Genomic DNA, 72,089 nt, shown 5'->3' with positions numbered 1-72,089 from the left:
TTTAAAATCACTGCACCGACTCCAGGCTGATTCTTGCCCCAAGTGCAGACTGAAGGCTGTTTGGCCAGTTTGAGAAAGGTGTCCACCAGCTGCTGTTTCTGTCCGTTGGGATGCACCAAGTGAAAGGTCTTCGCCAGGGTTTTTAGTTCAGGAGCAGAAAGCAGTTCAAGCACTTCAGAGAGTTCTTGCAACTCAGACTCTGAAATGGATTTAAAAAAAAAAAAAAAGGTTAAACATAGTTTTAAAGATTTTTACTGTTTTCTAGCTCTATTTAGTTTAAGAAGAATGAAGCTTAGTTAGATGCAAATATAATGATATTCTACCGCAGAAATCGTAATTAGTAGGGGCACTGGTTGGCTCCATTGGTTAAGCTGTCCCACTCTTGCTTTCACCTCTGGTCACGATCTCAGGGTTGAGAGACTGAGCCCCGCATCAGGCTCTGCACTGGGCATGGAGCCTGCTTAAGATTCTTTCTCCTCCTCTCCCTACGCCCCACCCCCTTTCCTCTCTTAAAAAGAAACTGTAATTAGTTTGACAAACCAATTATTACAGAACATGGAAAATGGTAGGTATCTCATAGAAGTTTATAGAACAGAATTTCTTACCAAGAAGTAAAGGACACTGAATAAAATGAAGATACATATGGATAGCTACTATGGACTGGACATCCTCTTAAAAAATTCACTGGTGTGGGGCGCCTGGGTGGCTCAGTGGGTTAAGCCTCTGCCTTCGGCTCAGGTCATGATCTCAGGGTCCTAGCAGGGAGCCTGCTTCCCCATTTCTCTGCCTGCTTCTCTGTTTACTTGTGATCCCTGTCTGTCAAATAAAAAATAAAAATAAAAATAAAAAATTCACTGGTGTATTTGCTCTCTGATTACAAGGCCTCCAACCAGACCTCTCCCAAAGAGGTCAGGGAGTAAACTGACCATCAGCTCTGCTCCCCTCCCCACAGGCTCTGGCAGGGACACCCCTTCAAGGGTTCACTCACTCAACACACATAGACATGTCTGCTATTATGGGAGCCAGACACCATGCTAGGCCTGGGATTCAGCTGAGTCATACCTGGCTGGTCTGCCTTCAAGGTGTTTACAGCTTAGGGCAGTGTCTTTTTCCTCCATTTAGTAACTACTTACGGGGTACACAATGCATGCTGAGGAACGTTCGATGGCCCGGTGCACACTACAATGAACAAACCACAACCACCTGGCCCACAAGGAGCTCACCTTGTATATATATATAAGCAAGTATATATACATATACATATATATATATATATAAAATAAAAATATAAATATATATTCTTATATACTTATATTATATATAAGCAAGTATCTATGTCATGCCGGTAACGACTAGAAAGAAAAACAAAACTGAGCAAGGCAAAGCAAACATGGTGGGAGGGATGGCTGTATACACGGGGCAGTCAGGCAAATCTCTGAACAGGTGGCACAGAGCGAGCTAGAGGAAATGAGGGAGGGAGCGTGTGGCAGCAAGCACAAGGCTCTGTGAGGGGAGCGCACCGAGCACAAGGAAAAACACGGAGGACTCGGTGGCCATGGCAGAGTGAGCAGAGCTGGGGCCCAGGGGCCGTACAGATCGAGGGCAGGACTTGGACTTGACTTGCAACAGTGAGCCACTGGGGTTCTGGTTTTGTTGCTTAAAGGTCATTTAAAGGTAAGTCAAGGCTCACCTAGCACGCCTGCCAAACTTGTAAATTTACGAATCTGCACCGAATCCGCACCAAATCCTCACAGTCAGCTGAGGACAGAAGCTCCCACGTGGCCCTTAAGGCACTGGCGTGTGGGAAACAGTGCTCCAAGCGGGGCCGTGTCCCGCTGCCCAGTCCCTCACATTCAAGCCTCTTTACCACGCCTCTCTGCCTCTGCCCCAGCCCCGCCACCTCACCTACCCTCTCCTTACCAACTGCTCTCCGCAACAAACTTCCACACTGAAACCATCGGGCTTTCGCCTGATTTGCTTGTTTCAGTCTAAACTGTCAGCAATTACCCAAGACTCCCATTCTCCCTCTGCCCACATTTCTGATACGATACTGCAATCAGTATGGGTAGGTGCTTAAGGAATGCCACTGACAAGAAGAGCAAGGCCATCCGTCTGTCTCCTCGGCTTAAATCAACGAACTTCTGAGGCAACCAACTCCAAAACTGTAAGAGCTGTATGTGTGTAGGAGTGGGTGGATGGAGATTCTAGAAGTAGTATTAGCTGCAAACAAGCCAGCTTTATTCTCTCACAAAGATGAGCCATCTGAATAAGTCAGACCTGCTGGAAGGTGAGAGCTGAGGAGGGAGGAGTTTCTTCGGTGGCCCATGGCCATGTGGCTCTCCAAAGGGGACTTTATCATCCTAAACATGAGACAGTCAAGAAAACAACAGTAGTCTTCACCCAGGCTAAGAATGGCTTTAACATGAATAATCTGTCCTCAGGTTAAAAACTCAATTTAAAAACAAAACAAAATAAAAACAATTACTATTTACCAGGCACCAAGCAGGAGAGGATACCATACTGGTATCACCATTATTCTATAGAACTTAGCTCTTCATGTCCTATTTTCATTTTACATTTTCTTTGACCAACCATACCTGTCTGCAGAAAGCCTGCTTGCTGCAATTCTCCAATCACAGGTGTTAGGTCCGGGGCAATCTCTTCATATTCTAATTTATTCATCTTAATCCAGCTGAATTTACGTTGAAAAAGTCTTACATATAACTTCTGAGCACTATCTGGAATAAAGTTAAGAAAGATGATGAAAAATATTAGCACTCTTCTCAAAACAACCATTATTCGTGTTTTGAAATTGAGTGTAAAAGTAAAACATATTCTAACACTTATGCCGAGGCACCTGGGTGGCTCAGTCCGTTAAGCATCTGACTCTTGGTTTCCGCTCAGGTCATGATTTCACGGATCATGAGATTAAGCCCTGCATCGGGCTCCCTGGGTAGTCTGCTTGAGAGTCTCCCCTTGTGTTTCCCCTCACCTTACATGCATGCTTGTGCTCTCTATATGTAATAAATAAAACATCTTAAAAAAATAAATACAGGGGCGCCTGGGTGGCTCAGTGGGTTCAAGCCTCTGCCTTCGGCTCAGGTCATGATCCCAAGGTCCTGGGATCGAGCCCCACATTGGGCTGTCTGCTCTGCAGGGAGCCTGCTGCCTCTTCTCTCTCTGCCTACTTGTGATCTCTGTCAAATAAATAGATGAAATCTTAAAAAAAAAAACAAAAACAAAACATACATTTTATGCTTACTCAAACTGATCTTCCAAGAAAACATTTTTCTTCCTTTGGAAAATAAAATTTACTTCAAATAGAAGTCCTCATGGAGACATCTCCGTCTTGTGTACCTGTCAGCACAGGACAGGAAGAGCATCCAGGGTAGGAAGCCTTGGGCCACCTCTGCCACTTCTGAATTATACGAGTCTATGAACTTCACTGAGACTCCATTTTCTCTTCTGTTAGAAAAGGGGGGGACTGGGGCAGTAACACCATCTTCCTTTCAAAGTTGGTGAAAAGATTAAAAAAAAAAGATGAGGTAAGGGTGCCTGGGTTTCTCAGTGGGTTAAGTTAAGCCTCTGCTTTCTGCTCAGGTCATGATCTCAGGGTCCTGGGATAGAGCCCCGGGTCCTGCTCGGCAGGGAGCCTGCTTCTTCCTCTTTCTCTGCCTACTTGTGGTCTCTCTCTGTCAAATAAACAAACAAAATCTAAAAAAAAAAAAAAAATGAGGTATTCAATGATTGGTGGACCAACCACTAAAAAGTTCCAATACTGATAATGATGATTGGCCATTTCAAAACTTCAAAGAACCAGGTTTCCCCATTTCCCACCACCACCATTGTTCCTCCCTCAGAGAAGCCCTACCCAAAACTCTAGTTATTTTGTTCTCTGCTTTCAGTTCACTATGCATGATTCTATTGTTGGCTGAATATAATCTGAAAAGATTTTCAAAGTATGCATAGCTTTGGTAAGGTAGCCATCCCTAACTCAGTGATCCTGGTAAAGTTATTTAATTAACCTGGTGAGTTTTCCTGTTACCGGGATTATCTTTAAATTTCTGCCAATTCTAAAATGGTATAACTATACTTCTTAAATCTTCAATTTTCCCCCCTTTTTTCTTTAAAGAGGCAAGCTCTTATTACCTGTACTTATTTTCACACAGAGACATTGCAAATGGTATCTGTGGGAGCCATACACAAGAATCCACAGAACTTGCACTAGGGTAACTATTCGTACTTCTCCGTCACACAGAAGCACAGAGCCATGGACCACTCGAACGCTCACATGAATGTAACCAGCACCAACCACATTGATAGAGGAGTCAATGTGGTTATCATTTATGTCCATGTTCTGGTGAGGACTGCACAAGCAGAGATGGGGGGCTATGTAGATAATTTATGCAACACTGCCCAGATAAGTATCACTCACACATTAAAAAGTAATACAAAGTCTGTAATTCCATTGTGCTTACTTAAAACAAAAATCCTTCTCTTGAACCTTACTGGTAATGTTTCAGGTATTTTTTTTTTCTTAACTCAACTGGAGTCAGATCTGACTACAAATTATGAGATCAGTGTAGCCCCAAATAAGCTTTTCCTACCTCAAAGGGGACTCAGTTCCATAAAGCCATCATGGCCCTTTGGATTAACAGTACAAGGGTGGTTTTTGCTCCAAATCTGCACTACCGGCTTGGAGCCACCACTGGCTGCCAAGGAACTGAGGCATAGACCAATATTTTTAAATGCACCAAATTAGCCTGAAAGTTTCCAATTCCTCCTCACCCTGACCTTAAAGGGCAGAGCCCAGAAACCTAGCATATTATCGGAGGAAAAAAATATGCCTTGGTGTGTTCTTTCCTGTATTTTATTTCATTTTTGAGAAAATGGTTAAGTGAAAACAACAGAACCACCTCAGTTCATCTTGATTACATGCTCAGAATGCAAAGTACACTCTTCTAAATCACTGTATTTTTTTTTCTTAACGTGGAAAAGGCTGTTTTACAAGCATCAAATATACACACAAAGGAAAAACAGCTGCTTCCATTACAACCAAAGTGCAGCTTGTAAGGAGAGGCTACTGCAGAAGCACATACAAAATCCTGTCTTTCATGCATATTCTTCTCAAGCCTTGTAGCTTGCTGAGTCCCAGGAGTATTCCCAGAGGACTCACAGAACCACACTGACTCCTTGTGGTCATGAGTACTGCCCACATCAGAACAGTAAATGGAAAACAAAAACTTGAAAGCACACAAGGTTAAGATACCTGATAACTGACAAAATTTAGTTACAATTTCCTTCTCATGTTCATCAAAGAGCATCCTATCCTCTTCGTTCTCAAAGACAGCTTTCAGCACTACCAGGAAACTCCGAAGGTAGTAAGGATGTCTGGGTGGTACCGTAATCGTTTTATCAGGAACATCGCATCTTGACCCCTGCTCCGAAGGAATTCTGCAAGTGATTTCATTCTTTAAGTCACCGTCACCTTCCAGAAGGCCCTGGAGGTTACAACCTTTAGAGTCATCCTGTGTAGAACTGTGAGATTCTGCCTCCCAATCTGACAATTGTGTTTTAGGTTCTGAAGCAGCAGTCATTTTTACTTCTTCACAACTACCTGCCTCACATTTTTCAACATCTTTTCCGTCTATTCCTGTGACAGTCTCCCACTCAAGACTGTCCTCTGAAGTAGACCCCAATGGATTCCCAAGAGTTAAATCTGGTGAAAACAACACAGAAGCGTTATCTGAGAAGGCAGGGGTGAGGGGTGATCTCCCACATTCCTGGGTAGCATTTTGGCTTTCAGCTTCCAGTGTTTTAGTGCCTTCTACAGTATGTTCCTGAGTTCTCTGTTCATTAAAAGAGTCACAGGTAAACATGTTCTCCTTTTGAGAACTGTTCTCCAAAATTTCATCCTTGTCCTCTGTCTCTGAACAGTTATAAACTGGGCTCCTAACCACTGTGGATGGGGGACTCTGTGGACTCTTACTGGCAAATTCCTCATTCTTCTTACATATAGATCTTTTAGCTTCTGTGTATCTTCTGGACAGTTTAGATGACAGGCTTCCCAGAGTAATGACTTTCACATTATGATGTCTCAGCTGATCTTGAGTTTTGCACACCAAGTCATTATTATTTTTAAAGTAGGGGCTGGTCTGCTGTTTTATGCCCGTTTTTGCTGAACCACTTTGGTCAGGGGTTAAACTTGTCTTTGATGGTGACAACTTTTCTGGCGTTACATCTTCTAAGACTGTATGGGCTGAATTTACTGAGGATGCAATTGAATTCGTTAAGCCAACCTGCCTCAGATCAACTGGAATGATGTCACCACTGTTACAATTTTCATCGAGATGCCGGTTTAAGTCGAATCTTGGCACCATTTTACTACAAATGGGGCAGGCAAGTTTAGCAGGTGGGACATTGTTAAAAAATGAAATAATAGAGTTACATGCATTATTTTTAGTTTTACTGACTGATAAACTTCTACGAGCTCTTTTCTTTGCAGGAGATTTCCCTTCTGACATAATGATTATTAGAAAAACGGGGTGTTTCCGGTAAGAAAACCCAGGATTTCACTGCAGAGTGCCAGCACCTGTATACTCTTACTTCCCTGACTTGAAAAAATAACAAGTGGGATTCTAATCCTATTTGACTTCATGTTTCTCATTTAGTCAATTTCTTCTTCCTAAAAAATAAAACACACGTGGATTAAAAACACTTATGAATTCAACAGAGTGGGCAAAGTAAAACATGGCAATGGCAGTATCCCTTGAGGTAAGGAAAATCCTGGGCTTGGGACAGAAGACCAGGGCCCTAATCCCGGGTCTACATGCAATATCGGTGTGTCCCTGAGCCATAAAATGACCAGCGCTGCGCTCCGCAGGCATAACTTCTGAGACTTCTTACGCTCTAAAATTACCCATTTTATTTTTTAAGGTGGAAATCTATTACAGATCCCCCCCCCCTTTTTTTTTAGATTATTTATTTATTTATTTGACAGAGAGAAAGATCACAGGTAGGCAAAGAGGCAGGCAGAGAGGGGGGGGGGGGAAGCAGGCTCCCTGCTGAGCAGAGAGCCCGATGCGGGACTCGATCCCAGGACCCTGAGATCATGACCTGAGCCGAAAGCAGAGGCTTAACCCACTGAGCCACCCAGGTGCCCCCAGATCCCTTTTTAAAACCATTGCATCAGTAACCTTTTCCGAGAGAGACAATGCCTATCTACACGATCCCGGAGTCAATTCGGTCTCACAGGCCCGTACAGAGGAACCCTCCAAGTCGCGGGCATCCCGTCAACACGCGTGGGGCCCCCAGCGCAGCTTCAGCCACCGAACTTCTGAGGCTCTGGGGAGCACCGCCCGCCCTTCCCCGCTGGGACCGCGTGCGCACACCTGGGACCCGCACCTGGGACTCGCACCTGGGCTCCGCCACCACACCCGCCAGCCCTTCCTCTCTCCTCCGCCCTCCCTGCCCCGCCGCCTCCAGCAGCCCGCGCGAATCCCTCGAGCCAGCAGCGCCCACCAGAAAGTCAGCCCGCGACCCCGGCGGGCCGCCCCGCGCTTCCCACGGAGCTCCGCGCGCTCAGGCATTCCCAGCCGATCCCCGCGTCTCGGCTCGCCACAGGCTCGGCAAGTAGAGGCCCGAGTGATCGATCCTCCTCTCTTCCATATTAATGGTTTTCCCCCATCCAGAGTAGCGGATGCTGGCAGAGCCGTCCGGGGCGACCCGGTGCACCTCCTCCAGCACACCTGGAGTCCCCTCCCTGCACGTGCACTCGGAGGGAAGCCCTGTCCCGAGTCTTTGGGAAAGTGGCCTAGGGGGACGAGTAGGGGGCGCGCTCAGTGTCAGGGCGAAGCGGGCTCCTGTGAGCAGATGCACGCGGGGGCTCCACTGACCCCACGCCCGCGAGTCCACGTGGAAGGTTTAGCGGTGCGCTTGACTTTCCCTAAAATGTGCTGCTCGCCGCCTTCCTACAGTAGATGTGAATAACCTCAAGAGCAAAGAAACAATAAAATGCAGCCAACTAGTTAGGGAGTAGGGAGTGTGGGGTATTGATTATTTCTGTTTTTCATATGGTTTAATTGTGAAGTTATATAGTTTAGTGTATAATAATGGCTGCTTAACAATGGACCTTTTAAACTGAAACAGAAGGTGTATCACTCAGCTCTTGAGCACTGATACCAGCTGGTTTCAGCATCCCCATGATTGATTCTGAATGAATGTTCGTTTCCTGGGGGCAGGGGCTACGTGTTGCCCTTTGCCAGTGCTTGCAACAGTAGCCAGCACGGTGTAATTACGATCAGGATGCCAGCGTGGCCAGGTGCTTCTTCTGGATCCCAGGCTTCTGGATCCCAGGCTTCTGGTTGTATCCTCACATGGTGGAAGGGGCTAGGGAGCCCTCTAAGGTCTGCTTTCTAAGAGCACTAATCGCATTGAAATGGGCTCCTCTCATGATCTAATCACATGGTAACGGCCCCACCTCCTAGCACCATTACATTGAAGGTTAGCATTTCAGCATGAATTTGGGCAGGAGGGGTGGGGCATATGCAAACCTTAAAACCATGGCAACATGTAAGTTTGAAATGCCAATCAGACATCATTGTTGTGGATGAAGACACTTGAATTTATTAATTAAATCAGGTCAGGAAATAAAAATTTAGGAATCATCAGGCTTTATATGGTATCAATATATGACACCACATAGTGAATACAAATAGAGAATTAAAAGGTTAGGAAGACTGAATGGCACAATAAAAAGAAGGGAGATGAGAGTGAGCCAGTAGAGGAGTCTGAGAAGTTACCAGTGAGGAAGAAGGCCAACAGCTGGCATCCAGAAAACTAGGTGAATGATGTGTGGTAAGGATGAGGCGGGGCTGGTTTTCAGATGCAACTCAAACAGAAGATGAGTATTGAGGACAACCATTAGATCTAGCAATGTGGAGGGCCTTTGGTAACTTTGACAAAAGCTATTACTGTGAAACAGTGGGATGATTGGATAGGATTCAAGTAAGATGGGGAGAAAGGAATTGGAGACAATACAGGGACCAATTCAAAACCCAAGTTGGTATGAAGATTATTTTAAGCTGAAGGCATTTGGGATACAGAAAGAAGCCTTCTTGGAGCTTCCCTTATCTGACTAAAATCAACTTCTAGGAAATAACACTGCCATAAGTTCCCTCTTTGGGGGGGGAGTGGAGACTGGGATTTTATTACCAGGAAGGAGACCTAGAGAATATCTACTATAAATTCCCTCTCCAGGGAAATCTTAAAGCCACAAAAGTGCATGAACACCTGCATGAACAACCATTATCACAGACTTTCTTATCTCCCATTTGTTCTTCTAGAAACCCATGGACCAAGACCTTTTCTACCCCTTTCCTTTCCTACTAACTTTAACCATCTATCAAGCTACTTCTTTTGAAAGCTCCCATAAGTAAATGAATAAGTTTTCCTGTTTTCCTGTTCATCTTCTTTTGTCAGTTTAATTCACAGGCGCCTAGGCACTAAATCTAAGAGGGTTGAGGAAAAGTTCTTCCTGACAACAGAAGTGTAGACTTAAACAGGTTTCGTAGTGAAGGAAAGCAGAGAGGTATAGCAGAGCTGAAAGAGGAGGTGGGTCTAAGAGTTTTGCTTATTTAAGATGGAAAAAATAACCGTATGTTTATATGTTGATAGAAACATTCAGATAGGTGAAATCTGATGCAGAGAGAGAAAGACTTGCTGGAGTAATATTCTTAGGTAGGTGAGAGGATGGGATATAGTTCACAAGGGAAGGGGTTGCCCAAGTAATGAAATAAGCATAGCACAAGAAAATCCCAAACTATTTATGGGAATGCAATAAATCCAGTCCCCAACATAGTAAATGTTGTAGGTTACTGAGGGAAATCTGACTATTGAATAAATGGCTCTTGAGAATAAGTTACCTATGTGGAAAAGTGAAATTGGATATCTGCCTCACACCAAATAAATACAAAGATTAAGGGTAACTAGATTAACAACTGTGAAAAACAAAACTTCAAAACTTTTAGAATAATAGACATTCCTCGAGAGATACCAGGTTTGGTTGCAGACCACAATAAAGTGAGTATCACAATAAAGCAAATCAAATGAATTTTTGGTTTCTCAGTGCATATAAAAATTATGTTTATACTACACTGCAGTCCATTAAGTGTGCAACAGCATTATGTCTAAAAAAAACACCACCCTATGTATATGACTTAATTTAAAAATACCTTAGGTAGGGATAGGGTGGTTGTGTTACGGACAATGGGGAGGGTATGTGCTATGGTGAATGCTGTGAAATGTGTAAGACTGATGATGCACAGATATGTACCCCTGGGGCAAATAATACATTATATGTTAATAAAAATAATTTTTTTAAAAGTATTTTACAGTTTAAAAAAATAAAAATACTTTGTTAAAAAATACTATCATCTGAGCTTTCAGCAAATCGCTGATCACAGGTCACTTTAAATAAAATCATGAAATAATAATAAATACAATCATGAAAAAGTTTGAAGTACTGCAAAAATTACCATAATGCGATCCAGAGGCAGCAAATGAGCAAATGCTATTGGAAAAATTGTGCCTGTAGACTTGCTCAACACAGGGTTGCCATAAATGCAGTATCTGTAGGGGCGCCTGGGTGGCTCAGTGGGTTAAAGCCTCTGCCTTAGGCTCTGGTCATGATCCCAGGGTCCTGGGATTGAGCCCCGCATCTGGCTCTCTGCTCAACAGGGAGCCTGCTTCCCTTCCTCTCTCTGCCTGCCTCTCTGCCTATCTGTGGTCTCTGTCTGTCAAATAAATAAATAAAATCTTTAAAAGAAAAAAAAAATGCAGTATCTGTATAAAACACAGTACCTGCAAAACACAATAAAGTGAAGTACAATAACATGAGATATTTATTATCTTGAAGGTATTATAGGATTCTTTTAAATAAGAGAAAAAGTGCTACCATAAAATAAGAGATTGACAAACTCAACTAGAGTTAAATTAAAAACTTCCTAGAATGGCTTTGTAGCTTGTATTTTATTGGGCTAAAAATCTTGCAGATCACAAGTATAAACAATGTAAAAATTACAAACAATATAAAAATTACAGAAACAAATGTTTCATTATAATTTTAAATTATAAACAATTATAAAGTATAAGAAAAATAGTCTATTTGAAAACTTTGGAGAATGATCAAAAGTAGGCAGAAACTGGAGGGTCAGTAGCAAAAATAGTAACAATGCATCATAGGATTTTAACATACCTAGATGAATTACAAATGACAACAATAGCAAAAAGGATGAGATGGTAAATGTAAATATATCGCTACAAAGGTCGATCTTATCTGAAGTGGTAAAATATTAACTCTAAATAGACAGTGTTATGTTAAAGATGCATACTGTAATTCTTAAACAACTGAACATCAATACAATGGAGAGCTAATACATGGAGAAATATTCCTTGATATTCCTAGAGTATCAACACATTTGATTTTAAAAGCAAAAGAGGAAGAGAGAATAATTAGGAAAGACGAAGAGAAAATAAATAGCAAAATGGTAAAACCAGGTACAACAAAACCAATAATTACATTAAATATGCATGGACTAGGGGCGCCTGGGTGGCTCAGTGGTTTGGGCTGCTGCCTTCGGCTTGGGTCATGATCTCAGGGTCCTGGGATCGAGCCCCGCATCGGGCTCTCTGCTCCGCAGGAAGCCTGCTTCCCTCTTTTTCTCTCTCTCTGCCTGGCTCTCTGCCTACTTGTGATCTCTGTCTGTCAAATAAATTAATAAAATCTTTAAAAAAAAAAAATATGCATGGACTAAATCTTCAATTGAAAGACAGAACCAGGGGCACCTGGGTGTCCTTGGTTAAGCATCTGACTTCAGCTCAGGTAGTGACCCCAGGGTCCTGGAGTAGCTTGCCTCAGGCTGCCTGCTCACCGGGGAATCTGCTTCTCCCTCTGTTCCTCCCACTCCCGTGCTCATGCTGTCTCTCTCTCAAATAAATAAATAAATAAATAAAATATTAAACAAACAAACAAAAGACAGAACTTGTTAGATTAGACTTAAAAAGCAATTCCTAACTATGTGATATAGCTAAGAGTCACAGGCAACTGGAAAGTAAGAAAATGGAAAATAATATAATATTCAAACAAAAATCAAATGAGCTCTAGTATTATATTGAAAATAGACTCCAAGACAGGGAGTACTACCAGAGAAAAAGAGGTCATTTTATAATCAAAAGGATCAATTTGTGAGAAAGACATGAAAATCATAAATGGGTATAAACCTAATAGGTCTTCAAAATACATGAAGCAAAAACTGATACAATTACAAGAAGAGAAAAATCCACAATCATAATTAGGAAATTTATATGCTTTCTCTAATTGACAGACCTAAACAAACAAAAATCTGTAAGGATATATAATAACTGAACAAAAATACCAAAGTTTTGGACTAACTGAAATAAGAACACTATTAAACAACCGATGGACACACATTTTTTCCTTTTCCTAGTGGTATAAGTTTACTAATTCTGAAAACTACTTGTATATTCTAGGCTTGAGTAAATGAATAAATATACTAAAGATAATAGGAGCAAGATTTCTCACTGTTGGAAAAGGCATTACAAATATGGAAAGAGTGAATACTAGAATTTAATCTGCAGGGGTATTGGATTAGAATTGTAGGTTTTGGTATGCACTCATGTGTAGAATATAACACACACACACACACATACCACAACCACAGTTTTCTGGGTCTGGCAAGTGGGGCTAGTGGCAACAGTAGCAATGAGCACATTTAGCACCTACATCTGTTTCAAAATACCATTCTCCAAGAGGAACCAGGGTTCTGTGGAAAAATGGCCAATTCCAGGGAACAGACGGGATAAGCCTGGCACACTGGTTAGGAGCAGAGAATAAGTAAGTGCTCAGAGAATAATGGGAACATAACAGAACTCAAAAATTAGTTTGAAGGGCCTTCCGCTGTACTGGCCTGGGACAGCTAGAAAATCAAAATTCATAATAAAAGGATTAAAAAACTCTGAGTAATATAAAAATCAGTCAATACTTAAATAAAAAGAAGGGAAAACTTCCCTTACAGAATGCCAAATAATAGATATAGAAGAAATTAAGTTAGAAAATCATCAGTGGGTGCCAAACTGAAACATGATATTCAGAGGTTCAAAGTATCTCCTTAACATTACTAAGTAAAAAGGACAAGCAGTAACTTTATAGTGGGGAAACCTGCTGGTCATCACCATAACATGAAATGTTTTCATCACCAGCTTCACAGAAACAAATGGATTATCCTGACCTCTGTATTTGAGGTACTAAAGACACACCTCTGCTTTGGCTTTCCTGCCAAAGATGTATAACCCCAATCTATTCCTGGGAAAACAGACGAATCCAATTTTGTGAGACAGTCTATATAAGTGGCCCTATACCGCAAAAATGTTAGTCAAGACAAAGAAAGGCTCAGGAATTGGAAACTACACAGACATAACACCTAAATACAACGAGGAATCTTAGAATTACTTGATCCTGGACCAGGGGAAAAGAGCTAGAAAGGACATTACTGGGACTATCAACAAAATCTGAATAGGGACTGTGGACTAATAGCATCCTATTGATGTTAAATTTCCTGATTTATATATATACATATATATATATATATACACACACACACCAAAATTATATATATATAATTTGGTAATTATACTGCAGCTCTATGTGAATATTTGTATTCTTAGGAAATAGAGACTGAAGTATTTAGGGGAAAGGGCCACAATGTCTCTAACTTCCTCTTAAAATGTTCAGAAAAAAACAAGGTTCATAAAGCAAATGGAGCTAAACTTCCTGGAATTTTTCTGTAAAAATTGTATATAAATTTTGATATTTATTTTATATTTTTTATATTTATGTATCTTTTATGTAAATTTTAAAATATAAAAAAAACTAACTAAAAATGAGACAGAACACAAGAAAATGCTCCATCTCATTAGCAGACAGATAAATTAATACCACACAGGTATGTCATTTTATATCCAGCAGAAAGGCACAGCATTTTTTAAATCTTGCTAATGCCAAGTCTGACAAGGATATGATTAAGTGCAAGCTTGTACAACTACTTTGAAAAACAAGACGGCCGTAAACTTCTGTCTGCACTTTCTACCCAGTAACTCTACTCTGAAGGGCGTTAGAGGCTGGAGCCTAAGAGTGACAGTGTGTGGAAACAGGATGTTCAAAATGGCATTATTCCTAATAGTATAAAACAAAACAAGTATCTTCACAAGACAGGGTAAATAAAATCGTGATAGATGCATACAATACTATGTGGCAGTAAAAATGAATAGCATTATGGAGGAATGAGGGAAATCAAGAGTGAAAAAGCAAGCCATAGGTGAGTGCCTAGTGTTCTATTTTCATGAAATTAAAGTACTAGTAAACAATGCACTAAGGTACACAGGTGGCCAAGTATGCATGAATGTAAAGGACGGATGATACACCACTCAGAGCCATGACTTCCTTCTTACCTCCTTACGTAGTTAAGTCAAGCAGATGAAGAGCACCACTAAGTATTATTTTGTGTTTTTAAAGATTTATTTTTTTTAAGTAATCTCTACATCTAACGTGGGGGCTCAAATTTTACAACCCTGAAATCAAGTCCCAAGTTCCACCCACTAAGCCAGCCAGGCAGCCGTGTTTTGTGCTGTTAGATAAAGGGTGGTTTCTACAATGTTAAATGGTGCTTCTAATTTGTGTATAAAAAGTATGAATGTATTCTACCAGAATGAACACTTCTGAAGTTTAAGAATTGTTTTGTTCAGTTATATCCCTGCTCTCTAGAATACTGCCTGGCACAGAGTATAGAAAAGAATATAACCTTTAGAATGTATCAAATATTACATTAAAAAAGTGAATGAACAGATACGCCTCACCTAGGGGTAGCGGGGAGAAATGAAGATAAAAGGGATTCAAACTAGGCACACATCAAACTGCCCTTGGACAGGTAAAGTGAATCATCACTTGAGGATCAAACATTCGGATCCTGATGAATGATTATGAAAGAAAGACTCGAGGGAAAGAGAACTAAGCTAGCAGTTGAATGGGGACTGGCAAACTGAACTGAAAAGAAAGCAGGAAGCCTTAGAGCTATAGAACACTCACACCAGCATTAACATGAAATGACACTTCCACTAAGGCTAGACAGAGACCCGGGGTTGCTCAAACAGTTTAGAAGACAAAGGTGCAAGGTGAAGGGAAGTCTCCTGAATAAAACTTCCAACAAATGACCAGGTAGTATTGACTGGTGCTCCAGCTAGCCCCAGCCAGCCTGGTTCTACCTGATGTGGCCGGCTGCTGCATTAGGAAGCAGAAATGCAGAAAACACATGCTCACAACCTCTTCCTTCCTGCTGATGGTTGCCTGTAGATGAAAAATCAGAAGGGCTTTCCCTGCTGCTTAAGGAGAAGCTGCTTTCATTTTCCCTCCCAGGTTAAGGTTTAGGGCATTTCCACCAGCATAGCATGAGGTCCTATGAGACAAAAGGCAGCTCCCCACAGATGCAGAGGTGAGTACCGGGGAGTCATGAAGATTCACCACACTGCCAGTCTGCCTTCCTTGCTGTGTTCGCCTTCCATCCTGTCTAAGTCACACCTGCCCTCTATGTATCTGACCATACTCTAGAGCCTACACAAAGTCTTCAGGCGGATGGCAGGTCACCTGTTTTGTGAAAGGATGACAGGGCAGTGGGAGAAGAAAACCAGGACCCAAAGAGTGAAGACCCCTGCTGTAGACAGCTGCTTGTGACAGGGACAGCTGGCTCCCGGGCCCTGGCCAGTGTTCAGGCCAGCTCCTGCTTACTGGCCAGTGCCTGAGCTGGCCTTCACCTGCCCCAGCAAGAACACAGTGTGGAAAGGGCTTTGGGGGTTACATTCAGCTTCACAGAAGAAGCAATTTGGGGCTTTCCAATGACAGTTTGGAATTTGTCTTTTCAAAATAAGGAATTCTCAAATATCTGCCATGTATGCAAAGAAAAGTTCTCAAAAAATTTATTATAAAAGGGAACGATGACAGAATATAAACTTATACCTTAATATTTATATTATATTCAAAATATGTTACAGCTTTAATTTATGAACAGAAATATCCTGTCTTTTCTTCTTTTTCTTTTCTGTTTTCTTTGCATCGCTGATTTGCATTTTTACTTGATCTTGTAATTTGGAAAAGAATGCTTGAGACGACTTTAAGGCTTTGTCTTTACCTTCATCCTGCAATTAAAAATAATAACACACTCATGCTATAAAATGTTCTTGTAAGTAAAAAAAGCCAAATGCTTACAATGAAGTATAAAAGTATAAAAATCCAGAAGATATTATGAAAATACCTTCTCCTTATGAAGATATTATGAAAATATTGAGAAGATATTATGAGAAATCACACCAGTCAGCACAGAGGTATTATAAGCTTTCTATGCCGCTGCAATGTTCTCATAATTGAAGGGAGGAGGGAGTGGAAGACCACCGCTGCCAGGCCCCAGGGCACCTGTTTCAAGCTGTTACTCCAGCGGCCTTTCACTGGCACATGGGCGGCGTCAGCAGGCTCACAGTGGAGCAGATGTCACCACTGCTTACCATCACCTTGCCCACAAGGCCCCTCTATAGCGGTTTTCTTTCCTGCATCCTTACCTTTAGTAGTGAAGCTTTGCCTGTTCTGGTCAGCTGTTTTAACTTCTCTGAAGCTACTGCCTTTGTGTATTTCCCTGCTTGGTCTGGGTTGTTCTTTTCAAGCAGTTTTCTCCGCTTTTCCTTCTCTTTTAGTTTCATATGCTTCTGATATTTCTTTTTCCTCCGTTCTCGTTTCTTGTCTGTAGCTGTTTTTTCAGCAGCTGTTTTTACATCTCCAGCTTTATTTTTTTCCTATTAAAGGTAACCACCAGCATACCAGTTAATCCAACTTATAAACCCTACTCAGGAAATGGGAAGAGCAGCTATTCCAGAGAGTGTGGCCAATGGGCTGTACCTGCCGCCAGGAGCTGAACGCACAGCACCCATCTGCACCCCACAGAGCCTTGGGAGCTCAGCTCTTTAAGACCTGGAATGCATTCTTTGACAAAGACTACAATGTAAAGGCAGCCTGGAGAGCCGGGTTATCCCACTGACAGTCCCAGAAGAGGGCCCCTAAAGCACCCAAGACTCCAGATGGACATCAGAGACAGCCTCAGCTGCTGAGGACAGCTACTGGCTGGCAGGAGGGGCTCCCAGAAATGGAAGGGAAACATCTATTCAGGGAGGATCAATGTCCTCTCTATTCTCCTCAGCTGCCAGCCTATCCTGCCACGGTTGTTACCCATATAGGTGGCAGAGGTCCTGAAGGGGTGGGTGTGGGTGCAGCAAAGCAAGTGTGGAAGGACAAAGAGGCATGCTGCTACACCAGCCGGGAAGATGAGACCTGGCAGGAACCATCCTCCTGTGTAATGCATGAGCATCAATGTTCATGAGCCAGGGACCGCCTACATTTGGTGACCTCCAACTTCTAATAATCCAAATGTTCTACTCTAGACACCAATTCCATTATTGATAAGCATTAAATGGATACAATAATGGGGAAAATGCTGGCATTAAAGGACTGCTAGTTTATGACCAACATAAACCATTTATGTTAACCCAACACCACTGCTAGTATTCAAATTGAATTATAACAAGATATAGACATTAGATATTTACAAGAAGCCTTTATAATAATTCTTGTACCTGTACCTCATGATATCTGATTATAGAAGACTGATGTTTGAATACTATGTAAAACTATTAGCTTGATTATAATTAAAAACTGCTGATACTTTATTTTTTATTTTTTTTTTTTAAAGATTTTATTTATTTATTTGTCAGAGAAATTACAAGTAGGCAGAGAGGAAGGCAGAGAGAGGAGGAAGCAGGCTCCCTGCTGAGCAGAGAGCCCGATGCGGGACTCAATCCCAGGACCCTGAGATCATGACCTGAGCCGAAGGCAGCGGCTTAACCCACTGAGCCACCCAGGCGCCCCAACCAACTGCTGATACTTTAGAATAAAAGCTACAAATTCCAGGATAATGACACTGAGTAAGGATCTAGCTATAAACAACTAATTTATTAAAAAACAAACAAACAAACAAACAAAAAACTAAATGTTTCCACACTGGTTTCCTACCTTGACTTCCTCCGGGGCCAGGAGAGCTGCATCACTCACGCTCACTGGGGCTACCTCCTCCATGGTTATGGCCGGCAGATTTGACACAACTTTAATCTCTGGAACAGGCTAGAAAAGAGACAACGTATATAAGAGGAAGTCATAAATAGTCCTAATATAAAATATTTGTATTGTGAACCTATTTATTTTTCTTAATATCCTTTAGAATTGACTTTACTATTATTTTTATGTAGTAGTTCATCATTTACATACAACACCCAGTGCTCAACCCAACAAGTACCCTACTTAACAGCCATCATCCATTTAGTCCACCCCCCAGCCACCTCTCCTCCAGCAAATCTCAGTTTGTTCTCTATTGTTAAGGTGTGAACCTATTAATTTAAAGCATAATACATAAAATACTTTATAAAGGGGAGCCTGCGTGGTTCAGTCAGTTAAAAGTCTGCCTCGGTTTTGGTTCAGTCATGATCTCATGAGTTACGAGGTTAAGTGCCACATAGGGCTCTGTGCTCCACAGACAGTCTATTTGAAAATTCTCTCCTTCTGCCCCACTCACTCTCATATAAATTAATCAATCTTTAAAAAAAGCTTTCCCACTGGGGCGCTGGGTGGCTCAGTGGGTTAAGCCACTGCCTTCAGCTCAGGTCATGATCTCAGGGTCCTGGGATCAAGTCCCACATTGGGCTCTCTGCTCAGCGGGGAGCCTGCTTCCTTCTCTCTCTCTGCCTGCCTCTCTGCCTACTTGTGATCTCTCTCTGTCAAATAAATAAATAAAATCTTTATAAAAAAAAAAAAAAAGCTTTCCCAGGTTTTAAAAAAAATAAAATATTTTATGGAGATTTAAAATGTGAGATGGTTGATAGCAAAGCTAACTGGAATGACAGCCATGCTGGTGGGCAGCATAGGCTGCTTGAGGAATCTTGATAATCTGAGTACTCAAGGGTCTTCTCTGTCTCACTGCTGCACCAAGAACACTTATTTCTACACTTTTGGAGGACATTTCTACCACATTTGAACACCTACTCTTTCGCCTATTACACTAAACTATTACCATCTGCCATGGACGTGGACATTTTCCAACAATCCTATCTATTGTTAAAGAATCTATTGATTTTTGTGAATATTATCCTGTCTTTAGTTATTAAAAAAAAAAGGCCAGCTATAAGAAATATACAGAAAAAGATACAAGGAAAAATGCTTATCAGAACAAGAGTCAAAATAGGCTACTGGATAAACAAATTTTCTCATCTTTTAGCTACTGAAAACACAGCTTTATAAACAAATGTGAGATGATCAAGAACTGCTTTGGAAAACTAAAGCAGTATTGAAATAAATCAAATCTGTTCATTATAAAAAAGAGGAATGTTATGCAATGTCATAAAATGTGATGGTAACTGAAGAGCCTTTTTTTTTTTTTTTAAAGAAATGTCCAGGAAAGACGGAAATTAAAACAAGCTTCATACAGATTATGGTGATAGCAGGACACTAGTGATTATTTACCTAACACTTAGACTAATGCACATCTCATTTACATCTAATTTTTGCGCATCTCTGAGGAGCACCAGGGGACAGGGACAGGGACTCTGTTTCTAGAGTGAAGTAAAAGATGGAGTGTGCCCTGGAGAGAACACAGGCCTGAGGAGAAAGGGGTTCTACTGCAGAGACTGTCACTGATTCCTTTGCACACCTTTTCCTTAATGCATTCCTGGCCATATGCCAATCAACTAGCAGATGTGTGCCCCAGGAAATTTCAGACAGAACAAAAATAAGTCATACACACAATAGGATCATGGATTCTAATTGAAAAAAATGTCAGTGTGAAAGAAATGTTTTCTTCCATTGGACCACTGTTCACTTATTTATTAGAACACTGTGTTCCAATCTACAATTTAAAGAGAAATACAAAGAAAATGGGAGACAACCCAGAAAATTAAAAAAAAAAAAAGATGGTCAACAGGGTTTCTGGAGCTCATGAAATACGAAACTGAATATGAAAAAAAGTTTGTATTAAGGGGAACCTGTACCGAAAAGCCTACATTTCTGAAGAGGAATAAGAAAGGCTTTCAAATAGGGCATGTAGGCCCATATACTATTCCCACCTTCTTCAATTCCCAAGGTTCCAAGGAAGATCTGAGTACCTCCCCATGGCAGGCTCCACATTAGTGTGACAGACACAGCAGGGAAATAGCAGTGAACAAAACACGTTTGTGCCAGCTTGATAATGCGTAGAGAACGATCAGCAATTGACCAATGGTGATCATAGATATGAGGGAAATGAGGGCACGGAGGAGGGCGATGGCATTCATCTGACACCCCAGAGATTGGAAGGAGCCAGTCATGGAAAAAAGCAGTGTAGCCTAACAGGCAGAGGAGAGCCCAGCAGGAAGGTGTGGGGGAAGGGAGCACTTTGCCCACTGAAGGCACTGGAAGACGACGAGAGTGGCTGGGGGACAGAAAGCTGCAGAGACCAGACGAGTGAGAGGGAGCCAGATCACATGGGGCCTTGTAAGGCACAGGAAAGGATCATGCTCTTCACGTCAGTAACTTTTTCACAGTAGGACCTGTGGCCAAGAGGGGTTGAGGATTCCTCTTTTCTTCATCCCCTACATAGCCCACACTAGGTGCTTTGGTATCTAAAGATGGCTCCTGCCACCAAAACCTTAATAGAAATTACACTTGATTAACAACAACAACAAAAAACCAGGTGATAAATGCTGACTGAGAAGACAAGACACACAGGACAAAACATTTAACCATCAGGGGCACCTGGGTAGCTCAGTTAAGCCTCTGCCTTTGGCTCAGGTCATGATCTCAGGGACGTGGGATCGAGCCCCACATCGGGCTCTCTGCTCAGCAGGGAGCCTGCTTCCTCCTCTCTCTCTGCCTGCCCGTCTGCCTACTTGTGATCTCTATCTGTCAAACAAATAAATAAAATCTTTAAAAAAACAACAACAAACATTTAACCATCAAAGAATCAGAAGGATTTTGGAGATTACCTCTTCTTTATAGATGAATGTGAAGCAATTTGCCTAATTCGCAAAGCTAGTTAGGGGAGAATCAAATTCAGGTTTCGGACTTCTAGACTAGTCTCTGAGATTCATGGTACCTCATTTTTAGAAAACACAAGGGACACAAAGGGGCAATAGGTGAACAAGTACCAGAAAGATGGCACTGCATGCTTTACGGGTCCACAGACGACACTGAGAAGGAAGCTCTAAAAAGTACAGAAGCAGTGAGCCCAGTGTGGTGGGAGTCAGACAGACTGGAAGATCACTGGAGGTCTGGGCCTGGTGTAGGGAACATGATGCAATGGCGAGAACATGGATGCCCAGTTAGATCCAACCTTCCCAATCTCCTAAGCCTCAGTTTCCTCATCTGCAAACAGAAAGAGTAATACCTGCCTTGGTATTCTGTGGATGAAGAATTAACGGACAGGGCCACTACCGTCATCAAGACAACACTGGTCAATCCCTACTTTAGTCTTCCTCACAACACCAACTAGCACTATCCATACACAAGATAACACTGGAAAAATCCACAGGACTGTGAAGGACCACATTTAGAAGGGTAGGAGAGACTACACTCATCATCTTATCCCTATCCCAGGCCAGCTGAGAGAGACTTGGCCTATGGTTTCTCCAGTGAGAAGAGAGCCCAAGGTGGCCTTCGAGCTCCCCAGCATTGCAGAACGCTTCTGAGCAGGCCCAATCATTTCTGTGTCATGGGGATCACAGAGGGAGTCTGTGGGACTTGACCACTGAGGATCAGACTGGGATGAAGAACAAGTGCAGGGCTTCTAGCAACCCATGCTTAGATCTTGGCAGACCATGTTCCTCTTCACAGGAGTGCCCAAGTAGAGATCCCAGCCAGCACCTTGCCCATCTGTAGAGCCAAGCAGGTGCCCTTCTCCGGCTCAAAGAGATTCTGTACCCCCATGACCATGGCAGGAATATTTACATGGAAACAATACAAGTCATGGAAACAATACAAGTGTCCATCAACAGATGAATGAATAAAGATAATATGATAATATGGTGCATACATAAATACACACACACACACACACACACACACACAATGGAATACCATTTAGCCATAGAAAGAAGGAAATCCTGCCATTTATGACAACACTGATGTATCCTGAGGGCATCATACTAAGTGAGATATGTCAAACAGAGAAAGACAAATTACAATGTGAACTTTTAGGCAGGAACTAGGCATGTGCAACAAGAAGATGGACCTTAGATGTCCGGCTGGAGAGCCCCACGCGAGGACCACCACATTCTACCCATCTAGCAGCAGGTTTTGACTTGCGACATCCCAGCAGAAAAAGAGTTAAGTTTGTTATGCTTATTGCACTTATGCAGAAAGCAGCCATTTGTCCTTATTTGAGCTATGTCTCTAGAACAGAAATAATGCTGCAGTTGCCCACACTTGCAACCATCTTGGAAAGGACATGAGTACTTGGTTAATTATTATATAATCCAGGACTGTCACTCAAAAGTTGCTACCCTAGGACCCTCCCAAAAGAAAAAAAGTGATAGAAGCACATATCCCAGAGTTTCTGGGGCTTTTGTCTCTCTTGACTGGCCCGCTCTTCCCCTGGACTATACTTTAATAAAGCTCTGCTCTCCTTTAGAACAGCTGCATGACTTGAGTTAATACTATTGTATTGTATATTTCAAAGTTGCTAAGGAAGTAGACCTTCAAAGCTCTCATCATAAAAAGAAAACTGTAACTATATGGGGAGAAGGCTATTAACTAAACTTAACACAGTAGTCACTCCCCAATATACATTTTTCCCGTACACCATGCCTTTCAAAAATTCACGCAAGGCGACTATACTTTCACAAAAGACCTACATGAGTACCTGTTTTTGCTGACAGAAATCTGAGAATTATTTTCACTTTTATAAAAAAAAAAAAAAGTGAAAGGAAAAATAGCATTCAGCATTCTGCTGTGAGCGGCTCTGCCCAGCTCCTTCCTCAGGAACTACACTTGGTTTCTCAGTATCAAGCCACCATACCTTTAAACAGTGTCTGTGAGCATCTGTGCTTTATCTCGTTTTATCTGTGCATCTATTACAAGATTGGTCCTCAAGTATCAGGAAAGCCTAGGACAGGTTACTTTCGGAGTCTGAAAAGCTCAAAAAACTTTCCATTTAATTAATGGTAATGCTTCTTTGCTTTACCCCATTTAGGCTTGTGAAAGGTTTTATAGGAACATTTTGCTTTCTGATGGTAGGAGAACCTATTTATCAGACTACCGTTGTACATCTTAAACAGTATTACATGTCAATTATATCTTAATAAAATTGGAGAAAAGGGGTTAATATATATGAAGGACTTAGTATGGCAAATAGCTGGTACTCAGAAAATATCAGGTACAGACATCACAGGTCTCAAGACCAACCGCAGGATGAAAACACAACTGAAAGCTGAACAACAAGAATGAGAAATGAAGAGACTTTAGGTCTAGCACAGCGCATGGGGAGATCACTCTGGATCAGCAGAGGAAGCCAGAACTGCTTGGGACTAGAAATTCCTACAGGTTTGTATCCTAAAACCAAACAAAAAGCTAGCCTCACAGAAGCTCAAAGAGGAATTAAGGTCATGTTTGCTCTGATTACACACAGAACCGTTAACACACTTACTGGTTTAGGGATGAAGTGAAAGTTTGAGAGGGCATCCAATTTTAAGAAGAGGGAATCCATCATCTTCTGAATTTCTTTGTGCTCTGGATTTTCTTCTTCTGCTGTTTTTTGCTTAGAAAATAAGTTCAATGACATCAGACTTAGCAGCTTAATACACATCACAGGACAAAACACAAAGCTCAATAAGGATATGCCCCCATCTCTTATCATCAAGGTTTCAGCTTCAAAGACACAGTACAAGGCAGAATCAGAGTTATCAATACCACGTCGGAGCCAGCACCAGTCCAAGAAGCAATGCGATGTGCACTTCAGAGCTGCAGCGACCCCTCCCCCTATAACTGACAACTTAGTTTCATTCCCTTGGTATTTACTTCTGTCAAGAACTAAGCCACTCCCACTCGGATGGCTCTCATTAAAAGAAAGGGGAGCTGGGTAACAAGGGTTAGATGTTGAAGAACTGGACCCGTTGTGCACTATTGCTGGTGACGATGTAAATGCTGCAGTCACAATGGAAATGAATGGGGCAGCTCCTCAGAAAGTGAAACAGAGAACTGCCATATGACCCGGCAATTCCATCCTTAGGTAAATATCCAGAAGAATTTAAGAAGAGGTTCTCAAACAAATACATCTGTTCAGAGCAGCACTATTCCCAACAGTCAAAAATAGAAACAACCCAAATGCTCACAATCCCCTTTTCCCTCTGCCCATGTTTAAAAGGCCAGGACTGTTTTTGTTTTATTAAAGCATAACAGAACAAAACAAAACACACCCAAAACAGGGAAGCAACTGGCTCTTTGCCTCCATGACCCTGAGGCCAGAGATGCATCAGGGTCTGCCTCCAACGTCTGTCATTTGAGCCCTCCTTCAGCCACATTGAAGCACTCACCACTGCTTATTTTAACTTATTTTTTAATCCTGAACATGTTGCTTACCTCATCCCACACTAATGGCTGTGAAATCATACATATACAACTATATACTATACATATATAACTAGAAGTTTACTCATGTGCCATGTACCATCACCTTGCTTATTACTTCCAGGATAGACACTAAATCGGAAAATACTCATCATCCTCCCCGGATGAACTCTTAATGGAATGGGTGCAGAATAAGCCTAAATTAAGTCCATACTCAAAAACTTGTGAACTGGGTGCTGAATACTGAGACATAAATAAAACCAATTATTTACAGAGCTGGTACAGCTGTCACATTACGTATTTAATTTTTAACTCTCATGGTTACAAAATGCTTTACTGTATTTACTGAATCACCTCAAAGTAGCCAGGCAATGTTCAATAACATGTTCCTTCACCTACCACTTTGAGTTGCAAAGCAGCCAGGAATAATTAATTCAAATCTTTCCCGATCTTCAACTTAACAGTAGCATCAAGGGCACTGATTGCTATTGCCACTAACGTGACATTAATTAATCAAATCTGGCAGGAATCTTAAATGGCTTTTGCAAATAAAAATGCCATCTCATCTGCAAGGACATATTGACCACATTATCAATAAATCAAGTGTAAAGGAATAATTCAGTCACTATACTGGTGATACAGTATTATTGGAAATAGGACTTTGTCCTACTTAACCAGGTATATTTTAAAGAATTTAAGTGAAAAGAAATAAGAATCAAAAAACAAATAACCCACCGGACCAAAAATCTGAATCAATCTCACAGATAATGTTCTATCAGCAACTTCTGAAGTACAAATGAGAACGGATTTTAAAATTGTAGGACTACTATAGTAATTGTGTGGAACAGTCAGGTAACCAATAAATAACTGCAAACAAGCTCTTCTACACCCTCACATTCAGTGGCATTAAGTATTATAACCCCTCTATTCCTAACATACTCTGTCTCACATTTAAATGAGGTGAACCAAGAGCTCTCCATTTATTTCATGAATTTCAGCCATCAGAGTAGAAACAAGAGTGGATTTTCTATTTCTTTCTTTCTTTCTTTTTTTTTTAAATAATGATGGCTTTGCCTTCTGGGCTTCCTTACCTCGTTGAGTTTGATGTACTCCTGCTCATAAATTTCAGCAAGGCTCAATTTGCTCTTCTCATGGTCTAATGTTAAACGTTTTTTATATTCATATGCATCCTCTTTAGGTCTTTCTTTACGTACTACATCATCCCAGGCCTGCAATATGAAAGTTGGAAGGAACATAAATTAACAAAATCTATCATTTTATTCTAGGCTCACTTAGGACTCTGCCTCTGGAAAATTTGTGGTCAGTCCAGAGTAAGCAAATTAGAGCAAAAACTAATCAATTTCAACCTGCAAAATGTGTACTCAAGTCACAAAAAATAAGTATTATGAAAAGCAAAAATGGCATTACTTAAGTTTCCTTTTTGTTTTAAATGCATCTTTCTCCTGTTACCAACTTTAATTCCCCATTTCCCCATCATGGTTTGTTTAAAAGTCAACATTCGGAGTTTGTCTTGTTGCATTTCAAATTTAAGGATAGTCCACATACAGTACCACCCTTCAAATCCTTCCTATTTCAAGTGAACATTATACACGTTTTAACGCCATCCCTTGTTGTACAAGTCATACACCTAGTCTTATTCTAAGTTTACAAAATAGGATCAATTCTTTTTTCTCATGAGATTGGTATTTATTAAACACCTGTGTAGCAGACTGTGTAGATGTCCTGCTTCATATCCCCCAGCCCACCTCTAAGTTCACCTGTAGCTGCAGGGAGACCGTGTCTGTACATGCTGACAGCTTCCCATCTCAAGGTGGCACTCTGCTTCTTATCCTGTGGGTTTTCTAGACTGCCAGGGCATCTTGCCTATTTGTGCTCAAGACAGCTCTGAGGTGTCTACGACTTGACACCTTAACCAGTTAAGGACTGAGTTTAGTGGATAAATATTCCAGCAGATCCATCCCCAGAGGGGTAAATTCTGAGACAAATTCTACATAAATCCTCAGGGGTCCCCAGCAGGCTTTATTCCCAGATGCCCACTGTGACAGATAATTTCATGTGTTAATTTGATTGGGTGAAGGGATGCCCAGACAGACAGACGGTAAAACACTGTATCTAAGTATGTCTGTGTGGATGTCTCTGGAAAAGAACAGTATCTGAACTAGTATAATGAGTAAAGAAGATGTCTTCACTAATTTGGGTGGACACCATCTAATCCACCAAGGGCCCAAATAGAACAAAAAGTGGGAGGCAGGGTGAATCTGCTCTCTGCTTGAGCTGGGACATCCCTCTTCTGCCCCTGGACATCACTGCTTCTAGTTTTCAGACCTCTGGACTCAGACTGGAACTTGTACCACGAGCTCCTCTGGTCTCAGGTCCTGGGACGCAGCATTCCTGGTTTTTTGCTTGCAGACAACAAACCACAGGATTTCTCAACCTCCATCATCACATACATCCTTTTGCTCCTCATTTGGGGTTACTAAAACACTCTTCAGTATTTGATTTTAATGTATCAATTCTGTTTTTCATTACCTTTCTATACTTTTTAAGTGGTTGCTCTAGGGATCGGAGATCAATTCTTAAATAAAAACTCTGCTAGGTTTTTAACATTTGAAAAAAATAAACCCTTTATTTGTCCCAGCAGATATTGTGCTTAGATGGAAGGGTCCCAAGGAAGACCAGAACAATTCAGAATCAGTCCCCATACCTGTCACCCTCCATCAGCTTCACCAGGCACCACCAGACAGGTAAATAAGGGGCAAGGAAGAGCGGCAGTGGCTCTGGCTGCCCCTTCTCTTCACACACAACTGCCCATCCTTCCAGAGCACTAGTGAAAGGCAGTGTCTCACACAACAAAAGCAATACAAAAGAGGAGGGCAGTGTAAACTTAGTAGCACATTTCAGGGTAAATTAAGGGTTTTAAATGAAGAACTGATACAAACAAAATTTCTATGAAAACGAAGAAGAGTGACGGTCCCAAAACAGTCTCATATTATTTCTAAAAATCTCAGTGAATTTTAAATTAAGTTAATTTTCATTCTTACTGACCTGATCTCTTATCCTCTGCTTAATGATATCTTCCAGTTGAAGGGTAGTTTCCTCTGTGATCACAGGGGCTAAAGGAAATATAACATGACTCATTAGGTATAAACTAGACCAGTGGTCCTCAAATGGTGGTTATTGAACCAGTAGCATCAACATCTGGGAACCTGTTAGAAATGTGAATTTTTTGGCTCTGCCCCATACTTCTTGAGTCAGAAAGTTGGCGGGGGCACCCTATCTGTTTAACTAACCCTTCTGATGCTCCCTCCAGTTTGAGAACCACAAACTGGAGAATATCTGGTAATAAGCACTAATACTTTTAGCCCACGCACCTGGGTACTCTCCCCATCTTTTTTATTCTCTCTAGAACTGAATAAAATGAAAATTCATTTTGACTTCATAGGTATAAGAAAGAATTTGATGAGATGACCAGGGTTTCTGGCTAGAGTACAGAATTTAATCAGAGGACAATGACAGTAAGCATTGTATACAGATCACTAGCAGAAATCATTATGGATTACACATCAGGTACCCTATAGACACTAATTAGCATATTAGTAACTCCTGGATGAATTAAGAGTACTATGGCTATGTAAGAGAACGTCCTATTTCTTAGAAGATACATGTACTTAGAAGTGAAGTGTCACGATATTGATAAGTTACTTTCAAGTAAATCAGCGGAAAAAAGGGGGCTCTTTGGGCTCCAGAGCCTGACAGACATTTTCACAGAGGTAAGTGAGGAAAGCAGGAAGGGAGCTTGCTGACGGCATCAGTGCTTGACAGACTCTGTGTCCCAGGCACTGCTGTGCTGCATCCAGGAGGAGGCCAGTATGGCTAGGCTGTTGGCCCCTGCAGCCTGGAGCTGATGCGCAGAGGCCTCTGTGAGTCCCCCAGCCTGAGCCAGGCCCAACCACATTCAGAGCTTTTATTTATTTTAAATATTTATTCAACATTCCACATTAGATGATGTAGATACCTCTTTCTTCCCTGACTGTAAATGTTTTAATACAAATTTTTTAAACTGTAAAAAAACAAAAAACAAAACATGCGATCACACAGATACACACACATGGGTCACATCTACAGGGCAGGGAAAGCAAATATAAAATGTTAACCGGTGAATCCACCTGAATGGCACCCTTATGTTTGCTGTACTATTTTTTCAACTTTTCTCCATGTTTACAAGGTTTGTTTTGTGTTTTGTTTTTTTTTTTAAGATTTTATTTATTTGACAGACAGAGATCACAAGTAGGCAGAGAGGCAGACAGGAAGAGAGAGGGGAAAGCAGGCTCCCCTCTGAGCGGAGAGCTCAATGTGGGGCTCGATCCCAGGATCCTGAGATCATGACCTGAGCCAAAGGCAGAGGCATAACACACTGAGCCACCCAGGTGCCCCTGACTCTCTCTATGAAACAGAGAAAAAGCATGAGAACACACACTCGAAGGGGCCCAGCGGGCTCACGTACCCATGCGGACCGCATGGTCAAAGTGCAGAGTCTCTTCTAGGAGGCTGTTCTCTGGGCGCTTCTGAGCCGTCACTTCCCCTTGAAGCTGCCAAGGTTTTTTTTCCAACAATTCTTTTTCTAAAGATGCAATTTTTTCATTCATCTAAGAAAGAGACAAAAAGTTATTACATATCCAGGAAACAAAATCAGGCTTATTAACTAAATAAAAGCAACTAACATCTTTACAAACACAAAAACAAGAAATGCGTTATTTCTCAACACATTTGTTTTGTTCTCGCCACCGTTTTATTACTAACCAACAGTGACTCCCAATTCCTGACACCTGAGGTGGGGTAGGAGCTGCAGATGATCTTTCCCTCCCTGATTTGAAATGGCCATGTTTATAATATACTGAATTCCCCTAGAAGAATCTGGGTAGATTTCTGGGCTCTATTCTAGTCCAGTGATCTATCTATTCACAAGCCACTATCAACTTTGATTATTAGAGCATTCGAACGTTAATTTCTTTATTAGAACATTAGTAACTGAAGGAGCCTCTTTTGACCCCACACTCCAAAATTCAAATTATTGCTAACTAAAAGATATCTCTTAATGACTTTATAGTATACAAAACGCCAGCCTTCTCAGCTGCTTTACTGAATTCTCATGTTTTTCTGAATAGCTTTCAATTCATCTGCTTAGGTTTTTCCAGTATCCTTTGCATATATTAATGCTCTTATCTTTCTCTTTTGTAGTTGCACTGACACTTCTACAAGAATGTTAAATAACAGTGGTAACAGTAATTGTGGACATTTTCTTATTCTTCATTTTAAAGGGATATTTCTAGAATTTCACCACTAAGTAGGACAGCACCTTTTGGTTAGATGTGTTTCTATTTCACTACAAGTGAAAATTAGGAATGGATACTGAATTTCATCAAATGCCTTTCAGACATCAGAAAAAAACCATGTGGTTTTCTCCTTATTCTGTTACAACCAAGAATTACATTAATAGATTTTCTAATCCCGAATCAAGTAAATGAGGCCCATCTGGTTATGGTGTTGTTAATCTTTCACTGTGTTATTTTGGATATTTAAACGATACCATGTGTGAGTGTTTTTTTTGTTTTTTTTTTTTTTTTTTAAAGATTTTATTTATTTATTTGTAAGAGAGAGAGAGTGAGAGCGAGCACAGGCAGACAGAGTGGAAGGCAGAGTCAGAGGGAGAAGCAGGCTCCCTGCGGAGCAAGGAGCCCGATGCGGGACTCGATCCCAGGACGCTGGGATCATGACCTGAGCCGAAGGCAGCTGCTTAACCAACTGAGCCACCCAGGCGTCCCCCATGTGTGAGTGTTTTAATGTCAGGTTTGGCTATCATGCTGTAATAGCTTCAAAAGAAAAAGAAGTTTGGAAGTTCCCTCTTTATATGTTGGAACTGAACAAAATTCAGTGGTATTTCTTGAAAGCTTGATGTAATTCTCCAGTAAAACTAAACCTGCTTTTCTTTTTTCTTTTTTTTTTTGAAAAGACACAGGGAGGTTGGGAAACTAACTCAGTGCAATTTCATATTTTCTTTCCCAATGCTTCCCCACTGCCTCCCTTAAATCTCCTCTCTCTTCTGGAAACAATCCACAATCATGGATTTAACTCAGATTCTCTTTTTCTAATAATTACTTTGATATCATTGATATATTTTATATTTTATTATTTGCCTATTCTCATTTCTAATTGTGTGACGTCATTTTAATGTGGTTAAACAGTAAAGACAAATAATTGGAACCAGTCTATTATTTGCAAATGACACTTGATTTGTCTGAAATCCTAACACGAGGAAATAATTTTTATCAACTCTGGAAGATATGTTTGAGATGGCATTAATTAACATTCCGACTATGTGAGCCATCTACAGAATATCTGAAAGAAACAATATCCTCATGAGCAGCTGAATCAGCTACAAAGAGAAGTTCACAGGACAGCTAATTAAAAAGAACATGCCATTAGGTATAAAGAAACCAGGGACAGAGGAAAAAACTAGTTTTTAAACAAATCGAAGGCCACAGGTTGGGGAATGAAGCACTGATTTTTGCAAATTAGCTACCTATCACCTGGGCATCTCTATAAAGTGTCTGGTAGGAAGTAGCAGCAAGATTTTTGTTTTGTTTTTTAAAGGATAAAGTATTCTACCAAGAACTACAGAGTAGATTAGTTATGAGTGCCACAGTCCTGGTAAACATAAAAAAATTCCTTAAATTCTCAATTCTTACCTTTTCCTGTCTTTTTTCAAAAGAGGATTTAACTTCATCAGAATCTTTCTGTACATTTAAGATACTTGTATCCTCACTTTCCTCATCATCTGGCAAATCAAAAGTCACTCTTTTCGAGGTTTCTTTATGCTGCTTGCTGTCTTCACTTTCTTCAAGTTCATTATCTTCATCACTATGGTATACCAAAACATTTATGAAAGGATAATACAATTTTTCATTAGGAAAACAAAACCAATTCTCTAGTAATTATAGATATGTTGTATACCTAACACAGTCAGAATTCCAAAGTCATTCAGTTATTAAGGAACAGAAGATACTATTTAGGTAAAACAGAACAAAAGCGTGCAATATATAAAAAATAAATTATTCCTCAATCTGTAAGACAAATATATCTCACAATAATGACAGTAAGGTATTTTTAGTTTGATTGTCACTGCCAGTGATATTTATCTTCATTAGATGATCTCTAAAACCCCTTTAAACTCAGAAACTTTCATCTGATCTTAGAGAATGTAACTCCTTAGGACAAACATATTTGACAATTATGAGCACACACACACACAATTGGACTGTTCTAGCTTACAGCGTAAAGAACTCAAAATACTCACGTTTCAGAAATGCTCTCCTCTCCTTCTTCGTCAGCAATTTCTTCCTCCTCTTCATCTGAACCCAGTTCATCGTCATGAGCATTTGCTAGGTCTTCATCACTTTCAACAGGATCAAAGAAGTCTTTGTATTTCAGGTTTCTGGAACTTTTACCTGACTAAAGTAAAGAGATTTCTCAAACTTTCAATTAAGAACAGAAGAACACATTAAATCATGCATGTATGTGGATGCATATGACATATGGGGAACCGGTGACAGACAACATCACCACACAGATGTAAGGGCTACTAGACTGTAACAAACTGGAAGGAAGCATAGGTTCATTTGTAACTGATAAGACAGAGTACAACATCCTAACTCTAAAGCTTCTAACTATAATCATTTCTAAAACATCCCTGTCTAAAGTATACAAATGCCTTCCTCTCCCTATTATTTCTAGTGTTTGATGGAATATGTTTGAGGGGAATTCTGAAGACCTCTAACATGTGTGACAATGGTTCTTAGGTTCAAAACAAGCATTCTGTGATAAGGAAATGATGGCTTTGGTTTAATTTATCTAGTTCATCGTTTTCAACTGATCTAAATATTTCATTAATATTCTGGTGAGTTTTGAGGTATTTTAAACCACTTTTCAAGAAATAGAACAAAATCTAATTTAAGGAGGTAGAAAGTCTCTTCTCCCAAAACTTTACCTGAGGTTTTTGACTTCCAAGCAGTTCTCCCTCATCTTCATCAGAATCAACATCTTCAAAAAAATTAATGTCTTCCTCTTCCTCGTCATCTTTTGGTCCCTCTTCCTTTTCCATGTTTTCTAAAAAGATCTCCATTTCAGATAGTTTGAAAAATTTATCATCTACTATGGACTTCTCTCTTGGTTTCCTAGATACTTTGTCTTGCACCTTGCTCTGCTGCTCCAATTTGCTGATATCAAAATCAAGATCAGAATCCTCATCACTGAACACTGGACTTTTCCTCAGATCAACTTTGCTCAAGTTTTTAGCTCTCTCATCCACTTTAGGATCATCACCACTAGGGTCAGCCACCTCCTCCTCCTCCTCCAGATCTTGTTTGAAGACCTCCTGATCATCAGACTCCACCGCTGAGCCATCCTCTTCACACTCCTGCTCTTCGTTCTCTGGAAGAAGACTGATGTCTTCGTCTTTAACAGTTTTACTAACTGTACTCTGGAAGTACTGCAAAATTGGTTCATTTTGCAATTCTAGTTGTTGCCAAATCTGCTCATCATCAAAATTGTCTATCACCAGTTTTTTTAATGGACTTCCGTGGATCCTGTCATTCTCTAATATTTTATTAAAATCATAAAGTGCTTTTGTTAACGAAGTGAAGTTTGATGCCAATTCATCTTGAATCCTATTAAGAGAGCACAGGGAGGAAGTTTAAAGAGATTTATAATTATAGGGCAATAATTTCACAGCACTATGAATTAAAAGAAGAAAAAAGCCTAACTTCTGTGTAAAATCAAACTTGAAAGAAATATCAACTTTAAGTAGAGATTCTGCCCCCAAAGAGTGTATTAGCTTGCTGAGGAGCCATACTAATATATAACTAAGTCTGTGATCTACTATATGGATTTTATGCAGGGAAACTATTACACACCCCTTTGCCTAAAGATATATGGTGAATCTTAGCCTTAAATGCCAACTCAGCTATATTATATGCCACTCCATTCCGTCAGCCAATGGTTAACACTTGCTTTGGCTCAAGAGTACTCAGCAAATACCTCTGAAGATCTGACATCTGAAATGAGACCTGTATACGAGGAGACATTCTTACAAAGACCTGGAAATATCTATTTTTAGCAGAAAAAATAGTGAGAGCAAATTTTTTAAGATGGAAATGAAGTCGGTGAGTTTGAGGAACAGAAATGAAGGCATGGCTGGAGTGTGGTGAAGAAGGCAGAAGGCCAAGGAGGTAGATGGGAGCTGTAACATGCAGGCTCCGAGATAAGAGTTTGCTGTTTTAAGTGTAAAGAGAAGCCATCAGAAAAAAAATTTTTTAAAAAGATTTTATTTATTTATTTGACAAACGGAGATCACAAGTAGGCAGAGAGGCAGGCAGAGAGAAAGGGGGAAGCCCGCTCCCTGCTGAGCAGAGAGGCGGATGGGGGGCTCGATCCCAGGACCCTGAGATCATGACCTGAGCCGAAAGCAGAGACTTTAACCCACTGAGCCATCCAGGTGCCCCACCATCAAAAGATTTTAAGCAAAGGACGGGGCGCCTGGGTGGCTCAGTGGGTTAAAGTCTCTGCTTTCGGCTCAGGTCATGATCTCAGGGTCCTGGGATCGAGCCCCCCATCCGCCTCTCTGCTCAGCAGGGAGCGGGCTTCCCCCTTTCTCTCTGCCTGCCTCTCTGCCTACTTGTGAACTCTGTCTGTCAAATAAATAAATAAAATCTTTAAAAAAAAAAAAGATTTTAAGCAAAGGAGAAAAACGATGTAATTTACACTTCGGAAAGATGACCAACAGAGGAAAAGGAATCAAAGTACAGTGATTAGGATGACACCGTCATCCAGGGAAAGGATAACAACTGTACAGGGGTTAGAAGAGCAGATACTGTGACACGCAGTCAAATTCAGAACACAGACTGAAGGCAGAACCGACAGAATTTGCTGATGAATTAGAAGCAGACATGAGAAAAAGGACGCTCTCAAGGAAGACGCTTAGTTACATGTCTGAATGACTGAAAAAACAGAGGCGCCCTTTACTGAGATAGGAAAGACAGGTGCATGTGTAAAGGATTTCAGGGAGGGCCGACTATAAGACAGTAGACAGAAACAGGTCATTTTGGCCTAAGAAGTTCGAGATGCTGAGGACGTATACGGCTGGGGCTGCTGTGCGCCTGACGCTCAAGGGAAAAGTCGGGCGTCTGAGAGCCACACTTCCGTTAAGTCGTGCGTTCAGTCCTTCAACAAAATACGGAGAGCTTATGTTACGAAGTCCTAACCCTCAAGCAGCTCCTCGTGGGACGGGGGCCGACAGACACCAAAGTTACTACTTTCAATAAAGCAGGAGTAACTGAGCTTGGTTTGGTTAGCACACGACTGGGAGAGCCGCACTGCGCAGCCTGTGACCCTTTAAAATCTTCGGACGGGCTAGCGGAGCGTAAGGTGAAACCTGGCGCCAACAGACGCACGCTTCCCTTTATCCCGCTACTCCAGCATCTGCCGGCAGGCCGCGCCCACGCGAGACCTGGGCCTCACCAGAGCCCGCGTTTCCCTTCACTTACGTGAGAAAACACTCTGGCTGGCCAGTGGCTTTATCAACCTCTTTCAGGCACCGCTCCAGGGTCCGCCGACGCCAGACCCGCGGCGCCATGGCCGTCTGCAACCCGGGACACAGCGCCGCATGCACAGGAAGAGGACCGGTCGGAAACCGCGCCACAAAGACGCGCCTCGCGCAACCTGAACCCGGGAGGCGAAGGTTCCGCGGCGTACAGGTTCCGGACCCACCCCACTCCAGAGCCAATGGCAGCGCAAGAACTTTCACTGGGCCACTGGTCAGTTCTAGCGCCTTTGAACTTTCTCTAAACTTTCTGTTTTGTATCCCTGAGGAGCCCAAAGGAGTGACGTGTCCTTCGTTTTTAAGTTTCTGCTTTAGACGCACTGGGTGGCTTCAATACGTCAAATAAGAACCAGCCCACCCGTCGCACCACGGGCGCGCAGCAACGCTCGCCACGCCTCCTTGCCTCGTAGGCCCCGCCCCCAGCCGCGTGGACCCGCCCCTCGACCGAGCTCCTTTCCCCGCGTGAAGCACCCGCGGGTTCAGTGGGTCACTTTCCAAAATGGCGCGCGTGTTGAAGGCGGCGGTGGCGACCGTGGCGGTGGCGGCGGCGGCGGCGGGGGCGGCAGCGGCCGAGAGTGCAGTAGGTGAATACCCAGCGCGGTCGGGGATCTCCGGGGAGCGGGGCGCGCGGGACGCGAGGCCGGGGGCTGGGACAGGCGGCGGGTGGCCAGAGCACCTAAGTCCACTGCGTTCTGTCCCCCGGTCAGCCCCTGCAGGCAGGAGTAGATGAAGTCAGTGGCAGAGGGACCGTGAATGTTAATTTCCAGGGCACCGTAGGAGACGGGAGAAACCAGAAAGAAGGGCAAGTCCTTTAAAAAACAAGGTGAACTCCCAAGTCCTTCCAGTATCCCGCTGGAAACCCTTGGAGGTCAGTTGTGTGAAGAATACCAAGGGAGTGGTTTTTTCCCTCCTGCCCTAGTATGTTTATTATTACGTATGTAAACAGGAAAGACAGACGGATTTGGCAGGTTCCTTGAGTCTTGTACACCCCCATCAAAAAAAAAGCTGGATCGACTCAGTAAATGACAGAAACTCAAGTTTTCTGACTCTCAAGCCACTCACTTTCTCCTCTTTCTTTTTCTTTTCTTTTTTTCTTATAAAGATTTTATTTATTTATTTGACAGACAGAGATCACAAGTAGGCAGAGGCAGACAGAGAGAGAGGAAGGAAAGCAGGCTCCCTGCCGAACAGAGAGCCTGATGCAGGGCTGGATCCCAGGACCTGGAGACCATAACCTGAGCTGAAGGCAGAGGCTTAACCCACTGAGCCACCCTAGCCCCCCTCTTTCTTTTTGCTCTTTCTTCTTCATCTCTATTTCAATTAATGAAATTCCCTGTTAGGGAGAGTGCCAAGTGGTAATGTCTCAAGAGTTACTCCTGAGCATTGGCCATAAAGCCTTCAGTTCAGGGATGAACCTTTAGTAATGTTAGATCCCTTTGCTACGTAGTGCTTTCTCTATTCCGCCTATTCAAATGTATAGTTCTAGCCGGGCGTTGGAGTCCCACCTTAAACTAACCAGTTCTTTATTGACCACTATCGTCTTCCCGACCGGTCACAACATTTCTTAAACATTTATCATTGCAAGTCACCAGGGCTAAGTTAGAGCCACATACAAAGAAGTATGCCATAATAGTTTTAGTTGTCTCAGTACTTTATCAGTTTGAAGAGGTGGTATGTATATATGAGAAAATACTATAAGAGGCTGAGCACAGCTTGTTGAAATGAATCTAATTAATAGGTGAGTCTAAAGCTTTTATAATAACATACCCTCCTGGTCCCTCCTTCCTCTCCTTGGTGAGATACAAGCAGCATCTTAGCTCATGCACAATTGCAAGCAACCCTTTGCAAAAAAACAAAGCTAAGAAAATGAAGACAAAAAGTCATCTCTTATTATCTCTTAGAAAACCCTCTGTTAGAATGTAGATATTGTGCATAAAATATACACTAAAGATATTAAAAGTTGAGGATCAAAAGAATGGTAAAAATTTCAGAGGAAAGAGAAAATTCAACATTATGGTTTAATAACACCAACTTTGATGTCAGACAGACATGGGCTTTAGGCCCAGCTTAGTGTGACCTTGAAGAAATTACTTAATCAGGCCTAATTTCCTTGTCTGCAAATGGGAAAAATAATATTTTTCGATGCATGGAATTATGGTAAAGATTGAAGTGCTCACTGAACAATTAGTGTTAGGTCTATTTTATGGCTGTGAGAACTAATAGAGCTAGGCTAGCACATGATGTACTTCTACTTCAGAATTCACGATTTCGCGGTTTGGTTAGGCAAGATTACAGACTTAGGCAAGTTTATAGGGTAATATTGTTGCATAACTCTCACAATGAAATAAAGTCATGGGTGTCTACTGGTAGTGAGGTCAGATCAACAAGATGGTACATCATGGTATGCCATAGGATTCAATTCTCTACTGTTAGTAAATCCCAGCAGTATGGATAATGTCTAGAGACTAGGGCATATCTGCACTGGGGATAATAACCAGTTCATACAGTTCTTGAAAGGCAGAATTGTTACATAGTTTCCACTTCTACATAATGTTAAAAGGATTTCTCAAGTTAAAGCAATAGTGGTGAGCAGTGTGGGAGAGTTAGAGGGTTACTCTAAACAACTAATTTTAACTTGAAAAAATTGTAAATCACTATTCACGTATCAAAAAGCAAAAAGAGGACCATGCCTATAATACCTTCCAGCAGCATTTTTCCACCGGAGTGTCAGTAGTCACTAAACACTGAAATACAACCAAAGATCTAAAATCCCAGCCCACACCATAAGTATCCTATAGTAAAAGGAGAGTGGTATCCTTGTGATAAAAAGTAGTGAGTTGTGGATTGATGGAATGATGCAGGGAATACAGAAATACTATGTGTGCCAAAACATTAATATGAGTAATACAAGTAATCTTTAGTATTTGAGTCTAGTCTAGTATCACATATAGGGTAGGTGCACAGTCAGTTTTTTCCTTTAATAGTGCAAAATATGTTAGAATGTTAAAATATGTTAGAGATGTTTATGTTTATAAGCAAGTTATTGATATAACCTTTCTGTAAGTGCTAATAATGATCATTCTTGGAATTTGCTATGTACTTTGTGCCAAGTACTTTTCTAAACCCTTTATATTATTCATTTTAGTCCCATGACTACTCTATGAGGTAGGTATTATATTCCTATATGAGAAAAGAGAGACATGGAGAGGGTACGTAACTAGGGTACTAATGCCAAGTTACAGAACTAATGGTAGCGTCAAGATTTGAACCAGGACAGTTTAACACTGGAGCCCACATTCTTAACCATAAGACATGCTGCTTCTCATATGATACTTACACACAAAACCTGAAAGTGAATGTATAAATAATAATTTGAATATTAAAGAAGAGACATTTTTATATGTGTATTTTTAGAAATATTTTTATTCAGGAGTTGATGGGGGGAAACTATGAGGAAGGGAATATAACTTCCAGAAAGTCATACCTTCATTGCCGAACTGAATGTTAATAAAGATACATTTTTTTGGTAAACTATATAGATATCTGTCACAAGGGAAAAGTAAAATGAAAATAGTGTATTCTAAAGGCCAGCTCTGATTTATCCTCCTATTTCAGATGCTTGAACCTTAAATAACCCCACTTTGTCTTTTATTGTGGTTAAATATACAGAACATAAAGTTTGCCATTTTAACCATATTTAGGTATACAGTTCAAGGGCATTAAATTAGTTGACCCTTGAACAATATAGGTTTGAACTGCATGGGTCCAGTTATACTCACTATTCCCCAGTAAAGTACTGTAGATAAATTTCTTTTACGATTTTCTTTTCTTTTTTTTTTTTTTTTTAAAGATTTTATTTATTTATTTGACAGAGAGAAATCACAAGTAGGCAGAGAGGCAGGCAGAGAGAGAGAGAGAGAGGAAGAAGCAGGCTCCCCGCTGAGCAGAGAGCCCGATGCGGGACTCGATCCCAGGACCCCGAGATCATGACCTGAGCCGAAGGCAGCGGCCCAACCACTGAGCCACCCAGGCGCCCTCTTTTACGATTTTCTTAATAATATTTTCTAGCTTTCTTTATTGTAAGAATATAGCATATATATCACATACAACATGAAAAATATGTGTTAATTGACTCTCTGTGTTATCAGTAAGACTTCTGGTTTTGGGTAGTTATATGTGGATTTTTGACTGTGTTGGGGGTTGGCACTCTTAATACCCCCAGTTTGTTCAAGAGTCAATTGTATATTTGTATTGCGAATCCGTCACCACCATCCATCTCCAGAACTTTCACCATCCCACCCTGAACCTCTATACCCATTTAACAATAACCCCCATTATCCTCCACACCCAAGCCATGGTAACCATTATTCTACTTTTTATGAATTTGACTACTCCAGGTGCTGTATGTATGTGGAATTATATAATATTTGTCCTTTTGTGAGTGGCTGTTTCTCTTGGCATGTTTTTAAAGTTCGTCCATGTTTACCTAAGGTGTCAGAACTTCATTCCTTTTTAAGGTTGAATAGTAGTCAATTGTATGTGTACACCACGTTTTATTTTTTCATCTGTCAATGGACACTTAGGTTATTTCCAGATTTGGCTATTGTGAATAATCTATGAACATGAATATGTAAATATCTCCTTGAAGCCCTATTTTCAGTTCTTTTGGGTATATACCAGAAGTGGGATCATTGGACAGTGTGGTAATCTTATGTTAGGACCCCACCTTTAAGGAACATAATACTTCACAGAAAAACAGGAGAAGCTCAGAAAAATGAATCCTATTAAGCACACACAATAAATTCCCATTTGGCTTGCAAAGGATTGACTTCATGAAAAAAGGTAGTTTTGAAAATAGAAGATGATCTGGGACACCTGGGTGGCTCAGTGGGTTAAGCCTCTGCCTTCAGCTCAGGTCATGATCTCAGGGTGCTGGGATCGAGCCCCACATCAGGCTCTCTGCTCAGCGGGGAGCCTGCTTCTCCTTCTCCCTCTGCCTATCTCTCTGTCTACTTGTGATCTCTCTCTCTGTCAAATAAATAAATAAATAAAATCTTAAAAAAAAAAAGAAAGAAAATGGAAGATGATCCTGATAGGAGACAACTGTGGCCAAGTTATAGGACTGTGAGGAGAGATTTACTTTTATTATGGAGTCATATGTAAGTGGGGTAACAAAAGCATGGTGTGTTTACTGACTGAGGTAAGTAAAAAGTTATTCCTACCGGTGTTTTAAACAGGTTGTAAATATGGATATGGTGCTGTGGGGAATCCACTGGTTGAACACTGAAAATATATGGACTTCTTACCAAACAACTCATTACCAAACAACTTCATTAGACATTCATTAGAATGTCTTTCTAAGTATGTTATGTCTCCGCAAATAAGATACACAAAAGTTCAGACTTGAGAACTTACTACATGTTCTAAAATTAGATAATGTAAAATTTGAAGAACTTTGCAAATACATAAGAAAACAGTGAACACTTCAAATGAGGGAACCTTGTCGTGTGTAAATTATAGGAAGACCATATTACATGTGACTTTCAGACCTGTTAGGAAGACCTTATTACAAGTGATTATTCACAGTTTTTTGGCACTTTATGTACAAACTCAACATAATTTCTTTTAAACAGTAAGTGCCCTTAATGCATTTGAGTACAGACCCTTGCAGCTGAAGCCTTGTTTGGAGCCCTGTTTGGAAAGACTGGTCTGAGATAAATGCAATCTGGATGGAAGGAAATGCAATGTTACTTTTAAGTCAAGACACTGAAAGTATTTAGTAAGAGCCAATATTGAAAGAAAGATATGAACCAAAGTTAACATACAGACCAGATTTGGTGACATATCGATTTCTTATATGTGAGATTCTTGTTTCTTAAATCTGTAGATACTCATCTTTGCAATCCTGTTGGGTTTTAACACTCCTGTTTTTTTTTTTTTTAAAGATTTATTTATTTGAGAGAGAGAGAGAGCACATATAAGCAGAAGGGAGGAACAAAGGAAGAGGGAGGGAGAAAAGGACCCCTTCATTCCATGTTTTCTGCCCCAGTTTGCTTAGTCTATAGGATTGCACTTTAGACTTTTAGCTAAAGTAATCCCATTGTTGTTGTTTTAAGGTAATTCACATAATGTAACATTTTAAAATATACAAGCTATCAACATTATATTTACCATGTTGTGTAACCATAATCTTATTTAATTCCAGGACGTTTTCATCATCCCAAAGGGAAATCTTGTGCCAGTTAAGCAATCAATCCCGATTCCCACCTCTGTCCAGCCCTTGGCAACTACTATTCTGCTTCTTGTCTCTATGGACTTACCCATTCTGGCTATTTCCTATAAACATATGACCTTTTATGTCTGGCAGCTGTCACTTAGCATAATGTTGTCACTTAGTATAGTGTTTTCAGGGTTCATCCATGTTATATCATTGCTTCATATCCACTACATGGATTATATTCCACTGTATGAATATGAATCATTTTCCATGGCCATTGGGAATAGTGCTGTCATGAAAATTTGTGTACGAGTTTTTGTTTGAGTACATGTTTTCAATTATTTTAGGTACCTAGGAGTGGAATTTCTGAGTGACATGCTAATTGTGTTTTTAACTTTCTGAGTTTTCCAAACTGTTTCATGGCAGCTCTATCATTTTACATTCTTACCAGCAATGTACAAGGATTCCAGTTTTCTACTTCCGTATCAACACTTTCAGTTGTGCATATGAAGTGGTATCCTGTTGTGTTTTTGATTTGCCTTTCCCTAATGGCTAATGATATCGAGTATCTTATATGGTTTTTGCTTATTTTTATGTTCTTAACCCTTCATTTTTTAAAGTGTATTTATTCATTTAATCTCTACATGCAATGTAGGGCTCGACCTCATGACCCCGAGATCAAGAGCCTCAGGCTCTACCAACTGCGCTAGCCAGGTGCCCCTCTTTTTTTTTTTTTTTTAAGATTTTATTTATTTATTTGACAGAGATCACAAGTAGGCAGAGAGGCAGACAGAGAGAGGAAGGGAAGCAGGCTCCCTACTGAGCAGAGAGCCTGATGTGGGGCTCGATCCCAGGATCTGGGATCATGACCTGAGCTGAAGGCAGAAGCTCTTACCCAGGAGCCCCAGTTGTTAGCATTTTTAAAATTCACTACCACCATGCTCTTGAGATGGTTTCTTGCTCTCCACAGATTACCCTGCATACCACTCAGTTAGCAAATGATCATTGTATATCAATAATAATGAGAATGGCTGAATTTATTGTGCACCTATTATGTATGTCTGGTACTGTATTATATTTTTTATACCAAATATCTAATCTTTACAGCAAACTTAGCAAGATAGATATTTAGTGGGTAGTGACAGAATTTTTTTAAAAACTGAAATAAAATGCAACAGAGTAGAAACTGTCAGAGCACATCACATCTATTGAGTAGGTATGCTTTTCATGAAGTTTACTTTCAATGGTACATTTATGTACATGTGTACTAGTTTGGAATACACGCGAATTTCAAAATGCAGGTCGTCCATAGAACTGAGCTAGGTCATCCTGTTGATAATGACAACCTTTGGTTATTTCCGCTATCAGTAATACAGGCTTGAGCACAGCAGAAGACTATCTGAGGCTGAATTTTGCCTTCTACTGACCTATGATACATCACGTTTGTCAAGCAGTACTGGTTACCAATCCCAGGGGAAGACTAAATACTTCTCCCCATTGCGTCTTGGTGTCAGAGTCTTCAAAGGAAACACAAGCAGTAGATGGCAGAGTGCTTTACTTTCATAGAAAGGAGACAGAGCAAGATTACCTTTAATAGTGGGTGTTGGTCCACCATTGCCAATGAGTCTCTCCCAGTGGCCAGTGCAGGACAGTTTACATATGCACTCTTCTCTTGTGCTGTCCCCTCTCCACAGAGGACTGATAAAACAATGAGGACTCATGTAACATATGACACACACACTTTAAGCTGAGACAAAAGGGCATTCATTGAGCCGGACAGAGGGAAAGCTACTCTCGGGATAAGGTGATATGCCCTGCGCAGGCCCTGTGGGCTCTTCTCTCTTGGTAAGGAGGTTTTCATCTTTATCTGACTGAGTGGGGGGTTGAAAGACTACACACATGAGACTTCCTTTCCCCACAAGGTTTGTGGTCTTAAATAGTGTCATTTTAATTTCCTTATTATCAGTAATTTCCGTAAAGGGGAATTAATTATTTGTTAGCTGGAGCTCTGTGATACTAAGTACTGTTTAATGTATTTTCCATTAAGAGCTAAATCTAATTGTTTAGAATATGTGTTCTTCAATTTGCCATTTTGTACCTTCTTTATTAGCTGATGTAGTTTTACAAGATTATTTTTAGACCTCGTGTATGTATATAGCTTTCATTCTGGGGAGAATCTGGCTCTTAAAATCCAGTGTTTTGGGGACCAGGGAAACAGTAATCCACAGAGAGAACACATTACAAGTCTTCCATTTCTAAATGAAAGAGATTTCTTCACATTCAGAAGCAGTTCTGCTTCTAATTCTTCAAAATTATAAAAAGGAACAGTTTTAAAAAATCTGGTCTCAGAGGGAATTCTCAGAAGTTTAAGGACCCTCTTAATCTTTGCTTGTTTTTCTTGCAACAGTGAGATATTTTCCTTAGTAATTATTTTTTTAAATGACATTGAAAAGCACTGTAGTGGTTGTGACTTTTGATACATATTACTGTAAGACAAAAAATCAGTTATAAGTAGAAATAAAATTGCTTGTTCTCATCATTGAATGTGTGTTGTTTCACTGTCACATTCAAACTTACCTCTTATGAAATGCAGAGAATAGCAAGTAATCCTTAATGATGTGTAGTTGTCCTTTTAAGTGTGATCAATAAATAAATTATGAAAAATACCATCTTTGTTTTAAATCTAAAAAGCTCAGAATTAATTTTTTGATTCCAGACAGTTGTTTCAGAGCAGAGTAATTTTGACATAGTTTTTCCATTTATCTGCCTGATTTAACTTCAGTAATTAAAACCAGAATAGGTATATAAATGATTTTTACATGTATTATGCATTTCTTTTTTTTTTTAATTTTTTATTATGTTAGTCACCATACAGTACATCATTAGTTTTTTTTTAATTGGTGATTTTTTTTTAATTTTTTAATTTTTTATAAACATATATTTTTATCCCCCGGGGTACAGGTCTGTGAATCGCCAGTTTTACACACTTCACAGCACTCACCATAGCACATACCCTCCCCAATGTCCATAACCCCACCCCCTTTGCCCAACCCTCCTCTCCCCAGCAACCTTCAGTTTGTTTTGTGAGATTAAGAGTCACTTACGGTTTGTCTCCCTCCCAATCCCATCTTGTTTCATTTATTCTTCTCCTACCCCCTTGACCCCCCCATGTTGCATCTCACTTTCTCATATCAGGGAGATCATGTGATAGTTGTCTTTCTCCGATTGAATTATTTCGCTAAGCATGATACCCTCTAGTTCTATCCACGTCGTCGCAAATGGCAAGATTTCATTTCTTTTGATGGCTGCATAGTATTCCATTGTGTATATATACCACATCTTCTTGATCCATTCATCTGTTGATGGACATCTAGGTTCTTTCCATAGTTTGGCCATTGTACACATTGCTGCTATAAACATTTGGGTGCACATGCCCCTTCGGATCACTACGTTTGTATCTTTAGGGTAAATACCCAGTAGTGCAATTGCTGGGTCATAGGGTAGTTCTATTTTCAACATTTTGAGGAACCTCCATGCTGTTTTCCAAAGTGGTTGCACCAGCTTGCATTCCCACCAACAGTGTAGGAGGGTTCCCCTTTCTCCACATCCTCTCCAGCATCTGTCATTTCCTGACTTATTGATTTTAGCCATTCTGACTGGTGTGAGGTGATATCTCATTGTGGTTTTGATTTGTATTTCCCTGATGCTGAGTGATATGGAGCACTTTTTCATGTGTCTGTTGGCCATTTGGATGTCTTCTTTGCAGAAATGTCTGTTCATGTCCTCTGCCCATTTCTTGATTGGATTATTTGTTCTTTGGGTGTTGAGTTTGCTAAGTTCTTTATAGATTTTGGACACTAGTCCTTTATCTGATATGTCGTTTGCAAATATCTTCTCCCATTCTGTCAGTTGTCTTTTGGTTTTGTTAACTGTTTCCTTTGCTGTGCAAAAGCTTTTGATCTTGATGAAATCCCAATAGTTCATTTTTGCCCTTGCTTCCCTTGCCTTTGGCGATGTTCCTAGGAAGATGTTGCTGCGGCTGAGGTCGAAGAGGTTGCTGCCTGTGTTCTCCTCAAGGATTTGGATGGATTCCTTTCTCACATTGGGGTCCTTCATCCATTTTGAGTCTATTTTCATGTGTGGTGTAAGGAAATGGTCCAATTTCATTTTTCTGCATGTGGCTGTCCAATTTTCCCAACACCATTTATTGAAGAGGCTGTCTTTTTTCCATTGGACATTCTTTCCTGCTTTGTCGAAGATTAGTTGACCATAGAGTTGAGGGTCTATTTCTGGGCTCTCTATTCTGTTCCATTGATCTATGTGTCTGTTTTTGTGCCAATACCATGTTGTCTTGATGATGACAGCTTTGTAATAGAGCATGAAGTCCAGAATTGTGATGCCACCAACTTTGGCTTTCTTTTTCAATATTCCTTTGGCTATTCGAGGTCTTTTCTGGTTCCATATAAATTTTAGGATTATTTGTTCCATTTCTTTGAAAAAGATGGATGGTACTTTGATAGGAATTGCATTAAATGTGTAGATTGCTTTAGGTAGCATAGACATTTTCACAATATTTATTCTTCCAATCCAGGAGCATGGAACATTTTTCCATTTCTTTGTGTCTTCCTCAATTTCTTTCATGAGTACTTTATAGTTTTCTGAGTATAGATTCTTTGCCTCTTTGGTTAGGTTTATTCCTAGGTATCTTATGGTTTTGGGTGCACATCATTAGTTTTTGATGTAGTGTTCCATGATTTATTGTTTACGTATAACACCCAGTGCTCCATGCAATACGTGCCCTCCTTAATACCCACACAGGGCCAACCCACCCCCATCTAAAACCCTCACTTTGTTTCTCATAGTCCACAGTCTCTCATGGTTCATCTCCCTTCCAGTTCCTCCCCCCTTTATTTTCCCCTTCCTTCTCCAAATGTTCTCCATGCTGTTCCTTATGTTCCACAAGTAAGTGAAACCATATGATAATTGACTTTCTCTGCTTGACTTATTTCACTCAGCATAATCTCCTCCAGTCCCGTCCATGTTGATGCAAACGTTGGGTATTCATCCTTTTTGATGGCTGCATAATAGTCCATTGTACACATGAACAGACACTTCTCCAATGAAGACATATAAACAGCTAACACCACATGAAAAAATGTTCATCATTAGCCATCAGGGAGATTCAAATCAAAACCACATTGAGATACCACCTTATACCAGTTAGAATGGCCAAAATTAACAAGACAGGAAACAACATGTGTTGGAGAGGGTGTGGAGAAAGGGGGAGCCCTCATACAACAGTTCGTGGGAATGCATTTAGTTTTTTAAAAAATTAATTTTACAAATCCATTAATTCTCAAAAGGAGGATATCAATGGCTATTCACTTTTTCAGGGTTTTTTTCCAGACTTCAGACTTCAGCTCCGAAATTAAGAACTTTCTCCACATCACAGTCCTCGCTTCAAGCAGCAAGTCCTGTGTGGAACCTAGGTCGACTCAATCATGTAGCAATTGCAGTGCCAGACTTGGAAAAAGCCACAGCATTTTATAAGAATGTTCTGGGGGCCCGGGTAAGTGAGGCGGTCCCTGTTCCTGAGCATGGAGTGTCTGTTGTTTTTGTCAACCTGGGAAACACCAAGATGGAGCTGCTTCATCCGTTGGGAAATGACAGTCCAATTGCAGGTTTTCTGCAGAGAAACAAGGCTGGAGGAATGCATCATATCTGCATTGAGGTATTTTATTTCAGTGTTTGGTGTTTCAAATTTCTCTTTTACAAAATGTCTCTTACTCTTTAAGACTATGTATTGTCACTGTCATCAAAACTGGTATTAAGTTCTTTAAAGGGAATGGTAATAGTGGTCTTACTCAAAGATGGATCCGTGGGTATATTCTCTTTCCCTCTAGAAGACTGAGTAATAATAATAATAATAATATATTTTATCGAAGTCTGGATTTAACAGCCACAACAAAGGCCACCAAAGCTGGCCAAAGCGGATTTGTATCTTTGCTATAGTATTTATTGATCATACACAACCTTTCACGTAATAGGAATAGAGCTGCTTTCACTATCACAAGGCAGTTAGAAGAAGGTGAAAAGACTTCATAGAGTAAGAATTTCCATATACATGCTAACTATTCTTATGATTATTTTCTATCCTTAAAATTCTAATAATAACTTGTTCCTTATTATAAAAGCGATACATTTTCAATTACTGACTGTGATTTTTAAGACCTTTCAATTGCATCTTACAATTCCCAAGAAAAACTTGAAATGTTAGACAAGAACATTCTCATTAGAGAGCCTCTATCTGTAGATATTCATGTTCAGATAACTGCCTTTTGTAAGACCAGCGATACTAATTACGCTTCATTTAAATTATTTTGATAGGACAATTCTTTTCATAGAAAGAAAGGCATAATTAATTTGTAGGCCTTGTTCCTAATCTAGAATAGAAGGGGGTTGATTCTAGAGAGAATTCAAGGATTTATTCAGTTCATTTTGCAAACATATTTAAGAACCTACAGAGTGTACTCCACTGAGTAATGCGATTCAGCAGTGAAGAAGAAACAGACCACGCACACAGTGAGGAGGGACAACTATTTAAAAAGGGAATTAGAGTATCCTACGATAAAGCAAGATTAATACACATGTCTTCTCAGTAACATCAATAAGGGAAAGATTGCTCCTGGCTGGCGGAGGAGGTGAGAAGGCATCACAGGGCATGAGTTGTAATGAAGGTGAAGGAATTCCCCAGATCAACAAGAGGAGAGAGGTATTCCAGGCAGAGGGAACAGCATATGCGAAGGGATAGTTATACTAACCACTCACATTGAATCCTTTGGCAGTATATGAAGGACTCAGTGTGTACTATTTTCTTTCATTTTCACAGCTACTCTATGAATCATTCTACTCACCTTTGACAGTTAACTTGCCTCTAGTCAAATTAGTAGTAAGTGGGAAGGCTGAGGGTCAAACCCAGATTTGTTCTGATTCCAGGATCAGCACTGTGAGCCATGGTACCAAATTGCCTTCATTATATTGGGTAATTTTAAAATTTGAGGCGGGGGAGCCATAACATGTTAGGAGCTAAACATATCTACTATTTAACCTTTACACCTTTTTGGAGAGGTTAATTTTGGCTGCAAGTCTTTATTTCAGTGGACTTTAGGGTTTGTCTGAGATACCCCCCCAGGATGAGAAGCAGGATCATCAACCTTTGAACGGACTCTTCCCTGTCCCACACTGCAGTGTCTGTGTTCTACATCAGAGAGTCCATGCCTTCAAAGGAAGCTGCCATGTGAGTTAGAGTTCAGTTAAGTAAAGAACAGTGGAAGTTCAGTAATGTAACAGTGTATTCAAAAGTACAGATTAAAAGGGGGAAATGAAAATGTAATGTCAGTATAAAATAAAGGTGTACAATAGGAAAAGGTGTGAAAAGTTAGTTTCTAAGTTAGTATGACACCATCTGTCATCATTCTCTGCTCTTGGTAAAAAAGAATTAAGTGACTTAACTAGATACGTGGATAGATGGATTTTATTTTTCTCTTCTCAGTCTAAAAGTGAGGTGTTCCAGAGGGGAGGAAAGGCAGAGAGAAAATACAGGGCAAATGCCTGTAAGAGGATCTAGAAATTACACATTTCACTCTGCTCATGTCCCATCAGCCTGAGCTTAGTTACATGGTACTCTCGGCTGCAGATGCATCTGTAGGCAGGTGGCTAGGTACCCTGCTAACGTTTACGCTGTTGCTATAATTAAAAGGAAGAAAAGGGGAAACCATACTGGAGACCACCAATCTATGCTACGCTTGGTAACTTTTAAAAAGTGGTATTGCCAGAATAGCGTGACACTTTTTCTGAATGAAGATATGCTGTAGGATAGTGTCGCTGCTGCTGCAGTCTGTGAAATGAAGTCGTCATCCCATGCAGGGGTTCGATTCCCTGACTCACCAGAAAGAACAGAATTCCTCACCTATCCTTGAACAGGACACATTTCTGTTGAACGAAACCACTGAGATTTCAGGGTAATTTTTCTTTTTTAATGTAAAGACATATTTAATGATTCTTTCAATCACAGACACAGGATTAGGCAAACACCAAGAAGTGGATGGCATATTAAACTGGGTGATTTGAGGAGAGCTTAGAAAGGGAATTACTTACAAGATGTGGACCAAGTTTAGGTAGTCAACAGTACATAGCACAGTATCCCTAAGGCCTAGCTCTGGGGTGGGATGGGGACTGTTAGAACCTCTAAATCTGAAGGGGCAAGTGAAAGACCATTACCAAGACCTATGAGGGAAGTGTCTTGAGCAGGTCTCTAAACAAGAGTGATGGCCTACCTCAGAGGGAGCAGGCCTGGGAAACTGGGCAGGGTGGGGTGGGGGAATAAATATCCTTACTTCACTTGTCCCTCACCTCCTGTCTTTGTATTAGCTGAACCCAGTTGGAACCAGAGGAAAAGCAAGTCTATGAATGCAAGCAAACTTCCTGACAACAGAGCACAATGAAGCAGAGGGGAACACAATGAAGAGGGAAACCAGAGAGGGGATGGAAGATATCTGGCATACTTGCCTTCCTGTTGACTCTTCAGGCTAAATTATTAGAGCACAGTAGAACTTGGCCTATTTTGGCTAATATAACTTGGGTCTGAAATTGCCTTTTACTAAAGGTACAAAATATGATAGAATTGGTCAGAAAATACTTCCTTGGTCATTACAGTTACTGTTACCATCAATATGCATTATCCTACACGTTGTTGTGGCAAACAACAGCTATTTGATTTTTTTTTTTTTTTACTTGGTTCAAGACTTCAATGGGCATAAGTAATAATTTTCATAGAGCAGATAACTATTTGATTTTGCTTAGGATTTTGTGGGCTGGGAGTTTGGGGGAGGGCTCTGCCAGCCAGTTCTAACTTGCGATCCCTCATGTGCATATGGTCAAATGCTGGCTGGGGATACAGTCATGGGAAGGCGCTGTTGGGCTGGGCATCCCACAGGCCTCACCTGAGGTGGCAGCTGATTTCCAGTTAGCAGCTGGGTACTTGGACAGGCCTTCCAGTAGGAGCCCCTGTATGTAACCTGTTCAGCTTCAGTTGCTGATGGTAGTTCTAAGGATAGTTGGACTTCTTAGTGGTCAGCTGGCTTCCCCCAGAGTGTCCCAAGAGAGCCAGGCAGGACCACATGGCCGTTTTTGTCCTAGCCTCTGAAGTCCCACTGCAGTCTCTTTGTCATACACAAGCTTTTCAGGCCGACCAGCTGCAAGGGAAGAGGACATCGACCCTGCCTCTTAATAGGATGAGCAGCAAAGAATCCTTGGACAAGTTTTATAAGCGTATAGCCATCAATGTGCTAATGTGTTCTAAGCAATAGGAAAATGTGGGAAACTTTCAAATGCTATAGAATGATTTTATTTCCAAAGAGCCAGAAGTGGGAACCAGCAGCATTCTCATATGCATGAGGAAGTAACCTATCTAGCTTTTGTATAAATAAGGAAATTCAAGATCCATGCTTTAAAGGTAGAAAATGATAAATATTACATACACAGTGATATGTAAAAACCAGTGACTTTGGCTTTTCCTGTTTGGAGGATAGGCAATGTTCAGAAATGTGTCTTTTTAAAAATTAATTATTTTTTAAATTGTGTTAGTCACCATACAGTACATCATTAGTTTTTGATGTAGTGTTCCATGATTCATTGTTTGCATATAACACCCAGAGCTCCATGCAGTCCGTGCCCTCCTTAATACCCATCTTTTGCATCCACATGGATGGGACTGGAGGAGATTATGCTAAGTGAGTAAGTCAGACAGAGAAAGTGAATTATCGTATAAGAAAAAAGTTTCAGTTGGCTTAAGAGAGATTTTAGACAAAATGAACTTTTTTCTTATATGTGAATTAGTTTCCCACTCACTTATCAACAGTTTTCTGTCAAAGTTGGCTTTTGGTTTCATTTTTTCTTTCCTAATCTCTTATACTTGGGTGGTTTGCCTTTTACTAGACTAGAGAAAGTTTAAGAGTCACCTTCCCTCGCTTGTGTATGGACCAAGTAGCCTGCTGTTGTCTCGCACAGCTTTTACTGATGCTGCTGGTGTGCACTTGGTGCCTTCTCCAGGCCTCTCCCTGAGGAGATGGTCCTGATACGGATAGAACTAGCTGTACTTTCCCTGAGTAACTTGCTCAGAGAGTAAGGTACGTCACAGTGAAAACCTTTCTTACTCAACAAATTTGTATTGAGGTTGTATAAAATGTTTAATGCTCCCATGCTGGCTAGTAAAGACCCCAAGTAACGTCTCCCTTCCAGAGGGACCCTTCCCTGGAACCTCTGCACTCCTCACGCATGTACACATGCACATACACACACTTCATCAACTAAGTTAGCACTTTCTGCAGGGGTCTTCCAGAACTCTGATCCCTAACAAGTTCCCCTCTCTTTTATTTGACTGGTATCTTTGTCTGCATTATATCACTGATAAGTATTTTCAGTTTCACTCTGATCCTCACTGCCTTCAGTCCTGGGGATATGTAGCTGAGCAGAACACAAGTCCCTCGCTTCCTGGAGTTGGGCTTGCCTCATTTATTCACGCATGCCCTGCATTTTCCACAGAGGACTGGTGGCAACTGACCAAAATACAGTTTGGAAGATATAAAATAATGAACATAATTAATAGTGCAAGTTAAAAAAGAAGTGTGAGGCAAAACTAAAGGTAAGATTAGTATATTTGTTTTACCCAGCATTGCTCCATGGTTTCCAAAACAAGAGGGAAAATAAAGAATAGTCAAAATAATTACGGCTCCTTCCGCCTTCTTTCCCTTCCCTTCCTGAACCAGTCAGTGTTGAAGACTTTGGGAAGGGCACAGCAAAATGGTTGTCAGTGTTTGTGGGGAGGGCTGGAGTAGCTCAGAGCAGGGTGTTGGGGCCAGAGTGGGGTAAGAAGAGCATCAGCAAGTGGGTGCTGGCTGCCATGAGAAAGCCAAGGATTGAGTAAGATGCCCAGGCATGAGGAGGTCCAGCTCAGGGTGTCAGTATCTGAGCAGGATAGGGGCAGAGAGGTGTACCTGCAGGGAGACAGCCCAGCTTCAGATGGCTGCATAGGAAGGGCATCAGCATGGAAGGCTAGCGCAGTGCAGGCCTGTTGAGGGTGGCATCCGTATGGGTGGGAGAGGGGCAACATGGAATGTAAGAGCCTAAATAGTGTGAGGGAGGTATTAGCACCAGGTGTTGGGGGGGTAGGGTGGGGGAGTGGACCTTGCATGGAGAGTCAGGGCCTGAGGACTGTGAGGAGTGTGTCAGTGCAGAGGGAGATGGTGACACAGTGTGGGGAGTTGAAGCCAGGTGGGCTGGTGAATGTTCTCATGTGAGGCAGCCTGATGTGGGGAGCCAGGGCCTGAGCGGGCTGAGGCAGACATCCACATGCGCTGGAAGCAGGTATAGGGAATCAGAGTCCAAACGCCAGTGTACACCTTGGCGCAATTCTGTGCATGAGATTGGGACCCAAGCACGGTGAGGAGCACTGTCCTGCAGGGAGTGCCCAAACCCAAGTGGGTTAGATCTCCACACAGGGGGCCTGGTGATGTGGGGTAGTGATCGGGAGCGCAGATGGCTTGGGAGGGGGAGGCAGCCAGAGGAGAGGGAGGGGACATACACGTGGTGAAGAGTACATTGCTGAGGGAAGGACAGCTGCAGGAATAAGGGCTGATTTCTTAGAGGGTTTAATAAAATGTGAGTGCTGTGAAGTGTGTAAACCTGGTGATTCACAGACCTGTACCCCTGGGGATAAAAATATATGTTTATAAAAAAAAAATAAGAAAAGAAAAGAAAAAAAAATAAGTATAGTGAAGATAATGAGAGTCAGGTTTGCCAGTCTGAGAAATGGTATGACAAGTACAGAAAGGATAGTAGATTTCATCTAGAGGTAATCCTGCTTGCACCAGGCTGATGGGGGAAAGCACATGATAAATTTGTTATTTAAAAAATAGGATTGGGGTTTCTGGGCAAGCTCAGTTGGTTAAGTGTCTGCCTTCGGCTCAGGTCATGATTCCAGGATCCTGGGATCAAGCCCCGTGTCCAGCTCCATGCTCCATAGGGAGTCTGTCCCTCTCCCTCAGCCCCACTCCTGTTTGTGCTCTCTGTCTCTCTCAAACAAATAAATAAGATTTTCTAAAAAAAAAAAAAAAATTAGAAATAAGATTTTAAAAAGTGTAAAGAGATGCAGCAGTTTTATTTTCTGAGTAGTCCCATACTAGAGGACTTTTTTTGTTTGTTTATGGTTTTATATCTTTTATAGATCTGTTTCCATTGAGCAAATATTCCTTATGAAAGGAAAACTCTAAGGCTAGTGAGACAACTTACTTTTTGCATACTGGGGAATGTCTATTCTTTAACCAAAAAGGCAGAAAAATCTGCTTTTTGAAAAGTTCCATTCTCTTTTTGGCTTTATAATAAACCCTAGGGGATAGTTAAGCTCCGTGAGTGATCTCTGTCACTAGTTCCCAGATGTGAGAGTTTCATAGAACTATAACATTTTCAGAAAACAGAACAAAACAAAAAAAGTGGACAGTTTAATGAGGTTTTAAACTTTCTGTGTTATTAAGGGAAACAAATCTAAACTTCCAACTACTGCTAACTTCATTTTGTAAGAGAAAGTGCAAATTTACTACCAAGGAAAAGAAAGAAGGAAAAGAAGAGATCCTCTTAGAATAAAAAAATCCTGTCAGTTAAACAAATGTGGAAGTTGAGGTGAACTATGCCCTTCTGACAATTCTGAAGAATACACAGGAACCCTTTGAGCCCCATGCAAAGTAACATTGTTAGGTTTGCATAATTTACTGTCTTTAGTTTGGCGTGGGGAGACAATGAAACAAATATTTCATCCAGACTTTTCATTTTAACGTGGATGGTGGATCCATTTCATGGATTTATGCTAATTTGGAAATTAAATTTCATTCATTATTGATATCATTTAGGATCATTGTAATTTTATATAAAATAAAAAGCCTTTATTTTTGGAAGTAGTCAAAATATGCACCATTGAAAGTGCATTATTCTGTAAATTACTCAGTGTAGAATTATTGAATCAATGTAGTTGTATACCTGAAATTAATATGTTATATGTTAGTTATAGCACAATAAAATTTTTTTTTAAGTAGCATACTACTTCATAAAATTTGGTCACGGAGAGTTATGTACTTTAAAAAATGTTACTTAGTCCAACTCCTTGTCTTCAAACAAGTATTGACATTTTTCAGATGAGGCAGTTCAGGATCAAAGAGAGCACAAGATGAAGATTCTGAAGTCTGTTTGTGACAGTCCAAACATCTTTTATTTGGAGTACTGGCACTCTTAATTTAAAAATGACAGGAGAAATCAAAATAAATTTTTAGACACAAGGTACAACCCCACAACCACTACTACCCCCCCCAAAAAAAAGCTGATAAGAAGAAGAGATAAATAGCCCAGGTTTTCACTTAATGGCATTCAAAGTCATATAGAGCTATAAGATGCATAACTGTAATTGTACAAAGGACTGTAAAAGCAAAAATTCATAGATGGGTTATCATTAACTGTGTTATTTTTTATCCTTAGGGGGAAAGACTTAATTTCCCAAGTCAGATTGCTTTGCATTTCTCATAACCTTAAAGTACATAATGCACCTACTTTCAATTCAGAAAATTAAGACAGTTTTATTTCATTATTTTTATTACTCCCAAGCAAAATATTAGGAGTACTCCTGAAGAATTGTAGATTTTATAGCAACACTCTAACAGAAGGATGAATATGGCACAAGATCTTTAAAATCAAAATCAGTAATAGAAATAGATGCTTGTGCAATGTTAATGTAGGCATCGGAGACACAGGAGTCAACCCAAAGTGCCCTGGTAAGTGTCTCTATTAGTGTAGGCATTTTTTCAAAATTTAAATCTAGTTTATTAAATCTCAGAAGTATTTCTTGAATTAAGGGATATTGAAGAAGCAGTGTACTAAAAATGGAGATGCAACATCATATTTGTAGATATTTATACTTGGGTAGAATGTTCTATAATGAGAATATCCATGATCATATTTAGCATAGAAGTTACCAAAAGGACACTTGGAAAAAAAGTCATGATTCTATTATGAATTTTTTCAAATGTAATGAAAGTAGAAAAAAAAATAATGTAGAAGAAGAAGTATAAAAATATAATGAACTCCCATATTCCCATCAGGCAGATTCAACAATTTTCAACATCTTGGCACATTTGCTTTTTTTTTTTTCTTAAACTATTTAAAAATCATTCACAACATGTAATTTTACCTTTATGTAGTTTGTGTCTCTAAGAAATGGACCATGATGATATTATCATAGGATCAAATTTAAAAATAAATCTTTTGTCACCATGATATACAAGTCCATGAGGCAGATAGGTTAGATTGATTCACAAATATCTCTAGATAGACTTGTTCTAATCAGGACTCAAACAAGGTCCACTTATTACAAATAGTTGTTAATCTCTTTAGGCCCTTTAAAAAAAAGTTATTAACTTCTTACTAGTATAGTACATTTGTCAAGATTAATGAACCAAATTGATACATTATTATTACCTAAAATCTGTATTTAGATTTTCTTAGTTTTTACCCACTGTCCTTTTTCTGTTCTAGGATCCCATCTAGACAAACCACATTACATTTAGTTATGTCTCCTTAAGCTCCTCTTGCCTGTGACACTTTCTCAGTGTTTCCTTGTTTCTGATGACCTTGCTATTTTTGAGGATTACTGGTCAGTTAGTTATTTTGTAGAAAGTCCCTCAACTGAGATTTTTCTCATGATTAGATAGACTAGGGTTATTGATTTGAGGGAGGAAGACCACAGAGGTACACATCACAGCAAGGATGTCATCAACATGACTTATTACTATTGATATTGACCTTTATTCCATACCTGAGAGAATGTCATCATGTTTCTCCACTGTAAAGTTACACTCTTTTCCCCTTTCTCCATAATATAATCTTGGGAAGGAAGTCACTGTGTGAGGCCAATGCTGAAGGGATGGAGAGTTATGCTCCATCTCTTTTATAATTCCATTAATTATTTGGAATTTTCCTGAGTCGAAGATTGTTCCATTCTTCCCCATTTATTTATTTAATTATTCATTATTTGATAATTTGCTTATTTATTAGGACATTTATTTATGTCAGTGAGGATTTCTAAGTATTTATACTTAGGTCTATAATCCAATATCACTTTATTTTGTTGCTCAGATAATTCCAGTTTTGTCAAAAGGGCACTTTGGGTTGACTCCTATTTCTCTGATATACCTCATCTTTTTGTTTGTTTTCCTCCCACATTTCCTTAGTTTCTGGCACTACAAGATGCTCCAGATTTACCATTTATATCCTCTGCCCTAGCCTAAAACCAGACATTTCTCCAAGGAGCACTGGTTCATTTTACTAGAGAAGAGTATTAGAAACCAAGATCTGGGCTCTGTTGTTGCTACTGGAATGTTACTGTTTCTTGGCCTTTTGAGCTAACAGAGCAAGGACATATATGTGTGTATACTGGATGGATGGATGTATAAATGGATAGAGATTTCTTTAGATAACCAGATAGAACTTTTACAATGTATATATATCATATTCATGAACTCACAGGTTCATACTGGTGTCTCTAACTGTAACTAACCCATTACCATGGGAACCACTGGATCCTTCTTATTCATAACTGCCCATTCCAACTGAAAAACTTGACTCCCACTATCTGCCATCCGTTTATTTAATTGTGCAATTTCAGTATGGATATATAGTGGTTGTATTTGTTTCCTAGGGACGCCATAATAAATTACCACAAACCTGGTAGCTTAAAACAGCAGAAATTTATCTTGTTACAGTTTTAGAGCCCAGAGTCCAAAATCAAGAGAAAGAAATATGGGGGGGGGGGGCGGGAATGGGAAACCAGAATAGACCATAAGAGAGATGTAGAACATGGTCAAAGGTTTTATCCATATATGTGGAATCCCAGAAAAAGAGAAGAGAGAAAATAGAGCAGAAGCAATACTTGAAGAAATCATCTAAGGCCATTACCAATTTGAGATAAGACATCCACCTGCAGATTCTGGAGGCTCAGCAATCCCATGTAGGGCAAATTCAAGTAAAACCGTACCTGAGCACACCACTGCCCCGCTGAAAACCAAAGATAAAGAGAAAATCTTAAAAGCAATCAAAAAAAAAAAAAAGACAACAGAAATTGTGAAATAATACGTAATGACATTTTTTTAAGATACTGACAAAAAACACTGCCAATGTAGAATTCTAAGTTAGCTGAGAGAAGAGAGGCCAGATTTATCCCCTTGCCTAAAACAAACAAAAAATCTAAACAAAATATATGAAACGATTTTCTGGCATTGAACATCAGACAGCACGACACATTCCTGAAAGAAGGGAAACAAAATGAGCAATTTCCCAGCTTACTGGCTGGAGAAAGTTTCCAGGAGTCTGGGGAAGCCAGGGTGATTGAGTTTGCAGTATAAAGTATGAGAAAGAGAGTTTTCCAGAGATCTACAGTACCTCTCAGGTCTTCATCTGAATATTAAGTCGTGCATCCACATGAGGAAGCTACCTGAGGTTGGGAATAGAACTCTGGAAGTATTAGAGGTGACAATCCGTACACCAGCTGGAGTAGTTTGTGTTCTTACCCACCATAGTGGAAATCCTTGTGATTTATGGGACATAGGGTAGAATATTGAAAAGGACTTTGCCTTACCCATGAAGAAAATCAGTCCTAGACTAAAGTCTGCTCTGATCCTTCAGTAAGTGGGTAAATAAACTGTTATATACAAACACTGAGTTATTTTCAACACTGAAAAGAAATAAGCTATCAAGCTATGAAAAAATGTGGAGGAATCTTAAATATATATTATAGTGAAAGAAACCAATCTGAAAAGGCTAACTACTGTCTAACTATATAACATTCTGGAAAAGGCAAAACTATGGAGACAGTAAAAACATCAGTGGTCACCAAGGGTTGGCGGTGGGGAAAGGATGACTAAGCAGAGCACAGAGGATTTTTAGGGTAGTGAAAACACCTTGTATGATACCATAATGATGGGTACATGTCATACATTTGTCCAAACCCATAGAACGTGTAACACCAAAATGACCCTAAGGTGAACTTCACTTTGGGTGATAATGCTGTCAATATAGGTACTCAGTTGTAACAAATATCACACTTTGATGGGGTGTGTTGATAATGGCAGAAGCTATGCACCTTTGGGGGCAGGGGTTATATGTATGAAATCTTTGTACCTTGGGTCAATTTTGCTGTGAACCTAAAACTGCTCTTACAAAAAGTTTAAAACAAAACAGTCATTCTAGAATTTTGCAGTTGATGAAAATATCCTTGAAAAATGAAAGTGAAATGGAAACATCTTACATTGAACAAAAATGAGAGGATTCCTGTCCGGTAGACCTGCACTATAAGAAAAACCAAAGAAATATGCAGGATATAGCATTCATCCCTTTAGGATAGAGGGTAATAATACCAAATGAAAATTCAGATCTTTACAAGGAATGAAGAGCACCAGAAATAGTAAATTTGTAGGTTAAAATAAAATAACTTTTTATTACCTTAAATTATATAAGAAACAATTGACTTGAAATTTTTAAAATGTAGGGTTTATAACAGAAGAAAAACTTGATAATTGTATAAAGGTGGGGAATTGGGCAAAGGAAAGTATACTGTTATAAGCTTCTTATATATGAAGTGTTAGACTAATCAGATAAAAATGTACATTGTAAACTCTAGAACACTCATTAAGAAAATTAAAGAAGGGGTTCCTTCTTTAATTTTCTTAATACTATGCAGCCATCAAAAGAAATGAAATCTTGCCATTTGCGACAACATGGATGGAACTAGAGCGTATCATGCTTAGCGAAATAAGTCAAGCGGAGAAAGACAACTATCATATGATCTCCCTGATGTGAGGAAGTGGTGATGCAACATGGGGGCTTAAGTGGGTAGGAGAAGAATCAATGAAACAAGATGGGATTGGGAGGGAGACAAACCATAAGTGACTCTTAATCTCACAAAACAAACTGAGGGTTGCTGGGGGGAGGGGGTTTGGGAGAAGGGGGTGGGATTATGGACATTGGGGAGGGTATGTGCTTTGGTGAGTGCTGTGAAGTGTGTAAACCTGGTGATTCACAGACCTGTACCCCGGGGGATAAAAATATATGTTTATAAAAAATAAAAAATTTAAAAAAAAATTTAAAAAAAAAGAAAATTAAAGAAGGGATAACTAAAATATAATTAAGATAAAACTGAATAGTACGAAAATACATGTTTTCTTCCCCAAGTTTTTATTTAACGTCCAATTAGTTAACATACAATGTAATATTAGTTTCAGGTGTAGAATTCAGTGATTCAACACTTACAGTACCCAGTGCTCATCCCAATAAGTTGCACTCCTCATCCCCATCACATATTTCACTCCTGCCCCCACCCACCTCCCCTCTTGTAACCATCAGTTCTCTATAGTTAAGAATCTGTTTCTTGGTTTTACTCACTCTCTTTCTTTTTTTTTTTTTCCCAAAAATACATGTTTAACCAACAGAAGTCAAGAAAGGAAGAATGAAGTATTAATAAGACAAAAAAAAAAAAAAAGATAGATTCAACTATATGAATGTTAATTAAATATAAATGGATTAAACAGTTAAAATCCTAGGATTATATATCTGGATTTTTAGAAAAGATTTTATTTATTTGGCAGGGAGAGAGATCACAAGTAGGCAGAGCAGTAGGCAGACAGAGAGGGGGAAACAAGCTCCCTGTTGAGCAGAGAGTCTGGTGCAGGGCTCGTTCCCAGGACCCTGAGATATGACCTGAGCCGAAGGCAGAGGCTTAACCCACTGAGCTACCCAGATGCCCCATGTCTGGATTTTTTTTTTAAAACCCACAGATCTAAAAATTGAATTAAGAAAGCAATTAAGATTTTAATTTTAATTTGATGCTATTATAATAGCATCAAAAACAGTTGAATACTTAGGAAAATTTGAACAAGAGAATGGCAAAAATTACACTCCAAAAACTACAAATCATTATTGAAAGATTTAAAAGGCCTCAATAAATGGAGAGATATTCTATGTCATGCATCATATGACTGACTATTGTTAAAAATGGCAATATTCCCTAACTTGATCTATAACTTAATCCAATCCCTATCCGAGTCTGTCTAGCTGGCATCTTTGCAGAAATGGACAAATAATCCTAAAATTCATATAAAAATGCAAGGGATCCCAAATAGCCAAAGCAATCTTGAAAGAGAATAGCAAAGTTGTAGGATTTACACTTCCTAATTTCAAAACTTTATACAATGCTACAGTAATCAAAATGGCATGGTACTAGCATAAGGATAGACATAGAAATCAATAGAATAGAGCTAAGAGTCAGGGAGTCTAAGAGTCAGACATAAATCCTCATATATACAGTAAGTTTTCAACAAAAGTAACAAGACCATCCAATGGGGAAAGACTCGTCTTTTCAACAGATGGCTTTGGGACAGCTGGATACATGCAAAATAATGTATTAGGGGGTTGGCGCTTGGGTCGCTCAGTCGTTAAACATCTGCCTTTGGCTCAGGTCATGATCCCAGGGTCCTGGGATGGAGCCCCACATTGGGCTCTTTGTACAGCAGGGAGCCTAATTCTCCCTCTCCACTCACCCTGCTTGTGTTCCCTCTCTGGTGTCTCTCTCTGTCAAATAAATAAATAAAATCTTAAAAAAAAAAAAAAAAAGAATGTATTGGGACACTTGCCTCACACCATAGGTTTTATAAGATTTAAAGATTCTTTTAACTGTGGGACACAATACAGTGACATGTAGATAGATGAAAAGCAAAAGTCTTTGTTCCTTAGAACTCCAAATGAGAGAAAACTGCTGTGTAGGCCACATGAGATCACACCTGGGGACAAAGTAACAGCAAACTGGAGCTGTAGGGGGCAGCTTAGTGGGGCAAATGGGGTGGGGTTAGTTAGTTTTCATAGGCTCCCTTTAGATTGGCTAATCTGAATAATTCTGTGGGCTCTGGAGCAGATCTACTGTACCTAGTTGTCTGGTATCTATCTCTGGGGAAATTAGATTGGGCACATAATGGCTCCAGAATGTGAGACTGATAAGGGAAATGGTTGAGATGTGGACTTTATTAGTTGCTGGAGAAGAACTGACTAGCCTTTAGCCAGGGCCTCAGAACTGGGTCAAGACAGCATTTCACAAAACCCCCAAAGTTGTATTACACCAAATATAAAAATTAGAATGGGTCAAAGACCTAAATGTAAGAGCTAAAACTATAAAACTCTTGGGGAAAAAACAGGCATAAGTTTTCATGACCTTGAATTGGTCAATGTTTTCTTAGATTTAACACCAAAAGCACATGTAATAACACGGGGCTTCATCAAAATTAAAAGGCTTTGCATAAAGACACACAGAATAGGGGAGAATATTTGCAAATCACATATCTGATAAGGCACTTAAATCCAGAGTGGTCTAAGAACTGTTACAGTTTGTTTTTATCCTTAATCTTCTGTCTGCTTGATGTATGAGATACTGAGAGCTATGCATGTTTGGTTTGCTTTTTAGTTTTCTGTTAGGTACATGCAGAGTCAAGATTGTTTTGTCATCTTGGTGGATTGTTCATTTTATTTTTAGGTTGTATCTGTTCTTATTTATTCGGCATATTTCACTTTAAATTTTGAACACATGGTTAAACTATCTCCAAGTTTGCTGATACACGACCCATAGCTCCTACCTTAAATTGCATGGTTTCTGTCCTGGCCAGCCCCTGCCCTAAGACTTGGGTATGGCCAGGTCTATGTTAGGAATCTATATGGTCATCCTCTACCCTAAACAAAGATACTCCTCTCAGGTGACATGGGTTATCTCCCAGACATTGAAGCAAGACCTCTCTTAAGACAAAGCCGATTTCTTTACTAGTACACATATATGTAAATTTTATAAGTTTATTTCAGGATTTGGAGGAACATGTGCCGAACTGAGGAGAATAATTCACTGTGGAGAAAAGTGAGAGTGGTGCTAGTTTAATTACTTTAAAATGAAAAGACTAACTCAGACTAACTTTGGGAAAACGGAAAGAGAAGTTACATTCAATTAAATGAAATTCATTATATCCAGATATGAAAAGATAAGCCATCAGGAAGAATTCCACTGTTCTGAAAAAGATGAGAGTAGACCAATTATTTCAAGATACATGAAGTAACCATGGTTATGGTCTGGGCCTGACTTTGATATAGCTATCAAGTTTAAAATGAAACATTGTCAGGAATATACAAATAATAGAATGTATACTATTTGAAGAAATCATTTACTTATAGTAATCTAGTATCCTCCTTGTCAGTTGTTTGTCAAGTTTTAGAATTTATTATATAATCCTTGATTCACTGAAAATCAGATTCTATAAATATGAACATTTGTTAAATCTACATGTTGGGTACATGGGTGTTATATTCTCTGCTTTTTTTATTTTTAGAATGCCATTAGGCTATTAAACTCCAGAATGATTTATGACTGCCTAGCAATAGAGGATTTTGTATACCTTCCCATCCATTTATTGGGTTCTCAGTCTAATAAGGATGACTTTCCAAGATAGAGGAGCATCACTCTTTCATCAAATATATAGAAACACATTTGCTTCTTTTCAAGACTGCCAATAATATGAAGAAAATAGAAATGATTTAGAAGAGTTATAAAATTATAAATGTTTAGATTTTTTAGAATCGGAAAAAAACATTTTGGTGGCAATTTCTTAGTAATTTACATGGAAATATGAAGTTTTAATCTCAGAGGTGGTTTGGCAGGTGGGAGGTTTGGGGATCCAGAGGAACACTCCTATCTTTTGAGTATGTACTATAACCTGAGTCATATACTGCTAAGATCTTTTTTCTTTTTAAAGATTTTATTTATTTATTTGACAGAGATCACAAGTGGGCAGAGAGGCAGGCGATGGGGGGGGGGGGGTGTTATGGAACAGGCTCTCTGCTCAGCAGGGCTTGATCCCAACACCCTGAAATCATGACCTGAGTGGAAGGCAGAGGCTTAACCCACTGGGACACCCAGGCACCTCCTGCTAAGATCTTCTTATCTGGTTTCTCATTTTAATCTCTTGCCCATTTATATAGGCCTCATCTCTCTATAATAAATGATTATAAATTAGGAACTCAGAGCTCTTAAGAAAAAGGAGTATGTGCAGTATCACCGATAGTACCACTAAGAGAAAATATCAAGTGTGACATACATTTTTTAGGTTATAAGGAGTAATGTTTACTAATGGTGAAAATTCTTAAGCACTGTGATTGCTCACCTATGAGAATTTGCTGACTTCTTTTCCCTCTCTGGAAGCAGTAAACTTATTTTTAGATGGTTTAAGAATGATTCTGCCTGAAGGCAGAGGAGATAGACCTCATGAGCTTACCAAGTTTCTTCTAAGTTTTAAGATCCTGTAATTCGTTATTTTTGTGATCTTAAACCTGTTTTTATTTATTTCTTTTTCTCCAGGTGGATGATATAAATGCAGCTGTGATGGATTTGAAAGAGAAGAAGATTCGTAGTCTAAGTGAAGAGGCCAAAATAGGAGCACATGGAAAGCCAGTGATTTTTCTCCATCCTAAAGACTGTGGTGGTGTTCTTGTGGAATTGGAGCAAGCTTGATTTATATTTGCAAGAAACTTTAAAAATCCCCACCAAAATATACTGAAAATCCCCAACAAATTATACTCCAGCATTAAATCCTTCACTCCTTCCATCACTTAAAAGTTCACAATTAAAGGGGCACCTGACTAACTCAGTCAGCAAGGTGTGTGACTCTTTATCTCAGGGTGGTGAGTTCAAGCCCATGTTGGGTGTGGAGATTACTTAAAAATAAAATCTTTTTTAAAAGTTCAAAATCAAAAATTAAATTACAGGGGTGCCTGGGTGGCTCAGTCGGTTAAGGGTCTGCCTTCAGCCCAGGTCATGATCCCGGGGTCCTGGGATCAGGCCCCAGATGATGCTCCCTGCTCAGTGGGGAGTTTGTTTCTCTCTCTCTCTCTCTGCCCCTCCACCCACTTGTGCTCTCTCTCTCAAATAAATGGATAAAATCTTTAAAAAAAAAAAAAAGCAACCTAAATTACAGAAAGAGATTTTTAAAATTGTATATATATATATAATATTTATCAATATATATAATTGACATATTTGTTAATTACTTTGGTTTTTTTTCTGATTTGGAGGAATCCTTGATTAATAAATACTTAGGGAATATTGTTAAAATCATATTCATAGAAATAAACTATTCTTGTCCAAAATGGGGTAATTGACTGCAGTATGTTTCTGTGTGAGAGTGTGAGTATGTATCTACATGTTTGCACGCGTGTGTGTGAGTTGGGATGGAGCTATGAAAGGGTGCCTGGCAGTTGCATAGCTACATATTTGGGACAAAGTGCTTTCTGAGGATGTTATGGAGAGTTTTTTACACCAAGGTTAAAGAGTTTCAACCTCAAAAGTTTTTGCTCTTCTAGAACAATTCTTGTTCACCAATTCCATGTGGGCAGGTATTTTGAGTGCTAATGCTAGATATAGGAATAAGAAGTTTTGTGGAAAACTTCATTCATGATCTAGTGAGTGCATGGGTAGATGGTTTTTTTATTCTTTATTTAAATTCAGTTTAGTTAACATATACCGTATTATTAGTTTCAAGGGTAAAATTTAGTAATTCATCAGTTGCATATAACACCAGTAGCCATTACATAAAGTGCCCTCATTAATGCCCATCAACCAATTATCCCTTGTCCCCACCCACATTCCCTCCAGCAACACTGTTTGTTTCCTAGAGTTTAGTGTCTCTTATCATTTGCTTCCCTATTTTCATCTTATTTTAGTTTTTCTTCACTTACCCTATTCTCATCTTTTTTGTTTCTTAAATCCCACATATGAGTGAAATTATGTGGTATTTGTCTTTCTCTGACTGACTTATTTCAGTTAGCATAATATCCTCTAGTCCCATCCATGTCACTGCAAATGGCAAGATTTCATTCTTTTTGATGGCTGAGTAATATTCCATTGTAGATACACACCACATCTTTATCTGTTCATTTGTTGATGGACACTTGGGCTCTTGTTGATGGACATTTGGGCTCTTTCTGTAGTTTGGCTATTATGGATATTGCTGCTGTAAACATTGGGGTGCAGATGCCCCTTCAGATCACTATGTGTGTGTCCTTTGGGTAAATACCTACTAGTGCAATTGCTGGGTTGTAGGGTATCTCTATTTTTAACTTTTTGAGGAAACTCCATAGTGGCTGTACCTGCTTGCATTCCCACCAGCAGAGTAAGAGGGTTCTTCTTTCTTAACATCCTTGCCAACATCTGCTGTTTCCTGAGTTCTTAATTTTAGCCATTTTGACCAGTGTAAGGTGGTATCTTACCATGGTTTTGAGTTGTATATCCCTGATGCTGGATGATGTTGAGCATTTTTTCATGTGTCTGTTGGCCATTTGTATGTCTTCTTTGGAGAAATGTCTGTTCCTTTCTTCTGCCCATTTCCTGATTGGATTATTTGTTTTTTGGCTGTTGACTTTGATAAGTTTTCTTAATAGATTTTGGATATTAACCCTTTATCAGGTAAGTTATTTGCAAGTATCTTCTCCCATTTGTAGGTTGCCTCTTAGTATTATTGATTGTTTATTGATTTATTGATTGTTTCCTTCACTGTGCAGAAGTTTTTTATCTTGAAGTCCCAATAGTTAATTTTTGCTTTTGTTTCCCTTGCATCAGGAGACATATCTAGTAAGAAGTTGCTACAGCCAAGGTCAAAGAGGTTGCTGCCTGTGTTCACCTCTAGGGTTTTGATGGTTTCCTGTCTCACATTTAGGTCTTTAGTCCATTTTGAATTTATTTTGTGTGTGGTGTAAGAAAGTGGTCCAATTTCATTTTTCTGCATGTGGCTGACAACACCATTTGTTGAAGAGACTATCTTTTTTCCCTTGGATATTCTTTCTTGCTTTGTTGAAAATGAGTTGATGATAAAGTTGAGGGTTCATTTCTGAGTTCTCTGTTCTGTTCCAATGATCTATGTGTCTGTTTTTGTGCTAGTACCATACTGTCTTGATGAATACAGCTTTGTAATACAGCATGAAGTCCAGAATCATGATGCTTCCAGCTTTGGTTTACTTTTTCAACATTCCTATGATTATTTAGGGTCTTTTCTGGTTTCATACAAATTTTAGGATTGTTTGTTAAGGTTCTGTGAAAAATGTTGATGGTATTTTGATAGGGATTGCATTAAATATACAGATTGCTTTGGATAGTGTAGACATGTTAACAATGTTTGTTCTTCCAGTCCATGAGCATGGAATGTCTTCCCGTTTCTTTTTGTCCTCTTCAGTGTCTTTCATAAGTGTGCTATAGTTTTTGGAGTTATAGATCCTTTACCTCTTTGGTGAGGTTTACTCCTAGGTATCTTACAGTTTTTGATGCAATTGTAAATGGGATTGTTTCCTTGATTTCTCTTCTGCCTTATTGTTGGTGTATAGAAATGCAGCAGATCTTTGTACGTTGATTTTATATCCTGCAACTTTGCTGAATTCCTGTATGAGCTCTAGCAATTTTGGGGTGGAGTCTTTTAGGTTTTCTATTTAGAGTATCATGTCATCTTGCAAATAGTGAGAGTTTGACTTCTTTGCTGATTTGGATTTCTTTTATATCTTGTTGTCGTCTAACTGCTGAGGCCAGGACTTCCAGTACTATGTTGAACAGCAGTGGTGAGAGTAGAGATCCCTGTCCTGTTCCTGACCTTAGAGGAAAACCTCTCAGTTTTTCCCCACTGAGGAAGATATTTGCTGTGGGTTTTTTATATATGCCTTTTGTGATATTGAGGTATGTTCCCTCTATCCCTATATAGCAGAGAGTTTTTATCAAGAAAGGACACAGTAGGGGCTCCTGGGTGGCTCAGTTGTTAAGCATCTGCCTTCAGCTCAAGTCATGATCCTGGGGTCCTGGGATTGAGCCCTGTGTCAGGCTCCCTGCTCAGCCGGGCGTCTGCTTCTTCCTGTCCTTCTGCCCCTCCCCTCCACTTTTGCTCTCTCTTGTGCACTTGTGCTCTGTCTCAAATAAATAAATACTTTTTTTAAAAAAGGGAAGGATAAAAAGAAGGGAAGGATGCTGTATTTTGTTAAATGCTGTTTCTATACCTATTGAGAGGATTGTATGGTTCTAGTCCTTTCTTTTATTAATGTGATGTATCACATTGATTGATCTGTGGTTGTTGAACCACCCTTGCAGCCAAGGAATAAATCCTACTTGGTCATGGTGAATAAACATTTTAATATACTTTTGGATCCTAATAGCTAGTATCTTATTGAGAATTTTTCCATCCATGTTCACAAGGGATATTGGTCTGCAATTCTCCTTTTTAGTTGGATCTTTGTCTGGTTTTGGGTTCAAGGTAATTTTGGCCTCATAGAATGAATTTTGGAAGTATCCCTTCCATTTTTATTTTTTGGAACAGTTTCAGAAGAATATATATTCATTCTCCTTTAAATGTTTGGTATAATTCCCCTGGGAAGCCATCCTGCCCTGGAATCTTGTTTGTTGGGAGATTTTTTTTATTACTGCTTCAATTTCCTTCCTGGTTATAGTTCTGTTCAGGTCTTCCATTTCTTCCTGTTTCAATTTGGGTAGTTTATGTGTTTCTAGGAATGCACCCATTTCTTCCAGATTGCTTAATTTATTGGCATATAATTGCTCATAATATTCTCTTATAATTGTATTTCTTTTTTTGTTGTTTTTTCTTTTTATTTAAAAAAAAAGATTTTATTTATTTATTTGACAGACAGAGATCACAAGTAGGCAGAGAGGCAGGTAGAGAGAGAGGGGGGAAGCAGGCTCCCTACTGAGCAGAGAGCCCGATGTGGGTCTCAATCCCACGACCCTGAGATCATGACCTGAGCCGAAGGCAGAGGCTTTAACCCATTGAGCCACCCAGGCACCCCATTATAATTGTATTTCTTCAGTGTTAGTTGTGGTCTCTCCTCTTCATGATTTCATTTATTGAGGCCCTTTCTCTTTTTGGTAAGTCTGGCTAGGGGGGTTTATAGATCTTATTAATTCTTTTGAAGAAACAGCTTCTAGTTTCATTGATCTGTTCTACTGGTTTTTAAAATTTCTGTATCATTATATTTCTGCTCTAATCTTTATTATTTCTCTTCTGCTGGATTTAGGCTTTATTTGCTCTTCTTTTTCCAGCTCCTTTAGGTATAAAGTTTGGTTGTGTATTTGAGACTTTTCTTGTTTCTTAAGAAGGGACTTTATTGCAATATACTTCCCTCCTAGGACTGCCTTTGCTGCATACCAGAGTTTCTGAACTGTCATGTTTTCATTTTCATTTGCTTCCATGTTTTTTTTTTAAATTCTTCCTTAATTTCCTGGTTGATCCATTCATTCTTTAGTAGGATGCCCTTTAACTGCCATGTATTTGTGGTCCTTCCAATTTTTCCTTGTAGTTGACTTCAAGTTTTAAAGCATTGTGGTCTGTAAATATGCAGGGGATAATCTCATTCTTTTGGTACTAGTTGAGACCAGATTTGTGACCCAGTATGTGCTCTATTCTGGAGAATGTTCCATATGTACTCCAGAAAATGTGTATTCTGCTGGTTTAGAATGAAATGCTCTGAATATACCTGTCAAGTCCATCTGATCCAGTGTGTCATTTAAAGTCCTTGTTTCCTTCTGCTTAGATGATCTGTCCATTGCTGTTAAAGTCCCCTACTATTATTATTATTCATGAGTTTTAAATTTTGTTATTAATTGGTTTATTTATTCAGCTGCTCCCAAATTAGGGACATAAATATTTACAATCGCAAGATCTTCTTGTTGGACCGACCCTTTTATTATGATATAGTGTCCCTTCTTCATCTCTTATTACAGTCTTTGGTTTAAAATCTAGTTTGTCTGATATAAGGATTGATTCTCCAGGTTTCTTTCAATGTCCATTGGCATGATAATGGTTCTCCATCCCTCACTTTCTTTCTTTATTTTTTTTTTAAAGATTTTATTTATTTATTTGAAGGAGAGAGATCACATGTAGGCAGACAGGCAGGCAGAGAGAGAGAGAGGAGGAAGCAGGCTCCCTGCTGCTTGAGCAGGGAGCCCGATGCGGGACTCGATCCCAGGACCCCGAGATCATGACCCGAGCCGAAGGCAGCGGCCTAACCCACTGAGCCACCCAAGTGCCCCCATCCCTCACTTCCAATCTAAAGGTGTCTTTATGTCTAAAATATGTCTCTTGTAAAATTGATGGGTCTTGTTTTCTTATTCTTTCTGTCTATTATTTGGAACTTTTAGTACATTTACATTCAGAGTAATTATTAAAAGATATGAATTTAATGCTATTGTATTACCTGTAAAGTTATTGTCCCTATAGATTATCCCTGTTCCTTTCTGGCTTTGTTACTTTTCAGCTCTCTCTTCACTCAAAGGGTCCCCTTTAATATTTCTTGCATGGCTGGTTTAGTATTTACAAATTCCTTTAGTTTGTGATTGTCCTGGAAACTTTATCCCTCCTTCTATTCTGAATGACAGCCTTGCTGGAAAAAGTATTCTTGGCTGCATATCTTTTCCATTTATCATGCTGAATATATCATACCAGTCCTTTTTGGACTCCAAGGTCTCTGTGGACAGGTCTGCTGACAGACTTGTATTCTACCTTTGTAGGTAAAGGACCTCTTATCCCAAGGTGCTTTCAGGATTTTCTTTGTATCTTTGAAATTTGCAAGCTTCACTATTTTTTTTTTAATTTTTTATTTTTTATAAACATATATTTTTATCCCCAGGGGTACAGGTCTGTGAATCACCAGGTTTACACACTTCACAGTACTCACCAAAGCACATACCCTCCCCAATGTCCATAACCCCACCCCCATTCTCCCAACCCCCCTCCCCCAGCAACCCTCAGTTTGTATGGTGAGATTAAGAGTCACTTATGGTTTGTCTCCCTCCCAATTCCATCTTGTTTCATTTATTCTTCTCCTACCCACTTAAGTCCCCATGTTGCATCACCACTTCCTCATATCAGGGAGATCAAAGAAATTGAGGAAGACACAAAGAAATGGAAAAATGTTCCATGCTCCTGGATTGGAAGAATAAATATTGTGAAAATGTCTATGCTACCTAAAGCAATCTACACATTTAATGCAATTCCTATCAAAGTACCATCCATCTTTTTCAAAGAAATGGAACAAATAATCCTAAAATTTATATGGAACCAGAAAAGACCTCGAATAGCCAAAGGGATATTGAAAAAGAAAGCCAACGTTTGTGGCATCACAATTCCGGACTTCAAGCTCTATTACAAAGCTGTCATCATCAAGACAGCATGGTATTGGCACAAAAACAGACACATAGATCAATGGAACAGAATAGAGAGCCCAGAAATAGACTCTCAACTCTACAGTCAACTAATCTTTGACAAAGCAGGAAAGAATGTCCAATGGAAAAAAGACAGCCTCTTCAATAAATGGTGCTGGGAAAATTGGACAGCCACATGCAGAAAAATGAAATTGGACCATTTCCTTACACCACACACGAAAATAGACTCAAAATGGATGAAGGACCTCAATGTGCGAAAGGAATCCATCCAAATCCTTGAGGAGAACACAGGCAGCAACCTCTTCGACCTCAGCTGCAGCAACATCTTCCTAGGAACAACGCCAAAGGCAAGGGAAGCAAGGGCAAAATTTAACTATTGGGATTTAATCAAGATCAAAAGCTTTTGCACAGCAAAGGAAACAGTTAACAAAATCAAAAGACAACTGACAGAATGGGAGAAGATATTTGCAAACGACATATCAGATAAAGGACTAGTGTCCAAAATCTATAAAGAACTTAGCAAACTCAACACCCAAAGAACAAATAATCCAATCAAGAAATGGGCAGAGGACATGAACAGACATTTCTGCAAAGAAGACATCCAGATGGCCAACAGACACATGAAAAGGTGCTCCATATCACTCGGCATCAGGGAAATACCAATCAAAACCACAATGAGATATCACCTCACACCAGTCAGAATGGCTGAAATCAACAAGTCAGGAAATGACAGATGCTGGAGAGGATGCGGAGAAAGGGGAACCCTCCTACACTGTTGGTGGGAATGCAAGCTGGTGCAGCCACTCTGGAAAACAGCATGGAGGTTCCTCAAAATGTTGAAAATAGAACTACCCTATGACCCAGCAATTGCACTACTGGGTATTTACCCTAAAGATACAAACGTAGTGATCAAAGGGGCACGCGCACCCGAATGTTTATAGCAGCAATGTCCACAGTAGCCAAACTATGGAAAGAACCTAGATGTCCATCAACAGATGAATGGATCAAGAAGATGTGGTATATATACACAATGGTATATATACACAATATATACACTATGCAG

General features: G+C 39.9%; 3 protein-coding genes across 7 annotated transcripts in view; 1 reads left to right on the top strand and 2 right to left on the bottom strand.

Moving 5' to 3' along the window:
• FAN1 (FANCD2 and FANCI associated nuclease 1) overlaps positions 1 to 7,605 on the bottom strand; it is a 33,136-nt gene extending 25,531 nt beyond the window's left edge. For 2 of the 5 annotated variants that reach the window (XM_059371709.1, XM_059371712.1), the window contains exons 1-4: positions 7,405 to 7,506; positions 5,270 to 6,685; positions 2,598 to 2,738; positions 1 to 199 (exon numbers count right to left, since the gene is read on the bottom strand). The exon at positions 1 to 199 is cut by the window's left edge and continues 3 nt beyond it. In XM_059371709.1, coding sequence (XP_059227692.1) covers positions 1 to 199; positions 2,598 to 2,738; positions 5,270 to 6,524 — 1,595 coding nt within the window. In that variant the 5' untranslated portion in view covers positions 6,525 to 6,685; positions 7,405 to 7,506. The other 3 variants (XR_009399023.1, XM_059371710.1, XM_059371711.1) reach the window with 3 other exon arrangements.
• Positions 7,606 to 16,028: 8,423 nt separating this feature from the next.
• Positions 16,029 to 35,808, bottom strand: MPHOSPH10 (M-phase phosphoprotein 10). Its single transcript, XM_059371707.1, has 11 exons — positions 35,374 to 35,808; positions 32,820 to 33,498; positions 32,130 to 32,284; positions 31,522 to 31,693; positions 29,280 to 29,421; positions 27,821 to 27,888; positions 25,846 to 25,983; positions 23,835 to 23,945; positions 18,182 to 18,289; positions 16,681 to 16,911; positions 16,029 to 16,263 (listed from the first exon to the last, which is right to left on the bottom strand). Exons 1-11 carry the CDS (start codon positions 35,460 to 35,462, stop codon positions 16,114 to 16,116), a joined length of 2,043 nt encoding a protein of 680 aa, XP_059227690.1. The 5' UTR covers positions 35,463 to 35,808; the 3' UTR covers positions 16,029 to 16,113.
• Positions 35,809 to 35,854: 46 nt separating this feature from the next.
• On the top strand, positions 35,855 to 64,469 carry MCEE (methylmalonyl-CoA epimerase). Its single transcript, XM_059371708.1, has 3 exons — positions 35,855 to 36,013; positions 47,040 to 47,377; positions 64,181 to 64,469. The coding sequence occupies exons 1-3, from the start codon at positions 35,929 to 35,931 to the stop codon at positions 64,331 to 64,333; spliced, it is 576 nt and encodes a 191-aa protein (XP_059227691.1). The 5' UTR covers positions 35,855 to 35,928; the 3' UTR covers positions 64,334 to 64,469.
• Positions 64,470 to 72,089: the final 7,620 nt, after the last annotated feature.

The sequence above is a fragment of the Mustela nigripes genome, chromosome 13 (assembly GCF_022355385.1).
Source record: "Mustela nigripes isolate SB6536 chromosome 13, MUSNIG.SB6536, whole genome shotgun sequence".
Classification (NCBI taxonomy): Eukaryota; Metazoa; Chordata; class Mammalia; order Carnivora; family Mustelidae; genus Mustela; species Mustela nigripes.
The sequence above is the reverse complement of the archived record's forward strand: the minus strand, read 5'-3'. Positions and strand labels throughout refer to the sequence as shown.

Coding starts and splice junctions, on each gene's coding strand:
- MPHOSPH10 (XM_059371707.1), bottom strand. CDS start 35,462: ATGGCGCCGCGGGTCTGGCGTCGGCGGACCCTGGAGCGGTGCCTGAAA. Junction 27,889..29,279: donor TGACCATGCGGTCCGCATGG/GTACGTGAGCCC, acceptor TATTTCCTTTAG/CCCCTGTGATCACAGAGGAA. Junction 16,264..16,680: donor GCAAAGCTTCACTACTAAAG/GTAAGGATGCAG, acceptor TTTTAATTGCAG/GATGAAGGTAAAGACAAAGC.
- MCEE (XM_059371708.1), top strand. CDS start 35,929: ATGGCGCGCGTGTTGAAGGCGGCGGTGGCGACCGTGGCGGTGGCGGCG. Junction 36,014..47,039: donor AGCGGCCGAGAGTGCAGTAG/GTGAATACCCAG, acceptor TCACTTTTTCAG/GGTTTTTTTCCAGACTTCAG. Junction 47,378..64,180: donor TGCATCATATCTGCATTGAG/GTATTTTATTTC, acceptor CTTTTTCTCCAG/GTGGATGATATAAATGCAGC.